This window comes from Leptosomus discolor, chromosome 1 (genome assembly GCF_034619465.1).
Source record: "Leptosomus discolor isolate bLepDis1 chromosome 1, bLepDis1.hap2, whole genome shotgun sequence".
In the NCBI taxonomy this organism is placed as follows: domain Eukaryota; kingdom Metazoa; phylum Chordata; class Aves; order Leptosomiformes; family Leptosomidae; genus Leptosomus; species Leptosomus discolor.
The window spans coordinates 170628328-170700416 of NC_141391.1; the positions used below are offsets into that span (position 1 = coordinate 170628328).

At 39.1% G+C, this 72089-nt stretch overlaps 2 protein-coding genes across 2 annotated transcripts; both read left to right on the plus strand.

The window, feature by feature from the left end:
• Positions 1-2062: 2062 nt before the first annotated feature.
• POC1B (POC1 centriolar protein B) lies at positions 2063-57665 on the plus strand. The gene is made up of 12 exons (XM_086471226.1): positions 2063-2077; positions 2334-2418; positions 10834-11005; positions 11791-11970; positions 13238-13345; positions 14206-14321; positions 14700-14833; positions 15571-15639; positions 20005-20157; positions 28762-28848; positions 56156-56338; positions 57567-57665. The coding sequence occupies exons 1-12, from the start codon at positions 2063-2065 to the stop codon at positions 57663-57665; spliced, it is 1401 nt and encodes a 466-aa protein (XP_086327352.1).
• On the plus strand, positions 2954-4705 carry GALNT4 (polypeptide N-acetylgalactosaminyltransferase 4). The gene has a single exon (XM_009949444.2). It carries the CDS (start codon positions 2954-2956, stop codon positions 4703-4705), a length of 1752 nt encoding a protein of 583 aa, XP_009947746.1.
• Positions 57666-72089: the final 14424 nt, after the last annotated feature.

Genomic DNA, 72089 nt, shown 5'->3' on the forward strand with positions numbered 1-72089 from the left:
ACAAATAATGACATAAAACTGCAGCTTTAGTTAAGTCCAAGTTAAAGTCAATGTCTCCTGTCCTACCACTTATTTTTTTAAAAAAACTTCTTTTCCATTCTGAAGCTGTGAAGGCAAATTCTCAACCTGCATAACATCAACGTAAGAAGTGGCCAGCAGATTTTCATGGAAACCTTCCTATACATTTGTGATAATCCTGCTTTTATCAGCACTTTTAAAATTATTATTTCAAATGTACATTTCATGGTTAAACACATTTGATTTGGAACTGTCCTATAACTGACAAATCTTACATGTTGGCCTAATTACTGACCTGATTCTGTAGATGTAAGAGTTTAATGTCAGATGAAACTGTAAAATGCAGATTGGATTTAAAAAAAAAGAAAGGTAATTGCAGTGTAAGTTACTTCTTCGTGAACACTTGCCTATTGAATGACAGTGTTGCTATCACAGCCCTCTCTTTTGCTAATTGATGTCAACCCTCTTTTTATCAGCACAGCTATTGCAGCAGCATTTTTTCAGTGAGATTGTTTCTGTTATCCAGCTTACCATGACGCTGCATACACTCTCAGCACTACAAACACCAACATTTCTGTGTTGTTGTTTGGGTTTTTTTTTTTTAGAAAAAGATGTAGTTGTAGTTTTTTAGACCATTAAAGGACTACTGAAAGACAACACTGTATGACACAAATATGAGCACTGACTTGGAAATCTAGAAAGTATTAGCAGGCTAAGACACAACTGGAAAAAAGACAAAGAGGCCAAACTACCTAAGTGGCTTAATACAAAATCAATCTGAAGTGTTAAACAGAGCTATCCTGCACCAACTTCTAAGTCACAAAATCATAGAATCATCACAGAATGGTTTGGCTTGGAAGAGACGTTAAAGACCATCTAGTCCAACCCCCCTGCCATGGGCAGGTACACCTTCCACTAGACCAGGTTGCTCAAAGCCCCATCCAGCCTGGCCTTGAACACTGCCAGGGAGGGGGCAGCCACAGCTTCTCTGGGCAACCTGTTCCAGTGTCTCACCACCCTCACAGTAAAGAACTTCTTCCCAATAGCTAATCTAAATCTCCCCTCTTTCAGTTTGAAACTGCTACCCCTCGTCCTATCACTACACTCCGTGATAACGAGTCCCTCCCCACCTTTCCTGTAGGCCCTCTTTAAGCACTGGAAGGCCATTAGAAGGCCTCCCTGGAGCCTTCTCCAGGTCGAACAACCCCAACTCTCTCAGCCTGTTCTTCTTACACTGGGGGCCCCAGAGCTGGAGGCAGTACTGCAGGTTGGGTCTCACCAGAGCAGAGGGGCAGAATCACCCTCCTCGACCTGCTGGTCACACTTCTCTTGATGCAGCCCAGGATTCGATTGGCTTTCTGGGCTGCGAACGCACATTGCTGGCTCGTGTCCAGCTTTTCATCCACCAGCAGCCCCAACTCCTTCCCCCCAGGGCTGGTCTCGATCCTCTCATCGCCCAGCCTGTACCTGTGCGGGGGATTTGTGTGAGGTAACACGGGCCAGCTCTTCCCCTGGATTTGAAGATTTTTGCTTCTTCACGTTTGCTTTCAGCCCACCCGAAACGAAAAGCCCTCAAGCACAGCTAAGTGACAGCCTGCTGAGCCTGCAGCCGGCCCGGGGGCAGCGCCTCAGGCCCGACCGGGGAGGCCCCGGCCCCGGCCCCGGCCCCGGCCCCGGCCCCGGCCCCGGCCCCGGCCCCGGCCCCGGCCCCGGCCCCGGCCCCGGCCCCGGCCCCGGCCCCGGCCCCGGCCCCGGCCCCGGCCCCGGCCCCGGCCCCGGCCCCCTCGCGCGGTCGCCAGGCAACGCGAGGGGCGCGCGGCTTGACGCCTTTAGTCGAGCACCTACCCGGGTGATAGGCGACTCTGCGGCCCCGCCCCCCCCCCCCCTCGCAGGGCGGCCGGCGAATGGGCGGATCGAAAGACGCGGTGTTGGCGCCGCGGATGAATTCGGCGCTCGGCCGGCTGCGCCTGAAGCGCGGGGGGTTCGACGGCCCACGCCGGGCCGGCAGCTGCCGTCGTCGCGGCACCCCCGCCCCGCTCCGCCCATGGCCTCCGCGCTGGTAAGGGCCTGGCCCCGGGCGGGGGCAGCCAGGGCAGCGCTCCGGCGGGCAGGCGAGCTGTGGCCGGCGGGTGTCGCCCGGCACCGAAGGCTGCGCGGCTACAGGCGGCGCGCCCGCCGCACTCGCCGATGGGAGCGCTCAGGGCGCAGGGACCACCCGCCGCGCGCGGGACGCTAACGGCTCCTTGAGAGCGGGGGCGGGCTAGTGGGGGGTCCGCCCCCACCCCGAGCCTGACGGAGCGCACCCTCTCCCCCAGGAGGACCCCGTCTTGATCCGGCCTTTCCGGGGCCATAGAGCGGCGGTGACGGGCGTCGCCTTCAACGCGGACGCCGCGGGGCTGGGTGAGTGCGAGGGGCCGGCGGCGGGGCCGGGCGCCGCTGGCTTTCTGGGCGGGGGAGGCTGGCTCCCCCCCCCCCCCCTTCTCTCCCCGGCAGCTGGCGGAGCCGCTGGGCCGTTCCGGGCGCAGGTCCGGGCGCGGAGGCGGGGCGGGCTCCCGCGCCGGCCGGGCGGGCCGAGGAGTCTCTGCCCCTTCTTTAAGCGACAACTTTTTGAGCAAACCACAAGGCGGGAGGAGGGGTTTGTCCCGCGGCGAGAGAGGAGGAGGAGGAGGAGGAGGAGGTGGAGAAGGAAGTAAGTGAGGGGAGCGCTGAGGCCGAGGGGCGGGGGGTTGTTCCGTGTCTCCCCTGCTGCCTCGCTCCCCCCGCTCCCCCCTGGAAACCCCTGGGCCCGTTGCGGAGAGGCTGCCTGCAAACTCGGCCGGCGGCCGGAGCCCGAAGGTGGGAGTGCTCGCAGCCCTCTCCGTCCTGGGGGCGCGGGGGGAGCCAGCAGTAGTTCCCGCAGCTCCCTTCTGCTGCGAGCTGCCTTTAATCGCCTGCGATGAGGATCCGTCTGGCGAGAAGATGGACGTGGGTCCGCAAAAGCTGCGTGTTTCTCGGCTTCTTGATGCTCGCTTACTTTGTGGTCGAGCTGTCGGTTTCTTCCTTCGGTGCCTCCCTCGCCGGGGAGAGCATCACCAAAGGGAAATGGGAGAGGCGCTTCTCTGACAGAGCAGAAGAGGCTGTGGATTTGGCTCGTCCAGTTTATGACAAATCCCCGCCTGATCCTTATGCCCCAGGAGAATGGGGTAAGTCCTCTCATCTGCAGCTGAGTCCGGAGGAAAAGAAACAGGAAGAAGAGCTGATTGAGAAGTATGCAATTAATATTTTTTTGAGTGATAAAATCTCTCTCCACCGGCACATTGAAGATAACCGACTGAGTGGCTGTAAAACTAAATCTTTCGACTACAGAAGACTGCCCACAACGTCTGTTATAATCGCTTTTTACAATGAAGCCTGGTCAACGTTGCTGCGGACGATACATAGTGTTCTTGAAACATCACCTTCAGTGCTTCTAAAAGAAATTATACTGGTAGATGACTTGAGTGATAAAGTGTATTTGAAGACTGAACTAGAAAAATACATAAGCAGCCTGAAAAGAGTTCGTCTGATAAGAACCAACAAACGGGAAGGACTGGTTCGTGCACGCTTAATTGGTGCTACCTTTGCTACTGGTGATGTCCTCACGTTTCTAGACTGCCACTGTGAATGTGTCTCTGGCTGGCTGGAACCACTGCTCGAGAGGATTGCCGAGAACGAGACTGTTATTGTTTGTCCTGTCATCGACACCATTGACTGGAAAACATTTGAATACTACATGCAAACGGCAGAGCCCATGATTGGGGGGTTTGACTGGCGGCTGACGTTCCAGTGGCACTTGGTGCCTAAACATGAACGTCTCAGACGCAAATCTGAAACTGACCCAATCAGGTCCCCAACTATGGCTGGTGGCTTGTTTGCTGTCAGCAAGAAGTATTTTGAGTATCTGGGCACCTACGATACCGGAATGGATGTTTGGGGAGGGGAGAACTTAGAATTATCGTTTAGGGTTTGGCAGTGTGGGGGCATGTTGGAAATTCATCCATGCTCCCACGTGGGCCATGTGTTTCCAAAGCGTGCACCCTATGCTAGACCGAATTTCCTTCAGAACACGGTGCGTGCTGCTGAGGTGTGGATGGACGAGTACAAAGAGCAGTTTTACAACAGAAATCCTTCAGCAAGAAAAGAAAACTATGGAGATATTTCTGAAAGAAAGATACTAAGAGAGCGTTTGAAATGCAAGAGTTTTAGCTGGTATTTAAAAAATGTATTTGCTGAGTTGCATATACCAGAAGATCGTCCTGGTTGGCACGGTGCTATCCGCAGCGCAGGAATAGCTTCAGAATGCCTTGACTACGTCTTACCAGAACATAATCCTACTGGGGCTCACCTTTCTCTCTTTGGATGTCATGGTCAGGGAGGCAATCAATTTTTTGAATACACATCAAATAAGGAGATTAGATTTAACTCTGTAACTGAGCTATGTGCTGAAGTCCCTGAGCATGAAGACTTCATAGGTATGAGGAGCTGCCCAAAAGATGGGTCTCCTGTCCCAGAGATTATTATATGGCATTTCAGAGAAGATGGGACTATTTATCATCCTCATTCGGGAAAGTGCCTTACTGCTTATCGTACAACTGGGGGGCGTGCTGATGTGCAAATGGCAACTTGTAATGCTGGAGATAAAAATCAAATTTGGAAATTTGAGAAATAACCACTGCTGGTAGTATGAATCGAATGGACTCTGATCTCCAAGGTTTTTACGTGTGTGAGCAGATAGCAGTGTTTGACTGTATGGAATGACACCAGATGTGTCTGTAGTGGTGTGGAAACTATATCTGCTGTGGTGAACTGTATGGAAAGCAAATGTAAATACTGGGGTTTAATTTCTAAAATGTTGAATATAGATCTAATGCCTTCTATTTTTGTAAAATTTTGATCCATTATTTTCTTACTTTGGTCTGTCTTGATTATGGTAAAACAAAGGCTTTGGAGTGAGTGGACTGAGGAAGGATTTTTTTTTCCTTAAAGAAAATAATTATACACATTAAACTTGCAAGATAGTGTTACATGAAGGTTGAGAATCTTTACTTGGAGAAGTAAAAGCTAAGGTTCTTGCAGCCCAATTAACTGCCCTATGTTGCAGATACATTATAATGTGTATCTAACACCCTAGGTAATGCTACAGTAGCATGTTACTGAATTGACATTGACGTGGACAGTTGAATTTTAAGCCTTGTAATATTCTGCAGTTTCCTGGTGTCATGGTATGTATTTTGGCAACAGCTGACATACATCAGCCCTAGGTAGAGTTTTGAAATAATGCAGCATATGCTACCTCTTTCTTATCGCAGTAGTGCCATGTGAGACCTTGGGTAAGGTTGGGAAGCTGGAATTCCTGAAGGGAGGTGAGTTGAAAAGGCAAAGGGCAGCTTGGAGGAAACCAAGATTTGTTGGTTAGCTGGTTCACAGAACAACTTATTTAGAATGTTTTCTGTATCCTATTATGCTGAATTTTGAAGAATATTGATTCTCGAATCACGTCACTAATCTGTTTTGAGTGTGATTACAGACAGTAGATGTGATAGGTATATTGTGTACTTGAAAAAAAGTCTTGTCTCGGTATCTGTGTTTTTTAGCTGTGTATGATTTAAGTTGAACACTTACCTTACTGTTTCGGGCATTCCAGCTTTTTTCATTATTTTCACTGAAGTGATAGATGCTCTTCAGTAACCACAGTGTAGTAATTCTTGACGTGGGGCTGGTAGGTAGGCATTTGAGCTAGTCAGCAATAAAAATCTGGATACTTGAGGAGTGTAGTAGGTGGGCATTTGCTGCAGGTGTTAGTAGGTAGAAGGGTTAAAAGGAAGCAAGTGAGACCTGAAATAAGTGAAGATTTGCCAAAAATCAAGCAAGAGTAGATTAAGATGTATCTTAATGTTCTTGAATCTTGGTGGTTTTAAAGGGTTGAGAGGTTTGTGTGGAAGCAGGCTAAGGAGAAGAGAATTTGGAGCTGTGGATGTAGTGTTGAATTATGCTAAAAATGCTTGCCACTGTGTGGCATGGGTGGTGTTAAGTCTTTAACTTATTTTTAGAAGGTTACTTGCAATTTGATTTTTTTTTTTCTTTTTTTCCGAAGTTTGTGGTTTGTTGTTTTTTTTTTTTTTTAAAAAAGGGAACTTCTTTACTATATAAGGGAGACATTCCTGAAAAATTCCTTTCCACTCTGCAGCAAGGAATTCTTTCGTGGACCTACAAGTTACGAACCATTTATCAAATTTTAAAAGGCAGCCAGTCATTATGTGTATGTACTGGGGCAATAAATTATATAAAGTATGTGCTTTTGTGAAAAGCTTGCTGTAGGCTGTTACATTCAATAGAAATGACAGGAAAAAGGCCTGGGTTCTCCTACATGGCAGAGCGTAAGTTGTATGTGCAATGCATGTTTTCTCAGATGAAAGTAATTAAATGGTGTGAATATAGACTATGCAACTTTTATACAATTAACTTTTTTAGGACTTGGCAAAAACTACATTTCATATCAAGAACTACCTTCATGTTAAAACTGACAAAGTGTTCCTTATCTATTTAAGCAATAAGTCGAAGTGAGTTTGCCTTTCAAAGTTCGAAAAGTTATTCTCTCTGTATGTATCTGAACCATTCCTCCCTCTCCCCACTACCTCCAATTCTATTTTTGTGGTTTTATTTAAAAACTAAAAGAAAAAAAAAAAGCAAAAGTAAATAATCTGGCCCTAAAAATAAATAAATAAAAATATTATATTTCTTCCCAATGGGAATAAAAAGGTGGTGGGAGGGAGAGGCTAGAGAAGGAGAGAGAAGGAGAGAAAAAGAAAGAAGGAAAAAAAACCCTTGCAACTTCAAGTTCCACTGGTTTTGAACTGAGTTGCAGCAATTCTACAGAAATACCCAAATCCAGTAGCTTTTCAAGGTGTACAGACTTCCAGAAAATCTGAAACTCCGAAAGATTTTCTGTTCTGTTAGACTGTGTAAATTTGGAGAACACTTGTATATATTTTAAACTACTGATTTTAAGTAACTTAAAAGAAACTGAGTATAAACTTAACACTGAATAAATATGGGAGGGCTTTGGGGTTTCTTTTGAAAAAATAAAATGCAGAATGATAATTAAATGTTGGCTAGCGTGCTGAGTCTTTTCAGTTCTCTTCAACTTGTGTGAGTGCATGCAGTATACCATAAAAGCTGGCACAATCTTGACCTTATGGGAGTTACTAAAAGTTCCTTATTATCTATCCACTTGCTTGGAATTCCGGAGTGGTTCCCTTAACAGAGGTTCAATTAATAATTGTTTTCCTCCAAGTAAGAACTCTTGCAAATCACTGTTAAATGTATTTGTATTGTGACACATTGCACCTTCACTGAGATTTGCGGGGTTCCTGTAAAGTGAGTGGGGTTTGTAGTGGTGGTGGTGGTGTTTGAATATTTACACACACCTCATGTGCACAGCCCTGTACTTCATCTGACCTGTAATTCTTGCACTGAGTTAATTGTATTGGAGATGCTTCAGTGTTTGGGGGTAAAAAAGGGTGACCAAGGGGTACATCTAGCTGTTAAAGCCTGGCTGAGTATGTCTTTTCTGATCTTTTGGACAATTTGTAGTCGCTTCTGTGATATTCTGGGAAAAGGGAGTGCAATGGTAATTCCACGTTGCGGCAACCTGTATAATGTCAATATTAACAACTTACAAATTGAACATGGTTTCATTGCAAATACTATAAAAAAAATTTTCTTGGCATATGTGAAGCCCAGATATCTGTTTAGAGAACTGCAGCAAAGCGATGTTTAAACTTGGCTTTTGCACAAGGCCAAGTCTTTATTCTTTGGTGTTCAGTTCTGTTGTGACTCATCACAAGAAAAACAAATTACCTAGAGATACGTCAGCGATACTTGGGTGTGTACAGAAAGGACTGACATTTAAAAAAAAATAAAATAAAAAAACCCCAAAAACCCCAAAAAAACGAAGCAAACCAAAAAAAAAAGCACCACCCCACTGATGTTATAAACTGGACTAAGTTGTATATTGGAGTCAGCTCAGTGTGAAATTTCAGCTTGCTTCTTTCTAGTCATATTTTGCGGTTGATCATATATTTTCATTACTACAGCAAGGACAAATTTTGTCTTTCACCTCTAAGCATGGTTCTGGTTATGTTGTGTTTTCTTGAAGCAGCATGTGCAACAGATGTCTTTGTGGTATGGCCTGTCCCAAAAAAGTCTTCTGGACCTTTTGTGCTGCTTTTGCTTCAGTTCCAATACTTTAAGTTAGCCTTGGAGATCTGTTGTGGACCACTTACCAATTGAAAGTCAGACTGCAGGGTGCTGACATACCTAGCAAGTGGTGACGGAATGCATCAAACTGGGTCTGGTCTGCATTGCTGTAGGACCCCGAGTGTAATCTGTCCTGGAAGGTTTTTGCTCCCCTCCTTTTGAACACTTAAGTGCATGGACATAATAAACTCCAGGGGATTAAAAATGCATAAAGGATTTAGAAGGAATCCTTAAGAGACTGTGCTTGAGTAAATCAGAGAAGCATTGTTATAAAGCAGGCAAAGTCCTTTAAAATGGAATAAAAAGAGAAATAGAGGATTTTATATGATAATTGTCATAGTTGATTTTTCATGTATAAAACTGTTTAAGATTAATATGGAAATTATTGCTGGCAACATTATTACCCTATAGACTCTTGTATTTAGTGCCTGTGGTTAGCTAAGACAAAATGTTTACTGTTACAGCGAAGTGCTTAGGCGTTGGCCATACCGACCAAAGTTGATTTCAGCATGCTTGAATAGGGAATAGCTTGGCTTGGCTGAGGCTTGTTAACGGTAGAGGGACCTGTTTTCCTTGGCAGGATAAGGGCCCTGGTTGAATGTATATTCAGAGTTTTGGCTTGGCTTAGAGTTCCTTTGTCTGGGTTTTTACCTTTGCCATGCTGTTCAGATACAGAGTCACATCAGCCTGTGTGCCTTAGGAAAACAATTCTGCAACAGTTACTCACCCTTTGCTGTGCAGGTCCTGAACTCCTTCCCTCTGTCACCCCTGGGGTGGTGTCAGCTTGGCTGGAACTGCAGCATCAGAAATAGTAATAGCCTTTGAGTGTCATGGTATTGAGCGGGTGGCTTCAAGAGAAAAACATACCTAAGGATGGGGAGAGGATGCTGTGTGAGCATAGGCAACAGGGAGTCCAGAGGGAGAACAAGGAAGATGCTTGTGGATGTCCCAGGGAAAGGAGAACTTCAAATCACTGCTGGTGTCTTACTAACCTTGGGATAATTGATCTGTGAGAGAGCAAGCTGCAAGAAAACAGGCTTTGAATTTATTGTACTGTCATAATTTAAAATATTTCCTTCAGTTTTTAAAACTGAAAGCAAAGAGAACTGGTATTACATGGCCTTCGCGCCGTTCGTGAGGTACCACAGGTACTTGGTAGTTTGTGCATTATTTGTTTTAGAAACCATTGACCTTGTCTGTTCCATGTTTCCAATGTGATGACTTCAAATTCTATTTTAGCTTACATTTAACTTTTTCCTTTCCGTTTTATGCCACTCTGGGTCACGTTTTTCTGAATCAAAGGGGGAAAAAGACATCATTCAAGTACAATTAGAAGGAGCCTGCTGTAAAATAGAGTTCAGAAAATATGTAGAGGGAAAAGTGTCATGTACCTCTGTGTCAAATTTAGGCCTTTTGATATGGGCATAGGGATAGTCTGGTCCCACATCTTTTACCAGGAGCTAATTTTTTGGGATTAAAATATCATCTCTGTGCCAAACTCCTAATGTTTAGTATCTAATATTTTGTTGGAGGCTTGCCTTGACACATGTGCTAGTAAATAGTCTACTCCTTTGTGCTATGTTGGTGCCTGAAAGAGGCTGGGAAGGGAGAAGACATCCTTTTCATGTCATCTTCAACTTCCAGGAGGTCCCTGTTCTTCCTCTCCCTCCCTTTCTGTACTAGGGGTAGGAATTTTATAGCTGAGGGATGGGAGTGTAAATCCCTTGTTTCTATTTGTTCTCCGTGCTAGCACTTAGCAGAGATGAAGATAATAAGGGTGTAGGAATATCACACTCTTCAGTTTAATTAAGCTGCTCGTTGCTTTTGGTGCTTATTTTCCAGAAAATGATCAAGCTCTGATAAAAGCTATGTCTGGCTTCCTAAATGTAGGTAGTATGGTTTACCTGTAAAGTGATGGCAAAGAAACCCCAAACCATTCATGCTCTTTCTATTATCAGACTGAAAACTTCATATTGTGTTTGGAACTAGACAAATGTTAGTATTAAAAAAATTGTTACTTAAATAGGATTACAGAATTACCATATTTGGATATTCACTTTAGTATAGATACCGGAAATGCTAGAAATTATATCTCTGGTTTGAGTTGGCCAGTGTCATCAGAGTTAAACACTTGATGCTTGAAACAAGTTCCATCTCGGAGATCAAAGTGAGATCACTGGAGAATTTGTCTCTTTGTATTTGGTAATACCAAAACTGGATTCATACTTAATGACATGTGAGTGATGTTCGGCTTTGGATTTTTTTATTCTTGTAAGACAGTTTGCTTAATATATGTGAGAGTGACCTGTTAAGAACTATCCTTTACTCCTCCCAGTCTTCTGATGTCCTTCCAAAAGTCCGGTGTTGGCATTGCTGGCTGCCAGGCTTATGCTCAGGCCAAGTATCCATGAAAACCCAATAACTACTCCATCCCCCTAGTACCCAGTAAGTTCACTGGTGAATCCAAATCCGTAGTCACTAGCTCTGATTTTTCTAATAACAGTGAGCGGACTCATAATATCTTTTATTTCCTGCCAGCTACCTCCTCTTTGGATAGGTTTCTTATGGTGTGGAAGCTGAAGACACAATGCAGAGCTTATAAATTTGTAGGCCATGTGGAAGCGGTGACCAGCGTACTGTTCTCACCAGATGGGCAGCTACTTGCTTCAGCTTCTCAAGATCGTACTGTCAGACTATGGATTCCTTGCATGTGAGTATAACTGGCTGATGCTGGCTATGTGTTTCGTTCATGTGCAGTGTGAATATTGGAGTCTTTACTCAAGAAAAGTTTCCCTTTCCTTCCTACATCCCTGGGCTTTGACAGAAAGAGCAATTGGGGATCACAGGCAACACGGTTCTTTACAGCGTTACTTTGTTCTTTACTGAATATTCTGTAGTTTCGGAAGAAAAATATAGCAATTCAGAAGTCATAATTTCATGTGTGTAGGACTAGCATAAGTCACTGGCTTAGAGGATGTATTCCTTTTAATAAGGATTGCATGGCTGCACTTCATTTTGGGGAGACAAGTGACAAAGGGAACAAAAATTAGCATTTTAGAGAATAAAAATATTTTTAATTGACTTGCCTTTTTACTCTTCTCAAGTACTACTGATTACAAGCTATTCAGAATGGTCTTAGAAAAACTGGTGTTACTTTAACTTTTAAGCATTTTGTAGGTTACTGCATCAAAATATATAATAAATTCTCTTTCAAATACTGTATGGAGGCTAATGCTGCTACTTAATTGCACTGTTCTCTAAAATTGGTCATATTAATTACAATTGTTGTAGAGTCTGTTATTCTAATAATTCATATTTAAATAAGGCAAAAAATATTTGCAACACTAAGATTTAGCCTTTATACGTTGCTTTTTCATTTGGATAAGATTCCAAATAATGTTAACTTTGAGTTTTATGGGGTTTTAAACTCTTTCAGTGTCATATAATTGTGTTTCGTGTCTTGTGGTATTTTTTTTCTTTTTTTTTTTTCCCTAGTCATGGAGAATCATCAGTACTGAAAGGTCATACAGCATCTGTTCGTAGCGTGAGCTTCTCACATGATGGTCATTTTCTAGTTTCAGCATCCAATGATAAATCAATAAAAATATGGAGTGTTCGTCATCAGCGCCTTTTGTTTTCCTTATTCCAACACACTCATTGGGTTTGCTGTGCCAAGTAAGCGTTGTTTTTATTCTCTTTGTAAAGAAGCAGAACTCCTAAGAAAGGGTGTTTATTTCCCAGGACAGAACTAAGAGAAGAAAAATCTGTGAATGATGAATGGTGATTGATCGCTAATAATGAAATTTTAATAAATCAATCTTACATGCACTGGTTTTATATGTACCTCCTAGTTGAAGTGTGAAAACTTGCCCTGTGTTAATATGTGTACATATTAAATTTGTTGCTGGGTGTTAATGCTTTTACTTTAAAGGACAAATAGGTTCTTCTGTATTTATTTCAGTCAGTATTTTGTCTTTCCCTAGTCTTCTATGTTTTAGTGCTGTATTAGCTTATTTCACAGCATTCACTTATTTCTAGATTTATTCTCAACTATTCTTGGAGCAGTAGTGGCATAAAAGAATGGTCATGAGTCAAATGAGTTAAGCTTACACAATTGGAAAAGGTAAAAGAAATGGCCTTTGTGCTGCAAGTTAAGATTTGCACTCTATTTATAGGCACAGCAGCTCTTCAAAGACAAAAAAAGATTGTTCTTTGATATTTTTTTTCTATATATATTAATGGAAATTCCACAGCTAAGAGAGGCCTGATTTAAATCTCTTGAGGGAGAAATTTAACACTGGTGAAGTACAGAGCCCTACAAAGTTCCAAAGTATCTGATCATTGAAAAGAAACATAAAAGCTCTAGGAAATTGTATGTGGAAGTTCTTGAACAGTGTTCTAATGTCCTTGTGCAGTTGCTCCATGTGAGAGATAATAATGATTGGTGAAATTATAGCCAAATCTATTTTCCCGTTTAAAAACCTAGTCTGCTAGTCTAGGAATAATCATGAATTTTCTGCTGACAGTTTGTAAGTCTAGCGAGAACTCATGGGAGAATATATATGTAGGTTAAAATTGAACACAAGGTTCTACTGTGTCCTCTTTGTCTTTTTGCTTATAGTTTTCTATAATAATCTCTTTGGCATCTGAAGTGACAACCTTGGGCTGCTGTTACCTTCCCCCTCAACCCCCCCCCCGCTCTTTCTCTTGCTTATGGCTCTGTTTTTAATTGTAGTTGACTGTGAAATGGAGAGGGGAGGGGTGGGGGGAGAAGCTTTTCTTTTCAGTTTTATTACTGCATGAGAAATTCAAATGTCCTTTGAATGTTACACATTTTAATTCCAAACAGGCTTTCTTGGTTCTGTTGTTTTGCTGCTTCTGTCTCTAATGCTAATCTAGGTAGCAGCAGTTGTTCAGTAATGCATATGTTCTCATGTTCCAGATTTTCACCTGATGGAAGATTAATAGCATCTTGCAGTGAGGATAAATCTGTGAAGATCTGGGATACGAGAAATAAAACTTGTATTGATAGCTTCTCAGATTATGAAGGGTAAGTGTTACTAGAAAAAAGGAGAAATGTGAAGGTGTAATTTTAATGAGATTAATTTAATGTTTTGTGCTATTAATGTCTATGTATGTTATATCTGAAAACAGATCAAACTTCTACCACCCATGTGAAGTAAAACAATTAGTTTCACGTTTTTCAAAAGATGTTAGCTGGCTGCGTTTTCCAACAGTCAAGAAATAAGCCAGAGAAAAATCAGATTGTTCTTGGATTTTTGAACATTTCATGTTTTTCTCCCTTTTTGATAAGTCTCCCTTCTGATATTGGGTGCTTCAACAAGAAGAGAAGTTTAAATGTTCTCCTCTTACTGATGAAAACAGTATTCTGTTAGCTTCAGTGACTTGCCTTGTTCAGATTTAGAAAATAGTTGCTTTTTCTTATCTGCCGTTTTCTTTAGCATCTTGGAACCAGAGTTTTAATTAACAATCAGAATATTAATCTTGTATATGTACTTAGCTAATTTCGTGGATGCCTTCTCTATCCTTTTTCCAAGCTACAAGTTTGTTATAGCTAGATATTCTGATATTTTACTTGCTGCTTACAAGCTCTTTGCAGCACTTTCTTCTAGGAGCTTTGTAATCCAACATGAACCGTGAAGGTTTGAGTCAGGACAATTATACTATCTTTTTAACAAAAGCCAGATTATACAGTCTAATTTGTCATGCACATCTTGTTTTCTTATGCTTATTTCAGTTGCTTGAAATACCTTATTTGGGATTCCATACATGTGGTTTCAACACAAGTTTGTAGCAACTCAGTGTTAATGTCATGTTTTATGTATATGCACACACAAAAATATTTCTGTGGAAATACATAATCAATCTATTTTCGTTAATTATACTTAGATCTGCAAATTTTGTGGATTTCAACCCAAGTGGTACATGTATAGCTTCTGCAGGTTCCAATCACACGGTGAAACTGTGGGATATTCGAATGAACAAGCTACTGCAGCATTACAAAGGTAAAAATAATGTAGTTTGTATTTTCTTTAGAACAGAGTTCTATGCAAGGAAATGTGATTTATTTAGAACATAAGATTTCATTCCTTACTGGGGAAAGTGGACAAACAGGTCATATTGGCATTTTGTAAGTAATCTTTTTGTAATCTAGTAACTCTAAAAATCCAATCTGAATCCCAATTATTCCTTTGCAATGCTTCTCTCAATTTTTTAGAACAGAACTAAAATAATACTTTGGAGAGTCTTCTTTGCCCCAGCACTTTGGTTGTGTTTCCCTTAAATGAAGGAGGTTGTTCTTTGGGAAGTAGAAAAGAGTGAAGAAATGAAGTGTGCATTTCCTGTTAGTCTACAGTCTTTGAATATTGTCTTCTGTAAATTAGTTCACAGAGCAGGGGTTAATTGTGTATCATTCCATCCTTCTGGTAACTATCTCATCACTGCTTCTACTGATGGTACCCTTAAGATTTTGGACCTCTTAGAAGGAAGACTTATTTACACTCTTCATGGACACAAGGTATACACAATAATTCTATTTAAATGGATATCTTAATAGAATATTCAGTATCTTTTCAAAGAGAAAGTAACATTTATGCTATTGTGTCTTATATCTTGCAGATAAACTTTAGTGGACAGCAAAGTGTTGTATTAATACACCTTGTCACAGATGCATAAGGAAATGCATCAGTTTTACCTACAACCATGCAGTTAATCTGTCAATGTTGTATACATGCTTAATGTTAAGTAATAGAGCGTGTTCTGAATTAATTAATGATTCACTGTCTTGATTGTCAGTATCAATTTGGCACGTGTAGTCTTTGTCTATTGAAAAACTGTGCTTTCTAAAGAGGGAGAGGCTTATGGAAGATAACTTTTGTGAAGAAAGGCAGCCATTTTCTCCCTTTCCTCTTAATGCAAAGCAAACTTACTTTTGACGATGAATCACTCAAGCACATTGTCTTGAGTAATATATATTTGATAATTTTTCATTGCGGAGTTAGAGCATGAAGTCTATGGAAAATGCCTCTATTTTCCTAGTATTGATTGTAGTAATCATAATGCAGCATTTTACAAAGATTACAAACTCTTCAATCAAGTTGTTTAGCAAAAATTTCACTACAGTCAAATTGTTACTTATTTTATTAAAATTGAAAAATCTATTTATATTAGATAACTGCATGATTTTTTTCTCTTTGCGTTAAAATACTGTGATTACAGTAATTGCATAATTTCACTGTATGTTAATTCTTTCAGGGACCTGTACTTTCTGTGGCTTTTTCAAAAGGTGGTGAAAAATTTGCCTCAGGTGGAGCAGCTGCTCAGGTTTGTGGTATTGCCTCTTTAAATTAAATGTCTTAATGTTTGTTACAGTGGATGGGAGTTAAATATAGTATGTCACAGTAACATTCTAATTTTACAGTATGCTGATATGCATTCTAGTAGTATGGTATATAGACTTTGTTTAGCCTAAAGTTAAATTTGAGGAGAAAAGTTATATCACTTGAACTTGATCTTAACTACTTTCAACTGGATGTTATGATGAGAAGACCACAATACTAGCCACTCCTGGTTTCCATATTAAAATAAAGGAATGATTTTTAAATAGAAATATTTTAAGTGTTGCAATTCAGTGTCAAAAAAGTACTTGTGTTGCAACTAGTATTAACGCCTACATGCTCTATTAGGTTTTCACTTGTTTTAAAGTCAGTACTCTGTAACAGTAAGAATTAAATTGTATTACTGGGGAAAAAAAAAATCTTGTGTTAGCTTTGCTAATTTACATTGATGAAACAACAAAGTACTGGATTTCGTACAGGGAAGAGTTGTTTGAGCATTTAAAACAAAAAAGTTGTTTTAGATTAAACAACAAATCATACAATTAATCTTCATCTGCTGTGACAACTCTCTCAGTTACAAAAATACTGTCAAGCTTGGAATCATCTCTATCAGGTTTTATGTTCTCCAAAAAGAAAGAACTTTTGTAGCCCAAGGCTCAGAGTTTCACAGTCTGAAAACTTCCTTAATATTAGTTGTCTTTTTCACTGTTCCCTGTTATAAAAAGCTGAAAGCTTAATGTAGGCACAGAAAGCCATGCTGTGGAAATAAAGGGGATTTTTTGGTGGTGTGGGTTTTTTTGGTTTGTCTTTTTTTTTTTTTTTTTTTTACACCATAAATCTTGTTTATATTCTGTTTTGTGGAGTTTGAAACATGTTTCAGCCAGTAACAGAGACAGTCTTGGGAAATAATAAATAAGTTTCAATGAAAAACTTCAGTATAATTGGAAAGAATACAGTTTGTTTCTGGTTTTTACTTGACGCTTCAGATAGCACACATTCTAGAATGACTTGAAAGCACTCAAAGAAAAAAATTAAAACTGCTTTCTATCACAAGGTGTTAGTAAGAAGCAGTGCCAAGACTTGAAGTTATTGGAAAAGTAGAAATGTTAGCAAACTTCCAATATTAATTTTATAAGCAGAAAAGAAAACCAAGAATGGGGAAAAGATATTTATTCCTTGAGCCACTAGTCTAATCTTTAATTTTTGATACTAAAGAGTTTTTTAATGAGAATTTGTCAGTTCCAAAATTCCTAGGTAATCCTGAATTATTGACATTATTTTTCATGAGTACTTTCTTCCGAGTTTTATGACAGTGGTATAGTTATACTTAACTTGAGAGGAAGTGAAGTGCATGTATGAAAGTAAGTCACACAACAGAAGATTCATCTGAGAAGCTATGATGATGGAAAGGATCTACAGTATTAAGCCTAACTCAACCTCCCAAATAAATGCCAGCATACTCTGGCAATGCTGTCTTGCTGCAAGGTTTCTTTGAATTTGGGGCCCCCTGAATGACGTGCATGTTCAGTGCAGTCATATCGTTGCCTTTGTCCTGCTCTGACTCCATGCTGTAGAGCTGGTGGCACTCATGGAGTGAGTACAAAAATCTGTAACATGACTCATCCAGTTTCATCAGGAAATGCTTTCCTAGGTAAATGTTGAATTAAAAAAATAGTCATAGTAGATCTAGTAACAAATTGTGGTTTTATTTACCTTACAGAAAGGCACACTTTTGTCTGTTTAAGTTTTTCCCTCTTTCTTGTGAACATTCTGGTGGGAGAGGGCTACTTATTTCTCTGTAACTTTCACTTTTGTATTGTAAGTTTCAAAATGTGCAATGCTAGCCGTTGTGTGGTGATTGCCTATACATGTATCTGTATCTATAGTAACTTTGTTCTTCAGTGTCCATTTTCTGTTGGTGTATACACACATGTACCACAAACATCCTTTTTGCTGACCTGTCCACAGCCCTCTTCCAGGTCTGCCCAGGAGAATAGTTGTGGGACCACTTCTCAGCTTACTGTGATAGAATTAAGTTGATTTACGGTGAATGTAGGGTGTATTAATTTGGAAAGTTCTGCGGGCAGATTGGCAATGTCAAGCTGATGAGCAGAGGCTGGCCATAATAGTATCATCTTCTATCCCTTGTGCGGTATCTAAAAGATACTGTCTGTCCACAGCATTAGTTGGAAGCAGCTAATTCAATGTAAGTCTACCACAGATTAGTTGCTCTATACACGTACTATTTCAAGACTATTACATTTTCACGCAACAGATAAAATCTGTTTTTCATCCGTCAAAGAAGGAAAACCAGTATCTCTGCTTCTTGTTTCAAGTTTCTTTCTGGTTGGTGTGGAGCCAGCTGAAAGCTGCTAAAACCTTCAGAAGCACATTAAGTGTTTTAAACAAGCACTGGATACTACTTTTGTTTCTTCCTGTTTGCTTCTTTCCTCAGTCAAAAAAAAACAGAACATGTAGAGTTCTGAAGTTCATGTTCTTCATGTTTCTTGACTATATGTGCAAATGACAAATTATTTCATTTACCTGCTTCCATGGAAGACATAAGACCTTTTACTTTTAAGTGAAAGAGTAAAGTTATACCTATTCCTTTAGAAGGTAGTAGCCTGTGCTGTTAATTTGGTTCTTACCATACAGAAGAGACAACTCATTGTGTCTGACTGCCTTGATGTAAAGGGAAACACTTCCTTACAGAATAACTATTTTTTTTTTTTAGGGTTGTGCATAGTTACTTTTGCACTGTTTGCATTGCAGTTGAGTTACTCAAGGCATATATGGATGTTTCCATGCTCGTTTTACTCTTAATAATTTTGTTATCTGTAACAACAAAACTGTAGTGGCATGGCCTTCCACTTTAGAGCAAAATGAAACATGTAGACCTCAAGCAGCTCAAATGCTTACCACTGATGAAGGTCCTACTTCTGCTGCTTTCTCCCTATACCCTTGTTTACACTCAGTGCTGAGCCAGTTTGAATTGCTAAAGCAGCAGAAAATTAGCCTGAAAAAGTGAGGAAAAGCCACGTAAAAATGTGAATAACTATGGATATTGTTGGATTGGGTGATGGAGGCAGTGGAACTCCACAGCTGAGAAGAGGAAGGAGAGAAAGCAGGACCTTCCTCTTACAGTAGAGTGAGCTGCTGTGAATCAGCTAATTTGACAGCTAACTGTCCTGCAAGTGCCAGGTTCTGAGGCAGGTTTATATAGTTTGTACTAAGATCCATGCGTCCCACTTTCACTGTTACTAATGTCTGGGTTAGTTTGGGTCCACATTTATGGGTACACTGTGGCTCCTACGTACTTGGGGTTTTCTACTCAACAGAGTAATGACAGAGTTTGAACCTGAAATGAACTTGTAACAATGCAGCTACTTAGGAATATATTAAAAATATTATTTAGTTTGCTTGGAATTTCTGTGAGCAAATCTGTGATTTGTGCTGCTTATGTAGGGTTTATTAATACTTTTAATGGTTGCCAAAAATATTTTTGGCTGGACAGACAAGTAATTTTAAACCAGATCATAGTCCCGTATCTGTTTCCTCTAATTCAGAGAGCAGCTGTAAAAATCAACATTGGACTTCTGGAAACTGCCATCTTCTAAGTGTAATGAACTTCCTTTTTTATTTTCTTTTTTCCATTAGCACCTAAAGTAACAAAGATCACATAAATCATGCAAGCTTGTGGTAAACTTAATTAAATTACTTACATACACAGTTGTTTTGTGACATGAGAGCAGTATTGTGTGTTATGATTTGGTTTCCTGGTTTATCCATCAGGCTGGATAGACTACCTTCTGCTATCTTACCTCTGCATTCTGCTGTCGTACTTCTGCGTTTGGACATGGTGTGACTGTATATTGTTTCTACCTTTAATGTAATCAGAAAAGGTTCAGAAAACAAGATTCTTATTGCTAAAACACTGGAACCAGGTCCTTTACAGTTCTGTGGAACTCTGTCATTTCTCTTATCCCCTCAAACTTTCTCATTTGACCCGCAAGCCTTCATAAGGGACAGAAGTTTGATAATATATGATCCCTTGATTTGGCAGAAAAATAACATAGCACAGTCAAGTCAAGTCCAGAAGTTTACTTTGATTTATGATTATTGAGACATCTTTTAGAGGCTCTTGTTTTAAACAGTTTGAACCACGTTTATTAGACTTGAAGTACAAGATACTCTGGAGAAGTGCCTGTGTTGCAGTAGAGATCACACTAAGTGGTGACAGCAGGCTCATTCCGATGCTGTGATCTATTAGTCATAACAGACTTCACTCAATAGTTATGTTTTGGTCACTGAGTAGGCTTCAAGTAGTTACTGATATGATGGCTTCTTACAGGTATTACTGTGGAAAACCAACTTTGATTCATTTGATTATAAAGAAGTTCTTAAAAACCATATTAGAAGAACACATATTGATGATCCTCCTCATCTTCTTGATATTTACCCAAAGTCACCTCATCTCCATGATGAAAAACTTCAGTCAGTTGAGGTAAGTGCAATAAGTACTCTGATATAGGAAACCAGAAGCTTTTGTGAACACTATCTGTCTAGCATTTATAGTTTAATGTGTCCTATGTATACCAGATAACTTTTTATTGTTAAATATAATACTTTGGAAGCAACCATAACTTATGAATCCAGATTAAGGTTACTATCGCCATCTGATGCTGTCAGATGGTGAATTCCTTTCATGCTTCTTTTGTAAATCTGTACCTGATTTAAACAAAACATAGGTGATAGTCTGTTTTCTAAAGTAACATGGCAACCGTTGCAAAAGATATCTGAATCTTCAGTGAGCTTTAGGATACTGCACAAAATACATCCTTATAAGCAGGACAAGCTGGTGTTCTTACTGAAAGTGATACTTGATCGTCACAAGTTGTCCCTCTTTCCAAGCCCTTTAGGTATTGTGAGAAGATCTTGATATCTATCTGAAAGTTTAGAAAGCCTTTCTAGGCTCGTAGTGTGTTTTATGTCACTATGCAGTCTGATTTCCTGATAATTTCATTCTTCAGTTACTTTACTGTCAAACCTTCTACCAGAAACCCTTGGAAGGATTGGGAATTAGGGAATCACAGTGAAATGTCAAGTGTTTTGTTTCAATACTTGGAAAATCCTTTGTTCGTCAGGTTGTCCGAAACCTGTGCTAAATAGATAAACAGTAGTATGTCTTAGACAAGACCATTGTTTGTGTCAAAACCCCAGGCATATATTTGTGATGGTCTTTGGTAGATCTGGCTAGCTTCTGCATGGTGATTACCTATACTTTTATCTCTTCTTTGATATTCTCCAAGTGCCTCTAGTGTCCAAGAGCTGTATCTGACATAAATCTAGGAACTTGTTGGCTGCTGTCGTATACTAATAGAGTACTATGGAAACTCACCATTACCCGTTTTTTGTTCATATGAAATGCAGATACTGCTGCCATGGCATTTGTTTCCTACTCAGACTTTTAAAGCATTGAGATTTGAGGATACTGAGCTTTTTTTCGTGTGTGTGTTTGCAATATGTAATCATGCAATATGAGTAGTACAAAGATTGAAAATATTTTGATGAAGGAGGGGAAGCCTGATAGAATCTGTCAGTAAGTATTCACATGTGTCTGGTTCTGTTGTCAAGTTGGATGTGAAGCTTTCTGATGCTTAGCATTTTGGTCAGAACAAGAGCAGGACAACTGCATGTATGATAAGCTTCATAAAGAAACTTCTGTGCCAGACTGTCATATTAATTGTAAGGTCAGTGAATGAAGTTAAGTTTACTGGTAGCAGCCTTCTATATAGGTGGTCAGTACTGGAACAAACTCAATCACAACATTTACCAGCAGATTTAAACCACTCTTCAAGATCCATTGAGTTGCACCCAGTTATAACACTTGCTAAACAAACACAGTAGCTTGAGCTGCAAGGTTTGGTTACTTTCTTTTCAGGTCAACTTTTCCAGACCTCTGCTGTTCAGATACCTGGCAAAGATATGAATATTCTCTAAAGCAATTTTCCAGTTTGGGTTTTGTTTGGTTGGGGTTTTTTGTTTGTTTTGTTTTTTCTGTCCGAGGTAATTGAGAAGCTCTGGAAAAGCATTAATGAGTTCAGCCTAAAGTGAAACTAAGTCTAGGAAGCACCTCATTACCAATACTGAAGGCACAAAAAGGAAATTTGATAGTTGAATGTCAAGAAATTATTTATCAGTTTGCTTTGACAGATTTCACTCAACCTGATGTCTGCATTTCTTCATGGCTGTAACATTTGTAGCAGTTTATAGGCTTCTGGGTTAGCTGTTCCGTAGTAGTCAAAGGGCTCTACAGCTTTGTCATTTGCCGTAGCAAAGTTTTTGACTCTTGTGGTGTGTTTTCTGGCCTGATTTCAGGATTTTAAATATAATGTGATGTTAACAGAAAACTAAACACAGCAACCTTATCTGTAGAATATCTTGCTCTCAAATAAATATGAAGTATATTATATTCTTTGAGGCAGAACAGTGTCTAATACTTTCAACAAAACTGCTATTACTGTAATGTACTACATTTTTATATGTGTAAATTTAAATAATATAATAATAATGATTAGGATCTCTTTTGCACCTTATTTTCAGAATTAATGTAATAATATAATAATTTAGACTGTGTTAAAGTGAAGTTATCAAGTTTTGTTACTCCATATGTCTCTTCCTTTTTTTACTGCCTCTCCTGCCTGTCTCAACAACAGTTATGGTTTTTTGGGTTTTTTTTGTGGTGAGGAAGAATGGACCTCACCATCTGGACAGAGCCGTAGTTTATCCAGAGGAAACTAGTATCAGGTTACTACCAGCAGTAACATGCTTTAGTGGCACTAACTATGCTTGAAACTTTTCAGTGTTCCATCTTAAATATTTCCTCCTGTAACTGAGGAAAAGCAGCCTTTGTAGCCCCACTGTGCTATGCTGCACTCGGGAGAATAAAACAAACTTTTTTTTTTTTTTTAAGCATCACAACCTCTTTCCAAGCCACAAGTGACAGAGAGAATTTTAGCACAAGGCAGTTCCACTGTTAACACCACCCTCATCTGTCTATGGCTTATCATGCTTCTAACATATCAGGGAAAGGAGGAATTGAATCACAAACATGTCAGAAGGAGCTTTTGGAGGTCATCTGCTCTTGTTGCCGGTGGTACATCAAGTCAGCCATAGCTGTGTCTAGTTAGGGGGCCGTAAAGAGGGATGGAGATTCCCCAGTCTCTCTGGGTGATCTATTCCACTACAGCACAGCAATTGCAATGACACGGTTTTTCCTAGTATCTCATCTGCACCTCAGATAAAATGCAGAACTGCTTACTTTCTGTTTATTTTCTTTTTCACAGAGAACCAGGGGAAGATGATTGATCTTAACTAAACTGAAGTAACGGTATTTTAAGAGACCTGGTAACATATGCAAGAGTTATAGGCCAGCAGTTCAAATATGGGATATTTAAAAGTATAGATGACATTTTAAGGTTTTGCTACAAGCCACTACAATGTCATCTAGAGACTTTAGATATAACACATTACCCTGAGTTATGCTGAGCTGGTTAACTTTAGTCACCTCTATAGCAGGACAGAAGATGGATTGCCTTAGGATAAAATTCAAAGTGGCAGAACACAAAAAAGATAAACAGATGTACAGGTAGAACTCGAGGGAAGTAATTCTGTCCATGCTTTTTAAATTCCTGATGTTTCATGTCTCTCCAGGTTTCCTACTGCCTTTGGATAGTTGTTGCTTCTCTGTCCCTGCTTGCCTTAATGAGGCAAGGTCCCATGCTACTCCTGAACTTGATTCTGGGAAAATAGTACACACAAAATGGAGCTGGCTTTGCTCAGAATTTATTCAGCTGGGTTCATAGAGACAATTAGAGTGTTTTCTCACATTGTGAGCTGGAAATGCTGTTTTGAAAAAACCAACTTGCACAAGGGCTGTTAAGAAACATGGAGCTTGAGTGTGCTTTCACCTTTTATCAGAACTTTTCCTTATTCACTCTTCAAAGCTATACACAGAGCCAGTAATATTTAACATAACTTCTCAGTTTTTTCCTTCTCCGTACCTACTTTTTGAAGCATAATTAACTCTTACAGGATATTCCTTACTTGTATCTCCTCCTCTTCAGACCAGCAGTAGCCTGAATTTTAACACAGTGTTGAATTTCACATTCTTGACTTACAAATCTTTACAACTGTTCTCCAGCTGCACTGATCAATGTGTTTCTTGAATATTTGAGCAAGTAGATGTTTAAAACTTATAATCATTACAATTATTCAGACAATTTGGAAATGTAAACTGCTTGTTCACCAAAGGCGCCTACTTTTTCTCTGTTGCCCACAGAGGTAATCTTAGGTGACCAGCTCAAATACAGGTGTCTAGCAGCGTGTCTAAATTTAGCTGAGATAAATCCCAGTCATTGTCTCCCTCTTAAATAAGGAGTTTTTGGAGATATTTGAAAATAGTATGTTTAATCAGTAACACTGATTTAGTGCAATATACTCAAAGAAATGCATTCCACTTGGTGACAGTTGTATTTCTGAATTTCCTGTGTTTGTACATAATTACTCTTTCATATATTAGAGATTTCTTTAAAGTGGACTGAAGATAGAAATAACAGGTTCCTTTAAAAACATAGCTTTGAGGTTTGAACATATTAAGATGTGTGGAGTTTATATCTTGAGCATGAAAGCCACTGTTGATTTAGTTTCATATTAAAATTTTCAGTGTAATTTCAGTTGTAAATATTTTCTTAGATGAAGGAAATCCAAATATACACTAGGTGGCAGTAGAAATAAGAATATATGTCTTGCTTGGCTTGAGGGCTCCAGTCTAGCACAAAGAACAATGTTTAATCAAATTGAAAGCTAAATTACTCTTGGTATGTTTGGAGACACTGTGTCACAGTTAGCTCATCACTTTTCTAGGAAATACTTTGTGTGAGTAATATAAAACTTCCTCTTTTAATTTTATTAATTTTTACTTTTTTTGATACTAGACCAATGTCTTAGGAAATGCATTACAAAAATAAAGTGAATGGTGGAGCGTTTTTTTGAGATTAGATATGCTTTATTAAAATCAACAGAGGTATCTCTGTAGGGGTACAATCATTTATGTAAAGCATATGGCTGAGAATCACACACTCAGTTGGACCTGCTGCTCTGTTCCTCCCATGGTTCTCTGTCTTAAGTAGTGAACTTAATTCCCGCCTCTCACTTTCTTTAAATATTTTGGTTTCACTCCACTTTAGTCTTTAGAAATCTGTAATTCCTTACATGAAGGGTTCTGTAGAAACCTTCCTTCAAGTATATTTTCTTGTGCTATGGATCAAAATATGATAATTATATCGTCGTATTAGAAGAAGATAATGAAAATACTTATATATCAGTTTACTAGGTAATTAAAGGAAAGCTCTGGAAGAGTGATTTTTTGAAAACCTTTAATACATGACAGTTCTCGTTACCTTGCTTTTTAGTGTTCTGTTTTTTCTGTCTTATTTTTAAAGTTAAATTTTTTCCAAATATGTTTGGTGAGAGTATTTGACAGGTAACTACACCACCTTGACAGGAAATGTCAAGTCATTTGAAACTTTTACTTGGCTTCATTTCATTACCTCATTGATTTTTAGTGCAACATTAGATATGAATAATTGCAGGAAGGGTTTAGTTACAGCCTTCATGTTTTTGTGCTCTTTTCTTTAGACACTTTGCTATTTCTGACTTGTTGCTTAACAATTTTACGTATCTCTATATATAGGTATATCTTTTATGGCCTGTGGTCAGTGTTTGCAATGCCCCGCATCCTCCCATTATCTCTGACAAAGCAGTCAGCAGAACTAGATGCAGAGGAGACTTTCATTCTAGCTCCAGGGTGTGACACTTCCACATAAAGAGCACGTTTTCTTAACTTAATCATACCATGTAGTTATTTAGCAACCCCATATCCAGAAAAGCATTTAACTCATTCTACAATATGTATGTAACAACAAGATATTATCTCAAATAAGATGTTTCAAGAGCTATTAGTAATAATACTACAGAAGCTCCTCTACATTGGAGTATTGATAGATGATAGGCACCTACTGTCCCTCTTCTGTAGAGTCCTGCAGGTGTGTTGTCCCCTCCTCAGTGCCCAAATGATGCATGTCAGAAAAAGATTTTAGGCTTAGCTGCTTGTAGTGTGACTGACATTCAGATAACATGCTGATGATCTTTATTACAGGTTCTCAAGGTCAGAAGCAAATGACCCTGGTTATGCTGGGCACTAAACAAATGTGAGCTCTTTAGGAGAGTTGTCTGTTTAATCTAAATAAACAGGGTGTATATAGAGGGGAAAAAATAGAATTTGCAGCTCCCTTCTTCCTCACCTGAACCCTGATAAAGCAGTAAACAATACTATATGCAGAGGAGACTTTCATTAATCACATTTTTGTAGAGAAGAAACTAAAGGAGAAGTCCAGTTAAAATGGTGGAACTTTCAGATAAATGCAAAGTTATTACTTAGACCATGTTACCTGGCTTTGGTTCTCTTTCTTTCCTCCGAGTCCATTTGACAAAATTGGAAGAAATCAAGATTTGATTCTAATATCTACAAAGTGAGGGAGAATTTGAAGGTATCAGCTCTGATGGCCCTGTTTTCCTGATTGTCTCTGGGTAGGTCATTATTGACTGATGCAACTATAATCTGAATTAAGAGATAATACCTACAAAAAAGAGCTCATAGATGAAGAATGGCTTGTTGAAACAGAGTCCAAGAAAGAGCAAAGCAATGCTAGACAGAAAGGTGGACTAGCTTAAAAACAGAATTAATATCTCCCCTTAAGGAAGGCTTATAATCTCTGATTTGTAAGTGCTGCAAACTGTGAGGATCGCTTTCTGCTTTAATAATCAGGTAACATCTGTATTTAGATGTCTTTTTGCCTTCTAGCTTGCTAGCAAACTTTGTTCATCTTCCCCACCCCATGCCCCTCCTTCTTCCACCTGCATTTACCAAGGAAGATCTTGCTTCTATTAGTTTTAACCTAAATTTCTGCATGTAAGTTATGGAAGTCCAAATGAACTGAATGAAAAGGGTTCAGGCAGTGCAAGATGCTATTGTCTGCCTTCCCTGGCTACTAATTCCAGTTATGAGATCTCATTCTGGCTACCTAACAAATGGATCTCTGACCTAAAAGTCTCTGTGCCAACATGTGGACCCTAGCATCAGGGTTTTTTTGCTTGTGGAAATAGCACTGAAGCTGTTACTGAGTGAGCAGCTCTGGCTAAGCTAAGCCAGAATTTTGACAGTCTTCAGGTGAAATGGTAGGCTCTTTCTCCTCAAAAAAAGCAAAATAAAATGACCCTTGTATCTAATAAACTTTCAGCAACTAAAATATAACCCTGTCACTAGGCAAGTGTGAGTTTTGGAGTTTTTCTTTATTTTTTTTTCCACTAAGGTGGGTAATTAATGCTGTCTTTGATAAGCCCACTGTTGGATTACTGATAAAAAGTTCAAAAGAGGAGGGTTCCTTTCTCTTTACTACACCAGACTTCTTGGTGATTTCAAATTCATCTAGTCTTTCTGTGAATTTTGTCAGTTAATAAAATAATACTTCCATGCATTACGCTGAGAGGGCAAACATATTAGGCTCTGATACACCTAGGTAAAACAACGGCAGGGAAAACACACACACAGATTTTTGTAGGGAGGATATTATGATCCTTAGGTGAAACCGTAAGATAAATAAAAGCAGCAGCCTTCTCAAGCTTTATATTTTGTTAATACTTCACTTTCAAGAAAGAACATCAGAAAAATATTGCTAAAGTTATAGATTAACTCCTATAACCAACAATAAGTGAATAGTCCAACTGTGATATTAAGATGTCAAAGTTGCAGATGTTGTGATGACATACCTGATCAGTCAGACAATGATGACATCCTAGTTATAAAGCAGCTTTTCCTGTGGTTTTAGGAACAACATGGTTTGTGTTTGGCCAGTTAACTTATGACAGATGTCAGTGTTACCTCCTACCTGTTGACAGTCAGTCTGGTTGCGATAGATGGCTTGAGGAACTTGAGAGTGAGTTGGGAACTGATCGATCCGAGCTGCTAAGTGTGTGCTTACTTTCAGCTTTGCTGCTAATGATGTCACCACATCAGTGAGGCAGCTCGGGCTTAGGAGCTGGCTTGGTGCACACCTTCCTATGCGTTGCTGAGCCAGAGTGGCTGCAACCACATTGATCTTAGCTGAAACAGGAATGGCAGTGGGACTTACAAGCTGCAGTGTGAGACTGTGAGTAAGGATGTGCCCTAAGTAAAATACAACAGGCAGGGGACCGGTGTAACATTAAAAAAATGGAGAGCGGCATAGTTATACATGGAAACCTCCACAAGTGCAGGGCTGCTGCTGTCCTTGGACTGTAACGACTAATTAAGCATCATTGCTAGAAGGCAGCGCTCAAGTCCAGACTTATCCAGGGCAGTCCACCACTTCTGCCAGGGACGGTCCTCCTGGTGGAAGGAGGAATAGGAAATACGGCTTACAACTGCACCCCCAGGAGATTGATGCTGGAAAGTAAAACTCAAAGGTGACTTTCAGGAGCCCTTATAGTTGTGCAAAAACTTTCAAAATCACCTGCAAGTGGCAGTTAGAGTTGGGAAGTTGTTTGAATACTTCCTGCTGTTTAGTGTTTCAGCAACATCCTTGGCCACTCTGTTAATTGCATGACTTCAGCCTTGGGCACATTTTGAGTTAGCTGCCTTAGTAAATCTGTTTCAAACTAATATTTGTAACTTCATTTTTATTGATTTGTCAGACAACTGAACTTCTTAATACTTGCATCTCTTATGGTCAGAATCCCCTGAGTTAGTTTTGGGTGATGGATGTTTATAAAGTATAAATTATATTTCTATAATAAATGCAAATCTGGATTCTCTTACTGTATTATATTGATTGCATTTTACACAGTTGGAGGGTAACGTCCTACCTTTATTTTTACAAATTTTAAAGCCTGTTTCTAGTCCTTAGTGAATAGAGGTGCCTTAATGTAGCAAGTGGTCCTTTTTATTTCAGTCTTATTCCCTTTTCTTTACTGGTGCTGAAAAAATAATATTATAATTCATTTTCAACAGGTCAACCCTACCTTTGATGTGACTAATACACAAACACTTGACCCACCCGTCATAGAGATTAGTTCCTCTTCATCTTTCAGTGCTCCAGTAAGTTGCCTTCTGAGAGGTATCGTTTAAACTAACGTGTTACCAGAAACGTGTTCTTTCTGTCTGTAAGAATGTAATATTTTTTTAACAACTGTCAACTCCTCAGAGCTCAATAGCCTAGCTTCTCAATTTAAGCTTTCTTTTACAGTTCCAAGGCTAACCAGAAGATGGCGCAATAGCAAAGCTTTCACATTATACTAGTAATTTTACGCATATACTAAGCAGAAATTCTCATTATAAGCCCATGCTAATTATATCTAAATAGTACTGTTAAAATTCTTGGCTTATTCTCAAACACCTTTTGTAACTCTGTCTTTGTTTCCAAATAACGAGAAATCTCAAGAACAGTTGCCTCATTGATAATATTCTAAAAGTGATGTTTTAATTTTTTTTCCTTTTAAGGCATCTAGTAGTTCTCTAGGAAGAAAAAAAAAAAAGTAACACATCTGAAGACAGAATCATAGGATTAGATCCTTCTAGTGTTAGCTTGTCATATGACACTGGTATAGCATGTGGGAGGAAAGGAAGGCAATGTTTTAACGGTAGTTTCGTAGGAGGAGAAATATGCTCTCCTGGTATGAAATCTAAAAGACGTACTGTTCTAGAATTAGGTTAAAATGAGAATTTCTCTTTTAGCTCTGAATCTGTTCCTATAAAGGCATAAATTACATTTTCAGCAATTTTAGTTGCCATAACAAGAGTTTGTGTGGCTGAACAGTTAATACATACAAATAGGCAGGTGGTTTCTGTTGTTCTATTTTGTCATGGATGCTATATGAAAATGTATGTTGCGAAGGTACTTCATAAAATTCTTTAAGGTCATTTATTGAAGATCATGATATAGAGGTTCATGTCTAAGAGAAATCTCTTCTTCAAAACAAATAATCATATAACTTTCATTTGAGAGATTATAATTTCATATATTTTAAGGTTTAGCAGTTCTTGCATTGTGTTTTCACAATGGAAATATGGAGGATTTTAAGATAACTTCTGTCAAAAGTAATTTGCAGACTTACAGAAATCTCTTTAGTAGGCTTGACAGATAGTGGATTGTGGTGGATATAACTTATTGGCTACCTATCACTTTAAAATACTCTGTGTTTGTTACTTCCTCATCTTAATACTGATCACAGAATTCAAATGTATGCTTACACTGTCATTCTTTGTTACATACCTATAAATCTGCCAATCACTTAATCTTCATTTAATTCGTTTGATATGAGAGCAGTTTATAAAACTTTAGGCCGAGAACTCAGAGCAGGAATAAGTTGACCCACTAGAGACAGCATCCTTTTGATTGCTGGCTGGCTTTAGAGTTGTCTTCATTACAAAAATGTTACTTCACTATTCATGCCTTTTGACTGTGTCAGTAACCACTATGTTTTTTTGTTTTCCTTGTCTTGATCTCCTGTTCACTGTTGATGTTCACCTTTCTGCATCTCAGCATTCACCATCTGCATCTTTTTTCCATCTAGCAACATTTCTGTACCCTTATTACTAGACTACAGCCTGAAGGCCAGCTGCTCTGTCCAACACACTGCTATTGACAGAAATCCAGAAACCAATTGCATGTTTTCTCAGACACTAGCATCCTTCCTCCCCTGTAGTAAGGAACACTTTTCCCAGCTTTGCCAACCTATCTGGTCCTCCATGCTTTCTGATCTCAACTCATCTTTTAGTGTTGTCATCCTGTCCAGAGTCTGTCTGCTGCATTACCAGCTTCTGTTGTATGTGGAATTATCACCAGCCATCCAGTCTCTTTGTGTCTTTGTGTTTCCAGAGTGGTTTAATTCTTAGTGACATGGACCTTTTCAACTGAAGCTGGCTCAATTTCCTAATGTATAGAGGCTTCTCTATGTATTCTTCATAAAAATCAAAGGGGGAAGGGCAGATGCTGGACTTCTTCCCATCCTACCTTCAACTGCCAGATTTCCTCTTGATACACTCTTTGTCCTCATATGAATGATACTGTGTTCGTGCATTTTTTTTATGTGTGTATTTACTTTTTTAATCCTCCTCTAACTTGAGGTTACCAACCTCTAGTCTAATTTATCTTCTTCCCCCATCCCTCTCCTTGATTCCAGCCTTCCTGGGTTGCTCTTTTTCTACTGGTTATCAAAGACAGTTATCACTGTACACTTTTCTCTCTCTCTCTCTTTTTTTTTTTTTTTTTTTTTCTTCCCCCCACCCTGCAAACTTGTCAAGACCTTATGGCTTTTTGGTCCTACTTCTACTGGAATAAGGCTGTTCAAATGACTGAAAGTCTTTGATCAGGTTGCCAGGTTAATTTACAGACGTCCTATCTACATACCTACTTGTTCTTTTTAAAGTGTTTTGCTCTAGCTCAAGCAGTTCTTCTGCCCTTCTGGTATGTGTAGACAGAAAAATGCGTGCTGCACTGACGTATCTTTAAGAGTTCTTGTTCAATGTCTTTTTCACGCGTGTAACTCAGCAGGGCCCTAAGGGTTATTTACAGAACACTTTGGCAAGACTCTGGACCTCTGGAAGTAGCTAATCAACATACTTACTTTAATTTTTATACTGAAGAAGAGTGATACAGCCTTTCTTGGATCACTGTCTCAAGTATATCTTTCTGGGACAAGTAACAACACTGAAACTTTTGTGGGATCTGTGATGAGTCCCCTAAAGCTCCCTAAAATATCTTCAGGGAGATTGGAAGTCTATACAAAACCTCATAATGTTTTCTTGAATGGCTATCAAATTTCCTAATGATAAGCAGGGAAACTCCTATAGACCTCAAGCTATTCCAGGAAGTAGGAGAAAGTATTCTCCCTGTTGAGAGAATTGGGAGAAGGAGAGTTCCTCCTTCAGCTGTTGGAACTGTGTCCTGTCCTGCTGGTGATAGGAAATGTGCTGTTACTTCCTGTAAGATGACAGGTATTCCTTTTCTTCCCTTCTGTAAAGATTTGTTAATAAAAATGATAGAGCAGTATAGGTTTAGAGGGATATCTGGATTCATTTCATCTACCCTCCCCCTTAAAGCAAGGCCAACTTCAAGCAGATTGCTAAAGGCCTTGTCCAGTTCATTTGTTAATCTGTGTGAGGATGGAGATTTCACCACCTCTCTGGGCAGCTTGCTATAGTGTTTGGCTGGTGAAACTTTTTTTTTTAATAATACATAGCTAGAATTTCCTATGTTCCAACATGTCTGTTGCCTCTTAATTCTATCACAGTGGTCCTCTAATAAGTGTCTGTCTCTGTCTTCTTTCTGCCTACCCATTAGATATTTGAGGTGGTGGTAAGATCTCCTTGTATCTGTCCTTCTTAAGGCTGAACAAACCTGGTTTTATGCTTTTTCTTGTGTATCATGTGTTCCAGCCCCCTCACCATCTTGCTCACCCTCTGCTGGACTTGCTCCAGGATGTCAATGTCTTACATCGAGAAGCCCAAAACAGGACACACAAGTCCAGATAATTAAAGTGCACTAAGTTTCACTGTCATCTATTCTTGACAGCAGTCTGCCTGGAGAATATTTGAAAAACACATATTTAAAAATGTAACACTCTTGATTTTTTTACTGTGAATTTAAAATACATGTTTAGATATTTTCTTAGCAATTCATTTATATTTTGAGCTTTATCTGTATGAGGAAATACTGGTATTATCTCTTCCTCCCACTCCTCCTCTTCTTTTCAAGGAATTTTAATTTGTTGCTTCATCAAAGCCAACAATCCATAACAACTTCTACATTTAAAATGCCTACTTATGTGGGGTTTTAAAATTTACTTGTATTTTCTTGCTTCAAAGATTATGCCAAGATATGCAGGTATGAATGTTCTTGTAGGGATTTTGCTAGAGAACACTTAAATTATTATACTCTCTGAACTCTAAGCGCCTTATCTTTTCAGCTTGTGTTCTAACTTAAAGCTGTAAGGCCAGTTCTTTTTGAACATGGTGAAAATCCTGGTTTCGTCTAAGACTCACATGGATGCAACTTTCTTTGTAAATTTAGTGAAGGGAATGTGGTCATTGTGTCAGTGGAAAAACTTCAGTGTAATCTCCAGTATGGAGCTGCTTTCTTTTGCACTATAATTACAAAACATTAAGAATTCCTGCCTGTGTATTATTATTGTCAGAAAAATAGCTTTGAATTTGATGAATTTATTTAGTTCTTCTGTGTGTTACTGAAACCATTACAAAACAAGCTATATATGCTTTACTAATTGCATAATGCTCTGACTCTTCCAATGGTAAGAGCTTTCATATGTTGCAGTTATTAAAAATGAGGTACGTTCTAGCCTTTTGCACTCTGAAAATATTCACTGAGTTGGGGTCAAGACTTGAGGGCTGCGGGTGGTGTTTCTTTCTCCTTTCTATCTCATTGAAGACTCTGAAAGCATTACTGCCTTTCTCCCACCCCTTCTCCGTGTTTCAAGCAGCTTAATATTGCCTTTGTTTTCTGAGCTGTTGAAAAGGAAAAATTGGAAGTCTTGTTTCCCTTTGGGATTATTTCCTCCTGTTTCATCCTCTGATTTTACTTTTAGTTTTGAGGTAGTTTAGTGTTTTTTTTTTTTTTTTCCAGGTCTGTAAGGCAATACATCAGTAACCTCCAGACCCTGATAAGCTGTTGGGAACAAGGGAAAGCTGATGATGTCTCAGTAGTTTTTACTGACAGCAGCAGGAAATCACTGTAGAGGCTCTCTAATGTTCCATCCCCTGACCTTGCTCATGTAAACAGGATTTGAAGGAAGCAAAGCAATGTGCTGTAATCTGGAAGGCAGAATGTCTGCGCTGGCTGGGAGATATTTGCTGTTCTTTCTCTTCCAGCGCTGGCTAACACTGAAAACAAGACATGTTTATTGCTCATTTACAGTGTGATTTCTACAAAGTTAAGACTGGAGTAATTATTGGAAGGGGAAAGATAAGGATTGTTCTTGTTTGGAGCAAAAGGAACATACTATGTTTTAAAATAGAAAGTGACCATATAAATCCCCACCTCACCCCAACTTGTAAAATATGTGAAAGCAAATAAGAGCATGTGCAACTTTTATTCATCAAGGTAAAGCATTGTTAGTTTGTACTACGTTTGTAGTAGGTATCTTGATGCAAAAAGTAGAAGTATCTGTACTTTCAATTTATCCTATACACACTGCTTCCCCAATATGTATTTCAGGGTTTAGGTATTTTTGACATATTTTTTTCTGCCTGTATTTTGAATACAACCAAAAATAATAATTAAAAAACCCCCGACAACCCACCCCATATATTTTTCAAAACCAGCAATTATGAATGCAAAATTTGCATCTATTCCTCCATCTCTGTGTACATGAAGGCTTACACAACTATTCTTTGTCACGGGAACTAATTTTGAAAAGATCTTGGAGTAATGTGTCTTCCTTGCATGGCTTAACACAACTCCAGAACCTTGTAGAAAAGGATAACAAAAGAAATTTTGTCTTAAATGCTAAAAACACTCCATATTTTCCTTACCATGCAACTTCAAATTTATTCTGATTTACATCCTTTCCTGGCTCCAGCCTTACATGGAAATAAACACCAACTGTCTTCAGTGAGGTTAAGGGGAGGGGAAAAGGAAGAAAGGAAAGAATAGGAATTTTATACATAGATCAGCTCCTCTGGGGCCCAAGTCCAATTCAGAAGGGAACAGCCTGTAGAGCAAAACTCATATCACTTCACTGTGCACAGTGGTTCCCTTGCTGCTTGTTATAGTTAATTCAAAAGTGCGATAGCTTTCTGTTAGTTCATGGATATCAAGTTTACATTTAGCCTTTCACTTAAACTCTGATCATTGCATGATATTCATACTTTTTTTTATTTTCTACCAAAGGAAACTTCTGACACTATCCCTTTGAAAGGAAGACTGGAATCATTGTCCTCTAAGAAAAAGATAAACATGTCCGCTTGTGTTCCCTGTCCAAAACTCTATTGACAATTAGACTGAGCTCTGTATTGAGGAGTGATCCCACCAGTAGAAGGGCTTTGATAAAACTTGACAGTTCCCAGCCTCTCCCATCACCTTACCTTCCTTGCTCCCAGAAAGAGAAATAAGAAATGCCGCTCCCTGGGTAGCTGTGGATTTTTTTTCATATACTGCTGTTCTTCTGATTACCAGTAAATGCGTATTTGAACAAACTGCCAACTCCAGGATCTGAACTCCAAATCACAAATTGGAATGAAATTAGGGAATAATGTGAAGAGATCCTGTTTCTCCAAAGTTTTGAAGTAAAACTGTCCGCACCTTTTCCATAGATGGGCATACCAAAACCTCTCGAACAGGCTCTGAATCTTTGATGCTAGGTCTTACAAAAACATAAAATAAATGCTGTAAATAGAGGAACTCAAAAGTGTTGAGTGTGGCAGAATAAAAATAAATTTATAAACTCTGTTCTTGTGTCTTTGCAAATGAATCCTTCTCTCTGTCCAGTCTTGCTCTTAGACAAGCAATTTTTACTGTCGTCTTGGCTTACAGCACACTCCACACAGCCCTTTTTGCTCTTTTCATGCTATGCAGGTACAGTGTGTGGGGCTGGGGGAAGAGACTGGGCTGCCTTCTCCCCCCACCTCTGCAGCTAACCATGTTCAGCTGCTCTCAGGGAAGGAAAGTCTTCCATCTCTCCCAAAGGCCACACCTACTCCATCTGGAAGAACCATGAGGCACTAAAGACAGCCTTTTCTGTTGCCCAGTTAGGAGCCTTCCAGAGAAGGTACACCATGTACAAACAAAATGGCTTATCTTCTGTCACAAGGGCCAAAAGGATGAAGAGTTTGGTACATTGAACAGTAAATTTCTAAACTTGCGTTTTGAACCTCTGTAGGTTCAGGCACAGGCACGTTAAAAAGATTTGTGTACTTAATCTTAAAAGCGATATGCTTTGATACCACTAGCATCAAATAACTCTTAAAGATCAGATACATGAAGGAGAACTCAACATTTGTAATAAAAGAAGAATATGACCCAAATGGCCCTCGCGTTTTGCAGCGATGCTATTCTAACGCAGCGTGTGACTGCTGGTTTACAAGGAGAGAACAGGAAATGTGTTGTGCCGCTATGTAATTAGGTAATAATACATGTCTTGATGTTCCTTAATAGGCTTCATTATATTCTTTGAGTGAACTGGAGCTTGAGAGAAAGTCGTTTTCACTTGAGACAGAATTCTGAACTTGGGTGCTGGATAGTGCAAGAATATATTTTCTATACTATTTTTAGCCCTCTTTCCTGAGGAAATGTACTTTATGAGGCTTTACTGTTTATTTGTCTGTCTGTCCTGTCTCCCTAATAATTTTTGTATCAAATAGTGAGGTTTTTTTAACTGAGTTTGGAAATAAGCAGTTAGTAGAACAGGGAAACATATTAGTGCTGCCACTGCAGAAAAAGCCAGTAAGATACGACACTGAATTCACTGATACTGGACTAGGCGTGGACTAGCTGCTGGTGACCTGTCCTGTAAGAGTGTCACAGAACATAGGGAGAGAGCTTGAGTTACAGTAGGACAGGAAGCTCAGGAGAGGGATCTAACAGGAAAAAAAATCTACGCCCCCCCTCAAATGATCAAGCTTCAATATTTAGTTTCTTCACCTGGCATTTTGTTTAATTATGTTGCCTTTGCCCACAGTGACACTATTAACAGATGCTGTTGCTGGACTATAGGTACCGATTTGTAAGGTAAATGGCTTGCTGTAGATGACTTCTAGAACTGGCGGTGTTTTACTTTGTATAGGGTCTTACTCATGGCAACAGTGCAATGCTTCAGGAATGCTTTTCGAGTTGATCCATGTCTGTATATTGTTCCTTTAGCAAATCAGCACATTTCTGGGAACTAGAGGGATGGAAGTTCCAGGTATTATTTCTGTTTGAACTTCCTGAGGTACTGTACGTGTATGCTCTGACCTTGTCTGCCCAAGCAGTGTTTTCCCTGGCTTTGGCTGGGAATCGAAGCTGTATTCACAGTTCTCGCAGCTGATTCTGTGGCATGCAGAAAATGCCCGACAGCTATCAGCCCACACATCCAATAACAACTGGTTCCTTCCTCTTCCTGGGGAAGAGTAACATCCTCTGAGAAGAAGCGTCCCCTGAGGAATGCAGGAACAGCAGCAAGCCTTTCACACAGGAAATTACTACTATAGCACTTGTAGAAAAGTGTTTCTGTCACTTGGATTGTCAGTCTGTAATGAGCTTCCTGCTGACCTAGATGATGATTTACTACTGATCTAAATGCCATTTGTGAGTCATTTAGCTTAATGGAGTTAATGAAGTTAGCATTCAGTAGCTCTGTTACTCTGTAAACACCTGTTTTAATTTTTCCTCATGCAGTAGCACAAGTTAAGTTTTGAACAACTTAGTATTCACGGGACTTTAATAACTCTGAGATCACACATTTTGTGGGGCTGAGAAACAAGGGAATGTTTAGGTTAGTTCACAGTGTGTGACTCTTAGAGGTTGCAAGATTTTATTTTTGTTTATCTTAAGTTGGATAATAAAGCTGAGCTACAGATCAAGAAAACAAGATGCTAAAGCTAAAATACTGCCCTTGAATTACCCTTTGTTCTTAAATACTACTGGAGTCTAAGTATAGCACAGCATGCTTGCAACTGTGTGGTAGAACCTTGAATATGAAATTAAATATATATATATATATAACAAATATGTTATTTCAAATGGTTAATGCAAGTTTATTACAAAAGCAAACACTTTAATACTGTTTAAATCTTTTCTTATTTTTCCTAAATGATAGTGCTTGAACAAGTGCTAGCAAATTCTATTTATCACTTAGATTACAGTGTTATCTAAACCCAGAGGGTGCTTTGTGCCTGAAAGCTTGGCTGACTGTTTTCCATCTATATCTGTTGTTCTCATACAACACATCTCTCTTGCAAACCTTGCTGCATTACTATCGAGTATGCTGGAAGAGATGTAGTTACTGGCTTCGTGTGACATAATGCAAACACTGAGTCAGATCCAAAAATTACATAGGTTGCTTAAAACAAGACTGAGAGACTGAGACTTTTCAACTAAAATTCAGCACCAAGGGCAAAAATGTTCCTTGATCAGATAGGTGTTTGATATAGAAAAACGTTGAAAGCGTCTTGGTTTGTATCTTCCACCAAAGTAGTTTTGGGGTCAGAAATTAGGTAGGACAATGCTAAAGGATGATTTCACAGTCATTTTAACTTAGTGCCTGTTTTTGTCTGGTTAATTCCACCCAAGTCAATTCTCTGATCTGCTCAGCTATCCAAATGCTAATACCAGCACAAAGGAAATAATGAGAAAAAATTACGTGGAGATTAAGTAGGAGATTAGTGCTGGCTGCAACCTGAGGTTGACCAATGTCCATGGAGCCATGTATCCAGTGTGGTTGAGCTGTGACATATACAAGTGTGTTACACACATGACACATCGAAACATCATCTTTCTGAAGATGCAATGGAAAAATACAAGCAAAGGAGGTGGTAGTAATGGATTCCTTTTGTTCAGGCAGTAGGTGTGTTGGATTCAGCTATTTTTTCAGCCTGAAAGGGTTCAAGCTTGCTTTCTTCTGTCTGCATGGCTGGAACCCAAACAGCAGGTAACCGAAGCAGACGCTGAATGGAGGCATCTCCATACTTCTTGCTTGAATTTGAAGCACTGTAAAGTAAAAGCTGAAAGTATATGGTATCAGAGGAAAGCAAGTGAGAAGCAGTCCATGGTTAGTGATTAGGGTGTTCTGGAAGAAAAACACTGGATTCCATTGCTCTTACACATTTGGCATTGAATAGCATTGGGGAAAAAAAAAAAAAAAAGAAAACAATAGGAGCTGTGTGACTGACACCACAAGTGGAGATACATGGCATCACTGTTCTGAAAAGCTGTACCTTTTCTTTTTTCTTTTTGTATTGCCTCACTTTATGTTAGTTTGGTTGTACCAGCTTGAGTTGGTGTGAGGGAGAGAGGGATAGACAGATGCTGTCCTCTGACATGTTCTACGTGTGTGGAGATTGTACCTCCTGAATGCCAAGATGTCCGTTCCAGACAGCACATCTGATACCTGAAGCATAGGCATTGCAATGCAACTCCCAGTTGACTACTGCGGTATTTTTATTACAGAGGAAGACCCCTTTCTTGACATAGAGATTTAAGAGAATTAATTATTTTATCCTTAACCTGTTCTTAGATAAACCAGTATCAAATGTTCCTCACTGAAAAGATTACCCTTCTAACTCATGAATCATTCCTGTAGGTGTTTCCTCATTTCTGATGCATCTCTTAGGACAGGAATTCTGTGTCCACGCTTCCAATTTTTACCAGTGTATTATAACAGTACAATACTACCACTTGCTTAGTACTTTTGGCTGGTTATAACTACGTCTAAGAAGTTACTTTAATTCTTCACTTAATAACCTTATCACATCAAAGTTTTATCATTTCACTCCGTTACATATTATGTTATCGTAATTGTTTTCAACGCCTCTTTCTAGAGTGTATTACTCTAGAGTGTCTTCATCTGTGAGATTTTATGTCTGTACCTAAGGTTGCATTTGGACAGCTGAATGAAGTCAGACTGCCAGGTAACCCTGACTATTTTAGTAGGTTTCCAGTGGCCTTTTTGTGTTGTCTGTAAACGTGATCTTCCAGATCACTGGTAAGTTTTGCATGGGACTGAAACAAGAACAGATTTTCAGTGGAATCACTAAACTCAGCATAATTCTGTAGTAAACTTGTGATTTAACTGTTTTTGAAGAAATACTAGCTAGATAATTGACTTCATACTGCATTACAACCTAAAATGTGTTAATTAAAATTGTAGCATGCATAATATGGATTTTAAAAAAAAAAGTACTTTTATCAGGAATAGTTCGACTGAACATCTCACTAGAGAGGTCTTCATTTTGACAGATCATTTCTTTTCTTTCTTATACCATATTGATTTTCTTGACATTATGCCTTAAATCTTTGCTATATATGTCCTAAATCAACTTTTCAGTGTTTTTCACTGACACAATTCTCAAGCTGACTGTGACCTGTGACCACACAGTTATCCTGTTTATCCTTTCTAACTACTGATGGAATGTCAGCTTCCCCACTCCCCTGGTATTTCTCCATTATTCCAGGATATATTAAAAATCAGTATCGTTACCTTACTTGTAAAGCTATTTCAAAACCATTGAGTTCAAACTATGTAACCCAGGATTTAAAAATATTTACGTACAATATAAATCGTTTAACAGTCTTTTTTCTATGGTTGGAATAGAAAGTATTTTGCCAGAAATACAATTACAGTATTTATTACCTTCTGAAATGGAAGATAAAAATACTTCATTAACCACTTTAAAAAAATTTCTGCGTCACTCTCTAACACTTCTAGCTAATAAGTATGCCATTGCTAGGACTTCTTTTTTTCCTGATATTTGTAAAGTACAAACAATCCTTGAGTGACAGAAAGTATGTAGTCTAGCTTCCTACAAATCTGTGTGTCATAGCTGACTGTAAGGTTTTATTTGAAGCTTTTCCCTTGCTTTGAGGTAAATTATAAGTTCTGTTTCTCTCATATGCATTCTCTGGTCTTCAATAATGTGTAAACTTATGCCAAAGCCTTACTCACAGTGGGAGTACTTACTGATTTATCTTCTTTAGCTGGCAATCTATTCTCAGGAAACTTACATGAAATCAGCTCCCTCTAGGATATCTCTTTCTCCATCAGACCCTATTAAATCTCCCAAAATTTCAAAACTTAAGTGAAGTGTGGGGACAAGCGTACAGAAATGATAGTGTTAGCATTGTTTCCTTAGGGAAGTGGGCTAAAATGTGCCTTTTATAGGTCCTGATTCTAATGGCTGAGTTTTTGCTCAGGCCTTCAAGTGTCCTGATCAGCCGTGTTTCATCACTTCTAATTTGTGGTCATTTGTATTATTCTGCCTTTTACAGTTGTAAAACGCAACTTTATCTGGGAAGGCTCTAAATCCCCAACAGGAATTTGGCATTTAGGACCGGAATGCCAGCTGCTGATCTGGGATTATAGTGCCAACTGCTTTCCTTTTTATTGTCGTTTTGACATCAAGGATGAGTGCGGCACATGGTGGGGATATACCTTCTTCCATGTGCCGCAGAGTGTGGGATCTCCACGTCTTGACTAGACCACTCCCTGTTATAAGCGATGTTGTACAATTGACTGTACGTTGTTTAGCTCTTCTATGAAGTTGCAAGCACACAGTCAGCCTTAATCAAATGAAATTCATAAAGGGGACATAACACTATGATACTCTGTTTTACATGCCTTTTAGCATAGTTGTGTTTATGTTTCTTATCTATACCCCAGTGGATAGTATTTAATGCAGTTTTTCAATAATGCTAATTTAGGGAAGTATTTATATATTATTTACATCTTACATATATCTTCCTTTCAATTCAGCTATATCCCTAATCCAACTCTAACCCGTACAAACAAACTATTTAGAAAAACGTGCTTTACTTTGAAAGAAAGTGCCACGTGGCCATGAGCACAAGGGCGCACAAGCACATTTCAGAATCTGAGCTGCTGTTCTTAGCAGGAGTATCTTGTATTTAAGTGTTACATGCTTAACTTGATTGGTCTCTACAAAAGTTTTGTGTTAATGTTGACCATTATTATAAGTTATTTTCCGTAAGACACAGGGACATAGATGACACAGCGTGCCAGTGATGCTGTGCTTTCATTAGGGAATGGCAAACGATACATCCTCTTGCACCTTGTATGGACACAGTTCCATAAATTCTTGGTATTATCAGGCTACTGATGGTGATACTAAGTAACCAAAGCAATCTTCCTTTCAGAAGTTTTAACAAACCAGAATGTTAGTACAAATAAGGCAGGTTTTTTTCTAAATACAGAAGAGTTTTAGAGAGACTGCAACTTAGTCATCATCACAAAGCAAGAGGGCTTTAATTTGAATCCATGGTGATTCTTTAGAAAATTTCTGTCCTGTTGCTTGGTAAAGCATCAGACCTCAATGCCAAAGAAATGGCAAGCAGGAATAGAATAAAAGTTTCTGGTTTCTCTTTGTTCTGCTCTAACCAGAGGACCAGATTTTCAGAACAGGCTCCTTGTAGTTTATTGAGATATAGTGGTTGAGCAAGTTCTGCCCTTCTGCTTCAGCTCCAAGTTCTACACATACTGTGGCTTTCAGTCCTGCTTGTGGAACATACTGATACTTCTATTTTGGCTGCAAGTGTGATTAGTCATGTTAAAAGGATGTTCCTTTGCACCAAAAGAAACAGTTGATGGTGTAGATTCATTCATTTTTTTGTCACGACTTTGATACAGCATTCGTAGAAGAATATACTGAATTGTGTAGACCTATATGAATACTGTTTTAGACTGTGATGGTTCTGATCTGGATGTCACTAGTACAAATATAATTCCAAGACACTTTTTGTACACTAGAGCAATAGGAAGGTGAGCAAGTTAATGCTTTAGTATATATACTTGTGTTGTCATATTTTTTCCCATTTTGAATGCATGGAGAATACTAATGTTAATTGATGTTTTAAGTTTGGCTGTTCAAAACAAACAAAAAACCCCAAACACACCACAAGTACTAGTAATGTAGCAGCAAACAATTAAATATGGAATGTGTGCAAAAGAATTGCATGGGTGTTTAACAAATGAATTTAAATCTGGAGGATCTATGAATAAACTAATACACTGTCACCAGTGGAATTTAATATTTATATTCTTTGTTTAGCGTTTTCCATTTGTTTTGCTAATATATAGATTTACACACAGTTATATTTGCACGTTACAGGGGACAGAGCTGTAGTTTATTTCTATTCTAAGGTAATAAGAGTTTGTAAGGGGTTTTATATAAAAGTGTGTGTGTATGCATATATAGGGAATAGATCCATGTATATATATATACACATAGAAATATGTTACATATATACTTTTATATATGCATTTTTATATATATATCCTTATATTGTAAGGAAATATTTCTTTGTATGTATTTTTTTAGTGCCCTATGTGATGCTATGCTATTTTGGGGGGAAAAAATTAATAAATTATGTATTATTTTCTACTTATATACATTCAATGAAGAGATGTGCCAATCCACAGTGAGCCTGTTCTTCAGAACCTCTTCTGGAACACGAAGCTGTGAATTGTCGTGGACACTAGACCACGTTTCTTCTGTTCTGCTGTGTTCACCAACTGCCCCTCTGCAGTTTGGTGGCAAAAGAATCCTGTTAAGAATCATGAGGCAGAGCTTCCTGAAGTTGTTGTCCTCGTAGCATTTTGCTGCTGAGAGAGGCAGGAGTTTGTACTAGGTTCTGGAGCACCTCTCCTATAAGGACAGGCTGAGAAAGTTGGGGTTGTTCATCCTGGAGAAGAGAAGGCTCCGGGGAGACCTTCTAGCAGCCTTCCAGTACTTAAAGGGGGCCTACAGGAAAGGTGGGGACAGACTTTTTGGCACGGCCTGTTGCGATAGGACGAGGAATGACGATTTTAAACTAAAAGGGGTTAGATTTAGCCTAGATGTAAGGAAGAAATTTTTTATAATGAGGGTAGTGAAACACTGATTCAGGCTGCCCAGAGAGGTGGTAGAAGCCCTGTCTCTGGAAACATTCAAGGTGAGGTTGGATGGGGCTCTGAGCAACCTGATCTAGTTGAAGATGTCCCTGCTCACTGCAGGGGGGTTGGACTAGATGACCTTTAAAGGTCTCTTCCAGCCCAAACTGTTCTATGATTCTATTATTCTTTTCTCCCTGCCCCAGCTTCACCCTTTTCTTTTGGGTTGGCAGGGAGGAAAAGCTGACTGCAAAGTAGCCAGCTGTGTCATATCACTAATAGTATGAATCAGGATCTTAATTGATAAAACATTCTCACACAAAGAACTAAGGAAAAAGGGGGCTTTCTTCCAGCATCATTTGCAGAAAAGGAGAACAAACCCCTAAATTTTAGCTGACTACTTCTGTTATTTATTTATCCATATTTATTTTAACAAAAGTCAACAGGATTGTGGATGTGACCATTGTGATATTAAGAGCATCTTTTGAGGCAGAAGTGGGAAGTTTTATGCTTTTACTTGGCTAGAACATAATCTGTGTGAGATAAGTTTTGTCTGTATTTATGCTTTTTAAAATTAAAATAGTCATAAAATAATTTCAACATGGGAGATGTTGTCAGTTCCAAAATAAGAGATTGCTCAATGAGAATGGTATAGATGAAAACTCCCTTCTCATACCTGAGGACCAGATTCAGTCATCAAGACATCTTCTATGTCTTCATATTTCCTGTGAAATTCAAGAATAACAAATGTTCTTGGAATTGTAACACAGTCAGCCACCATCCCAACCCTTCCCCCTGCCCTGACCACCCAAAGTCAGTCAGAGTGGTGTTGCCATTTAACCCATGCTGACAGTTAGTCACCTCCAATGATTTGTTAATTTTTTGTCACTTTAGGTAGGAAGAAATTGGCTAAAGCACAAATACCAAGTGTCGAATAGGGAGAAGATAAATCTTTAGAGGCTGATAACTAATGAATTGCTTGAGCAATGAAACCCACTCTTTTGGCTTATCGCAGCTATATTTTTTTTCTTTTTAAATTGAATTCTGATTTTAATGAACTGGCAGAACTGCAGAACATATTCTTAAATCAGTAAGGTGTTTATTTTGGTTTCCTCAAAGTTCCAACTGTCACAGCCCAACAGTGTGAGAAAATTATGAAGCATTTCAAAATAAAGCTATTATTGGCAACCTTAATGCTTTAACTAATTTTTATCGCTGAATTCTTTTTTTAATACAGCCGAGCAGAACCTATCTACCTACCAATCTTATGTGCCAACACATTTAGCATTTTAATTGGTGCTGAACATTGTGTGTATTTTGACAGAAGTTTGTAATAGAACACTAATTAAAATAAATGATTTTTCAAGAGGCATGTCAGACCACTCCAAAGTTAACATTTCTTGAATATTTGTATGCAATTCTCAAATTTCTCAGTTTCTGCGGTTCCCTAATTTGATTCCTTTCCCAGTAAATTGTAAAACTCAATTGAGTTAAGTACAAAGTTATGCTACTGCTGCTAAAGCAATTTTTGAAAATCCCACCTCTGAACTAAGCTCAGCAACACTGAGTATTGTTTTCACCTGGACAAATTGGACAGCTTGTCCAAACCTTCAGCGTATTACTGATGCTAAGCACTGAAATAGCTCAGTGTAGACTTCTGCTTCTTTCTCCAGGTATTAAATGAAACCTATCAAAAGCACATAAATTTGACTTTTCAAGGAAAATTTTGAAGCTTTCTTTTATCCTTATGGGAGTTTTCTGTGACACTGTTTCTAAAGTATTTGATGTCCTCGTCAAACCTTTCTTCATCGTCCATTATAAGTGTGACGTTCTATTAACAAAAGCCTCGATCAAATGCTGAGGAACAGTGTTCCTCTATTATATAATAAAATATTTTTTTCTGGCTGTAGTCAGGAGATTTCAGTTCCAAGCTGTGAAATGTTGGACATCTTCCCCACCCCCCTCCCCAAATAGTAGCATCTGGCTCTTCAGCAAAGTCTTCAAGCAATTGTGCTGGCTCTGCTGGATTTAACTTCAGACTCTACTATGCTGGATTGCTAACTTAGTTTCTAATGCTTTATACTCCTTGATATTTTCTTGTAAGTGATTGGAATTGGAGGAGATTGTTTGCTCCGTGGAAGAGCAAAAAACCAATGGTATTGTTGATATCCACCTGGTCAAGTGCTATACCCTCCTGCTGTTACCACTGCTCTGAAGGGAAGTCAACATTGCCAGATCTCAGCTAACAAGAGAAGATTTCTCTGTGAAATCTGTGTGTGCACACCTTGCAACTCCTAGCGTCCCCTAACAGGAGGCAAGCTAGGTTTGTCTATGCAACAAGGTTTTGTTGACACAAGGTCAAGATTAGGCAATAAACAAATTTAAACACAATAAACCAAGAAAAAAAAACAGTAAAAATACTTCCTTCCTCTCTTATTTGGTACTTTGGTGACTGCATCTGGACCCCTCTGTCCCCTGGTCTCCCCAGTCCAGGAAGGACACTGATGTGTGGGGTGGGGGCCCAGGGCCTTTGAGAGGGACCAGGGCACATGGCACACAAGGGCAGGGTGAAGGAGCCGATGCTGGTCATGAGGGTGGTGAGGCACTGGAACTGGTTGCCCAGAGAAGTTGTGGATGCCCCATTGCTGGAGGTGTTCAAGGCTGGATTGGATGGGGCTTTGAGCAATCTTGTCTAGCTAAAGATGTCCCTGCCTATGGCAGGTCAGCTGGACTAGGTGATCTTCAAACGTCCCTTCCAGCCCAAACCATTCTGTGAATCATGTTGGTATGAAGTACCAAAAAATAAAAGAAATTCATACCGTAGCGCTGACACTGTTACCCTGACAAAAACCATTGGTACAGGTGCAGCTCTGCCAACAGAAAGGAGTTTCTGTTGTCTTTGCCTATAACTTTGAAAGAAGGTTGGGTGTAGATATGTATGAGTATATGAGCATGTACTTCTGTGTGGGCTGTCAAGAAGATCTTATGTGCTCCTATAGCAGGAGTCTCTGCTAATGTAATATGTGTCTGTGCACGAAGGGAGGCTCTGCAGCAGACAGCTTCTACAGTGGTTCTCCGGTGCGGCAGCCTCCCACCCTTGTGAAGCAGCAGATCCCTGGTCTGTGGAGATGGGAGCACAGGGACTGCAGCTCTTCTCAGCTTTCTGCAGGATTTAGGAGGAGGCTGCTCACTGGAAAGTCCTTCAGTCTTTCTCCTTGTCCTGGCAGAGTCTGTCTTTTCATGATTTTGTCTTCAGTATTTTTTTTTCCATTCTTATTGAGAGGTGGGGTTTAAAACAGAAGTGTGTTCCTTTAGCTCTTCTCATTTGCATACAGTCTAACTTGATCAAAATTAGTTTTGTCCCAAAAGGTTGAGCATAAGAGATGCTTATCTAAGAGAAATTGTAAAGAATATGATTTAGTTTGAAAAATTAAACTTAAGAAAAATGGCTTTGGTTTGATTTTCCTAGGAGTAAACATGCCTTCAAGAAGGAGGAATTCCTTTAGGTTTGCTGAACGATCTCTCTTCACTGTAAATTCGTTTTGAACGATACCAATGAATATACTAGGTGGCTTTGCCAGCCATTTGAATGAGACAGATGAAGTGCTAGCTGTTATATATATTTTAAGACTGCACAATAAATCATACTGTTACCAGCTGTTGTTTCTTTGTAAGGTTCAGTTAGACTTATTTAGCTAGCTATGGGTCTAAAGCAGAGACTTTCAGTCAGTTTCTTAAGTAGGGGGAAGAGGACAGAAAGAAGTCACGAGCAGGCAATCCAGAAGAACGGCTGTCATTTCTCAGAGTAGATGTGTTCTTGGTGAGGATGTTGTGCTCTCACTCATACTCTGAGGTAACCCTGCCTCCATCCCTCCATGTTTTTGATGCCCTCTGTGAACTTCCACAGTCTGCAACTTGGGGTATAGGCAGTTTGCCCACATGCTAGGGAAGTCCTAGGGGTTTTAGTTCTGTTTTTATTTATTAACATTTGTTGTATCAAATATAGTGGAATATTCCATTTATAGTATTAGAAAGGAGGCTTTGTCCATATAGGGTTATTCATTTGCTGTCATTATTTCATTTCTAGTATCTATTTCATTATGTTTCCAGTTTCTGTTACAAGTATTCCTCCTGCCCTAGTATGGATAAGAAGTTCAAGCAGAGTATGTGATATAATTTTTATTAGGACTCTATATGGGTAAAAAGAAGTCATCGCTTGAAGCTTTAACATTGATTTTAGCTATAAGATGTTCCCTTGGATGTGCACAGATGCAGTCCAAAGTAATTTGCTTAAATTATAATTGGCTATTTCATAACTGTCAATAGTGAGAACATTTCTATGGTTTCATGTTATCTGCCCTCAGCTTTACAAATCTTCTTGTTGAAGCTGAAGGTATACAGAAGGTCATTTGTTACCTTCCTTTACCTTTATTCCATAGGGTACATATTGTTATTTTTAGTGCCCGTGGTGCAAGTGTTTTTATAATTTATGAAAGTGTTTGAAAATGGTCTTCCTGAACTGTTATATTTAGAATTGACTTCCTGGCAGGGAAATTCTCACCTTTGGAAAATGAACCTCTAATGATTTCTGTATAGTTTGTGTGGGATGTTCATGACTTTTTTTATTTATTAACTTTTCAGCAGTATTGCTTATTTGGCGGGGGGAAATCCTCAGTTTTCTCTAAATACTTAAAATGTAGTGGCTGATTAGAACATGTTTGAGAGGGCTGTGGGTTTTCTTCTTCCTTTGCAAGGTGTATAGTTACTGTGTTTAGGTACTGCATTTCATGTTAAGAGTTAGGTTTATCTAAATCCAGTGGAAACAAAGCACAGCTATTTGTTTTTTGTGGATCCATTTACTGAATCAGACTCCAGCTTCAGAGAGAACTATTGATGGTAGAAATTAACATCAATGAGCAAACTCAAAAAACTTTTTTCAGAAATATTGTTTGCTCCTAACTGGATGCACTCATTTGCAGGCTTCTGTGAGGTTTTTTATTGGGGAAATATAATTAATTTTTATATTTCTTGGAGAAAACAAAGCTTATTTTTGATTCTTTTTCTGTGTTCTCTTGACATGAATAGAATATGGAGAAAACTTTTTGTTCTGTGCTAGATTTTGTACATGTGGAAATGCAAAATACTCAGTGCATTGAATGTGTACTCATTTACAGTGTTTTCTCAGACCATCAGGAGCAATCTGAGAAAAAGCTGACGTAACAAAACCACATAGCCAGTTTTTCATTGTATGTGTGAAAGAACACTTGTAAAGTATGATAGAATTTCTTTACATAAACTTATCTGTTCAGGATATCTTGAGACGTGCCTGTGAACAGAAGAGTTTATTATTTCATGCCGTCACAGCAATGCTAAATTTAACATAGCTGTAATCCTGAGAGAAATAAATAAATCTGATTAATCAGACCGTAGCTGTAAGTGCATCAGGATTTCAGTTAATTTTGTACTGGTATATAAAAAAAAAAAAAAACAAACCAAAACAAGAACACAACCAAAATGTGAACAAATTAGCAACTAGATTTCATTGTACTGTACGGGCCTCATGAACTCTATAAACTCAGTTAGCTTCAGGCTGAATTTGTTGTTTTCAAGACTTCAGAAAGTGCTATTCCATTTTAGGTGAAAATGCCTGTTTTGCTAAGGAATACAGTCTGATTGTCTTGGTTTGTCAGCTGTGAGTTTGTATTCTGATACCACTACTTGTGGTCAGGTTCTAAATTGAAGGATGTGATACCTTCAGTAATGATACCTGTGCCAGAGAGGAGGAGACCGAATATTTCCTTGTCAGACTGGATGACGTGCACTTACATTAAATGCCTTCCATTTTTAAGAGCTAGAGAAGACTGTGTAAGAAGCCATGAAAGACTTTGAATTGAGTTTGAAATTCTGTGTTACAAGTTGTTCTGAAAGATGTCTGCTCAAGCTAGAAATGCTTGGTAGAACTTTGTTTTGGATACCCTGCATAGTTTATCTGTATTTTGCTGCTCAAATGCAAAACTTCGGTTAAAGTTTGCAAATAAATTATACCAGAACTACCTCATCAGATAGCAAGGGGCAGAAAGCTGCAGTGTGGCACATGGCAGGTTTTTGCTGTGCTGATTCATGTGCGTGCGAGGAGAGGAAATGAAGAGTGCTGTCGTCAGCTGAAACTACAGGGAAGTTTTCTGCAGTAGAAACTGATAAAACAGATTGTGATTTAACATACTCAGTGTTAGTCTGATAGATCAGAGAGCTCTGTTTTCTGTGGATCACTTATTGACTGAAAAAAATTATTTCAAAGCAATAGACGCAATCTGTGAATAATTATGGCCTAAGAAAAAAACAGAGGAAAAAACCCATCTCCCAAACGGTTCAATTTAGCATCTCCACAGTGAACCATTTTTGTTTGAGGGTAGGTTCACAAGATGGAGGAAAAAGCAGTGATAATGATAGTACTGTTACTTCTCCTGAGAAACTTGCCGTGATTTCAAGTAACCAAAAAACACAGAAAATCAAGGTCTGATAAGGTGGGAGACTACTCTGTTATGCCTTTGCTCTTTGGTCTGTTTGAGCTTAATGCGCTACTTATGACTAAGTGTTTGTAGTTGTTTTAATCACAGTATCAGAAATGTTTTAGTATTAGTAGGCAAATGTACCATGTGTTCAAAATTTAAAGGATTATTTTTAAGAAGCAGACCATGCCAATTTTTGTGATTCATTAGGAAGCTTACCAATGTCACTTTTTCATATAAGCCCATCTTAATTATAATTGCATTAAGACATTCATTTGGAAGCTGTTGTCTGTATTTTTTGAATTCGAAGGTCTTAGAAGATTGAAGACCAATGATTTTCAGTTGAGTGACAGAGACTTGTATTTTTTCATATTTTGTTCCTTGAGGGATTTTTTTTTTCTCTATAAATAAAACTGCTCAGGCATCTTTATATATGGATGCATTTTACTCAGATTCTATTCTTATACATCAGGAAGTGAAAGGAGACTGGGACGCAGTGTTTGTTTCTATCTGATCTGTGAACGTTTCATGGGAAAACATTTGGGAATAGGTAGGGGTGATAAGGTTATGTGTAACCGATTTTTCACAAACTGGTTAAGTAACACCCACAGAGTTTTGGCTATTTTGCTTGACAGAAAACAAAGATAAGCAATTATGGTTTGCTGTTTGTGACATCATTTATAAGCTAAATTTAATTTTCTGCCGAACATCCGCTTGGCAATGTCATGGTAATAACTTCCTATTGATTAATTACCTCTGTTCCTTCTCCTCCTTATTTGTAACTTGCATGAAGTTGCCCAAATGTGAGTCCATTTTATTACTAACAGGCTGTGAATGGAAACACTGTACACATTTTAATTTTCTTTCTAGCTTTGCTCAGAAGTAACAATTTAAAATTGATTGCCTTATTCAAATTTATTTCTCAAAATAAGCTATAGCTCTGAAGTCTTTCAGAATAGTTTGGTTTATTGAATTATGAGGCATTTCTACTACATTGCTGGCAACATATAGAATCGTTGTTTATGAATTGATAGTATTTAAAGTACTTTAGAAAGGGGCTAATTTGAAGGAAACAGAACATCTAGTTCTTGAAACACTTTCTGTAAAATAGGCTGTTGGGTAGAAAATGTTTCTTTAAAAAGATTTTTTTTTATAAAAGATTATGCTAAATGAAAGTGGTGGACGTGAACTGTTCGGTATCCAAAAGTAAAGGAAATGTACTGAGACTACTGTCACTCTTTTATAACAAGGTTTTGATGTTTGAGTGATGCATTAGTTTTCAGCAGTTTTGGACCTTTTGCTGGAGGAGATTGTAAACCTAGATACTAAAAATGTTTAAAATATAAAGCAGGCACCTCGAAGGATATAGCAGCATACTTGACGTCTGACAATGTTCAAAAATCTCTACAAATTTCCTGAATATGATAACAATAACAACCATTTTGGCACAACTTATCTAAGTTGAGAATTTGAAACTGTCTCATTTCGTTTCTCTCTTACTAATTTTGAAAGTTCAATTATTCACTTATCTGTATTTGAGCCTTTCAGATTTAACAAACATTGAGACCTTTGCCTTATTGATATAAGCACTTCCATGTCGCATTGTCCCTATACATCTTTGAGTATATAACAGAAGAATCTCAATTTCCTGCTTAACCCACTAAAATACAAGAAGACTTTTCCAGTACTCTGACTTGGCAATGGTGGTGGCAATTTACTGATCTACAAAGCATTTTTCACAGCCTATTTGTCTGATACATTGATTTTTGGATCAATTTTACTGTAAAAAAAAGTTTAGTGAGATTTTTTAGTAGCTTAGCATTTGCTCTGTTTACCTGAATTGACAGCTTTCCTCCTTGGGTTGGAAGAATCTATTTAAGTTGGCTGTAATAGCAAAATTTGTAATCACTTTGTGGGAGCTTAAATGGAAATCTCTATTTTCAGTCTGAAGTACAGCAGTCTTATTTGAAAAGACACTGAGAAACACCAACCTCAGAGTAGAACTGTTTTTAGGAGAACTTGTCAGTGTTTAATAACCTCAGATTGTTTTCCTCTCCTGCTCCTTTAATTTAAAGTAATTTTAAATCCTAATACTTCAAATCACAGACAGCAAATTTTTAATTTGAATGCCATTGAATGTTAAATCTATTTTTTATTATTTTTAAGTACTTGAGAATTAATAGGTTATCCTTAGGACACTGAACTTGCAAAGCAGCATGCCTTTAAGCAAAGTCAGACAGTGTCAGTGGAAGTTTGCAGGTACATCTGTTTTGGCTGTGTTATTTAATTACTTGTAACAAAGGGCAAGAAGATGAATGTACTTCTCAAGACATTAATACAAATAGCTTTGTTAACATCAGACAAACTAGGCCAGGTTTCTTTCCAATGAGCTTTTTGATATTGGTGTCTGGGAAGATGTGGGTTCCATCCTGGGTCTTTCTCGCGCTTCTGGAACTCACATCCTTACTCCCCTTCAGAGCTAAGGAGTGTGAACTTGTAGAGCTGAGTTAACCTCAGGTAGGAAACTCTGGCAAATGATTTCCTGAAGTTTCCAGGAACTTAATTAAGTCTGAGACCCCTACCTCTTCATTAGGTTTGATTAAAATCAGCAAAAGGTGCCAAAATTTTCAGAGGACACATAGAGGTGTCTACAAAGAATAATTGCATAAGCTTCACAAATTGTTGCTGCACCAACTGGCTGTTTTTCACTGACACTTTTAACTTCCCTTATCAACTGCCTGTGTTTCATAAGGCATGTGATAACCAGGTGGGTTTACTGCTGCCATGCAGAATATATAATGCTTGAGTTCTACCTATCTTTCCTGCAACGTGTCCCATCTACCCTGCCTCCAATTTTCCTGAAATTTGTTGCAACTTAATAAGTGAGCCTTCTACCTGTCTGTCAAATTTAGCTAATCCTGGTTGAGGTTTGGAAGCTTCTGGGCAAGCAGTCAAGATTTACAGACAGAAGGAAGGTTTCTGTAGTCTCACTATCTTTCTAAAGAAATCTCACTAAGAAGTCTATTCTAACAGACTCTCCTGTTGAGTTAAATACAAGGATGTTCTTCATAGTATGATTAATTGTAAGGCAGGAATTCTTTAATGTATGGCAATATCTTTTCTTTAACATTCAAATGCCAAACTGGGCTTAATCTTTTCCATGTTGATCAGCATTTGAGACCATGTCCATCTTGTGATTTAGTAAGCATGCCAAAAACCTTCCATTAATCCTGTTTCCCAAGGACCTCAGATATAACTTGGTAAGTCAGAAATAACAAAGTGAACCTGAGCTCTTCTAGGATTGAATTAATAGTATCTCATATAATGAAATCTGCAAAGGGAAGATATGGACAGTCTTAAGATGCAATAATCCTACATACTTCGTGCTCATCTAAAAGTACATGGGACTCATTGTGAGCCAGAATATTCTGAGATATTCAGAACACTCTCTTTTGAGGACTTCTAACACTTTAAAGCAAGGAGCTAAAGCAAAGCAAAATTAAATGGGAAATTCATTTTCTGCCTACCTTGTCCAAAAATCAAACCATTTATATTCTATTTCATTTTGTGCTAACAAGTGACTGCTTCACAATGTACAATTCTTTGGAATAATTTGAAGTTGACATCACAAGATTTTTTCCTATTGAGAAGAAATTGAAATTCATGGTACTGGAAAGAAAGATGTAATTAAACCACCTAGTTAGGAGTAGGGAAGTTCTGGGTTCAAATCCTTTCTCCTGTGGAGTTTTTATTAATTTTGTCCCCTTACATATATAATATAAAGACTCTCATGGGAACAGGACTTACTGCTCCTGACTGGACATCCTAAGCACTGACTTAAAGCTGCTTTCTGTTGACCAGTGGCAAAACTCAAACAGCAGGGCTGGAGAGAGTACTCTCTTCCACAGTTTCATGCTTTTAAAAGGCAGCAGCCTGGCTGACAAAGCATTGTGTCGTAACCCATGATATTAAACAGCCTTAGACTGAGAAGGCCAGTTCTCTGTAGTCCAATGCAAATGTTGTAACCATTAGGACATTCTGTAGAACAGCCTAATGTCTAATGTTTCAAATCTGTAGTTTGATGTCTAGCACGCTTTCATTTTTTGACACAACCCAGTATCAATACAAATCACTGATGGATTTCAGTATTAGTTGCATCAGACATTTATTACTTTACATACTTGGTTCATTTGCATAAATCAGTCACCAAGCGCAGAAAAGAGGGCTGAAAGGGAACTGGAGGTACCTTCTAGTTCATTTATCTGTTTCTTTCATCATAATGAAATCAATGAAAGTGACATATCGCCAAATACCATGGTATTATCAAACCTTGAGAATGGTTCCGTGTGGTTTTGTAGCATTGCAAGTTGAGGTCTGAAGTATATGCATGCATATCTCCCCCTATCCCCGTCACCCCCATGCTCTGCTCATCATGGGTTCTTGCTCAGGGGCTGAGACCTGTCCTTGCAGAACTTCACTGCACAATGGAGCTTTTAACCCCGAGAGGGTGGTGAGACTTTCTTCTTTGCCCTCATCTTCCTAAGATATGAAACCCTTTTACCCCACCACAGTCTCTTCCTTCAGCCATTCCCCTCCCTAGACCCACAGTCTTCTACTGTCTCTGTGTGTGTGCGGCTTTTCGGTTTGCTCTTCTGCTTTCCTAGTCAAAGGAAAAGCCCTTTCAGGTAGATGGTGGACACAACTTGTCTCTTGCTTAGTTGTCTCTCATTGATGTAGACAGCACAACCCCAGCACTTAGGGAAGAAAAGATTTTGGAGAATCAGCAACAGTGAGTCCGGAGAACAGAGCACGTTAGTTGGGCAGGACTGTGCAGGATGCCACTGAAGACACAGGAACAGTGTTGTGGATAAGGCAGCAGTTCCTGATAATATGGATATGATTTAGTGTTAGTTATATTTAAAACCATAACATTATTGTAGTAGTAGCATTTCATCTTCCGCTCTCTGATCCTACCTGATTCAAAGGCAGGGTCAGCTGCACATAAATCATTCTTGACAGAAACTCATCAACATGCCTAGGTAATCTTGTAAAGGTTTGCCACTAATTCTGCCTAGCGATTTACATTCTACAAGATTATTTTATAGACTTAGGAGATTTTTTTTTTAATGGCTAACAATGATTTTAAGGCTCTTTCTTTTGACAATCTCTTCAGCTTTACAACAGAAATATATTCTGAGTACATTCTAAATATTGTGTATTTTAAATACATCAGGTAAGACTAAAATTTCCCCTTTCAGTAGCTAATGGATATTTTCAATAGCTAGTGGATATTTTCATCAGCTTTTGATAAATTCCAGAGAAACAGTTAAATTGTAACCATTTAGAAGTTTTCTTTTGTAAATGTTGTGGATATTGGAAATATAATTAGAGATACTAAAAATTCTACATCAAGTTTGTTTTAGTGTAAAAATAAACTAAAATTATCTGAAGGCATAAGAAGTTTTCAAAGAAATCTCAAAAAGTAATTAATAAAGCAGCTGTTGTTATGAAGGACCTTCTAATGAATTAGTGATGATTTAACCTTTCCTGACTCAAAAGTGCCATTAAGAACTTCAAGACACGAACAAAACCAGAAGTGATGGGGAATGTCATGCTCTCTCACTTACCCTGGAGCAGCATTTATACATTGAAGTTATTTCCCTCTTAACTTTGCATTGTGTGCGTCTTTTCTGTTGTTTTCTCCTCCCATTTTCCAAAGGACTCAATTTCTCAAAAAGTAATGCCACTGAAAAAACAAGTAAAAACTACTTAATTTTCTTTTATTCTGAAAGAAGAGGTTAATTTATAATAAACAAAGGTTTCATACCATGAAGTTGGAAGGAGGCCTTGTGATGATCTCGTCACATATGGATTTTTCATCCATGTGACTGCTGTGAATGAATTCCTTTGTGAAGTAGAGCCATCTTTTTGAAGAAAACTCCAGTCAGCAATAGTATTTATTTGAGCTTTAATTCATGCTCTGGTAGTACAGCATGTAGTTCCTCAATCGTACGTACCTGAAACATGTACATAATGTACATAAAGACTTCTGAGATTTCTCTTACTGCCTCATCCATCACTGCTGAAATTCTCTCTTAGATCAGAATGAATTGAAGTGTTACAAATTGGACTTGGTACAAGAAGCAGAGCTGAAGGCCCTTGCATATGTGCACGTATATGTAAATAGTTTTTTTTTTTAAAAAAATTAAAAGCCAGACTCTTCTGCCTGTCTTCTTGTAAGGTTCCAATTACATGAAGACAAAGGCAACTGAATCTTCAAATGGTGTTTCTGTATTCAAGGATGATGTCAGCAGTGAAGATCTGCAGTATCCCCCTGCTTCAGCCTTGGCAACAAGTTCAAAAAGGAAGTCAGAGAATGAGAGCGAATCAGCTGTGCTTAATGTGGACAAGGAAACAGGCATCTCCCCCTCCCTGGGTAATGCTTTGGAGCACATTGTGGAGCAGCTGGATGTTTTAACTCTAGTAAGTGTGCAATAACAGATAACACTTGCACTGAAAAATAATGCTGTCAATGGGAAAAAAAAAAAAAACAGGAACCATGTTTTCGTAAATCAGAATATTAAAGTCTATGGGCTTATTTTGAATGGTTGTACAGTCAAGTGACCATTTTGGTTTTTTCCTTTCAGCAAATATTGATCGCATGTATTGTGTTTGCTAAAGTGAAAGCTTCCGGCTACATAATCATAAAGGTTATTGTTGTCTTTTTAACTCTGAAGGAAAAGAGTCACTGTTTTTCAGTAGTAAGATCTAGCGTAGATTTGCCAGAAGCCAGTTGTTTAGCAGACATTGTCAGATTCCAGCTTGAACACTCATGCATTTGCAGGGGATGAACAAAATAAATTGGCAATGTACTATTAAATCCCTTTTCAAACTTAGTGTTCAAGGTGTTGGCTTAGGTAGGAATCTAAGCACTGGAATAATTCCTAGTGTCAGTGAAACTACACAAATACTGGTCTCACTCAGTGGCTCCAAGTCCCTTGTTTGCAAGTGCTCAATACTTCGGTTTAGTAATCTAGATTTAGCCAAACTATGCTTTAAGATACTACTCTGCAGTCTGTAATATATTAACATTAAACCAAATCAAAAGGGAGTGGCTAAGGGTTTTTTCCTGCATTCTTTTGCAATATGTATGTTAACTCAAGAAATAAGTTTTGGGAAGTATGGAGTCAAATCATCAGTTGAAAATTACTTGCATAGTAAATTTGATTTAAAAGAAAACTGCCAGCCTGTGTCCAGAAACCTACCTTTTCCGATGAAGGTAATCTCTTGGAGAACGCCTTTTGGTAGTACACAATTATCTCACTTCCTTTTTGGGGGATGCCTTAGAAGTTTCTTTTAGGTTTTTGGAAGACATCATTTGGGATCACCAGTGATGGCTGTTTCTCTATTAAAATATGGATGCAACTTTCTCATAGTATTTCAGAGTAATTTATATATGCACGTATATATTTCTCTCTCAGAGAAAATACATTATGAAAACTATTTTAAACTTTCCAGACAATCTCCACAGATACAAAGCCATTCTTTTTAAAAACAGTTCTAAACAGTGGAATAGCAAAGGAAAAGCCATTTTAGGACATCCTTTCCTGTTCACTTAAAATTATTTTTCTTATGTTACTATGTTGCACGCTTTTATAGTACTGTGTGAGTAATATAAAAACAATTTGAAATCACTGTCCTCTTCATGCAGACTATTTCAATCCTGGAACAACGTCTGACTTTGACTGAAGATAAATTGAAAGAATGCTTAGAAAATCAGCAAAAACTTCAGGGAAGACAGGAAGAATAAAAGATGAAAACGAACTGCATTGATGAATATGTTTCATGTATTCACAAGGAAATAATAAATGTTACTTCACTGGATTTTGCTATATGCAAAAAAAAATCCTCCTTTTCTAACAAGTCAATGTAATAAAAAGTGAAGAAAAAACCCATACAACACATTTTAAACATTGGTAGCAAGCAGATACTCCAGTTATATATTTAATAAAGTGTAGTCCAGCCAAAACTAATATTTTCTAAAATCATTCCTATTGAACGTTACAGGATTCTTATTTCAACCTAATAAGGTCTTTGAATGTGACTAAGCAACAAACTGTTTTTTTAGATGAACAGCAATTATTATGGAAGTGCACTGTTTTTAACTCATGTAAGGATTGTGAAAACAATGCTCTTTGTGCTAAGGCAGCATTACTCAAGCACCTAAATTAAGTAAGACCTAATTAGCCCTAAATCCAAAAATGCCAGAGGTTTTCTTTGTCTCTTACATACTTTCAAATATTTTACCAAAAAATTACTCTCTATCTTCTAAAAATTTTAGTGATAATTGCAAGAAGATATAGTGCAAAAACTTTTAGTTACAAATATGAAAATGAAGTCACTTGAACTTTGAAGCTCTAATTGCACCTGTGTGAATCCAGCTGCAAGACTGATGCAGTCAAGCACTTCTGCTTATCTCACCCCATCAAAATTCATTTTTCATATTTAGAAAAATAAAAACCGTCTTCATGCTTCTGAAGAATATATTTGAACCAAACACAAAATGATGCAAAATGTGTATCATAAATACAAAAGATTCTTTTCCTCCAAGGACTTCCACAGGTGCTGAAGCTTTGCATGCTATGAATGTCCCCCATCAGTTAAGGTATTATGAATGAAGCCATAAATCAGGAAAGACTTTGCAATGTATGATGATTGGGGTTTTATTTTTAATAAAAATGCAATTTTTAGAAAGTCAATTGTAGGTCTTGGTTTTTAATAGAAAACATCTATGCTTCTTTATGTCTACCTATTATTTTTTAAATGGCAGTTGCAGAACACCTGTTGTAAACCCACAGTAGTGGATAGGTAGTCATCTGCAACTTCACATTTTGTATGTTGAAAAATAGGACACTTGAAATGGGGGGAGCATTTTAATCCAATTCTGCCACTGACTGTATATAGATAAAGCCCATTTCCCAGGCTGAACCTCATTAACATCAACAGAGTTCAGCTTAAGTGCAGAAGCTCACTGTGCAAATACTATTGTGGTTTGGAGCCAAAGCAACGAGCGGTCAATTTTTCTTTTATAACCTTCCATTTTCTCTCATAGTAATCACCTTCAGATAGCCAGACATCACCTCACTTGCTTGGCAAACTGAATTTTGACAACAAGTACTACGTATTTTCAGCCCAGTCTTAAGTAGTACCGTTTATCATGAAGAAGCAGTCTCTTATAAGAATTTTAGATGCAACTATTTCTATGCAACATCCTAGGCACGGATTTTTACTGAAGGGATGGTCTTATGTATTCCAATGTAAACAGCCTGACCTTTGATTATGCAATTGTTTATAATGCTATATAACGCATAGTTATGTAAATACGGTCTTTTAGGTCAGATATACTTTGCTTTATGCATTTGCAAATACTCTTGTGGTCTTTGCCTTTTCTCAGCTTCATTAGAAGACACAGGACCATGTAGCTATTAAAAGCCTTTGCTTGTCTCTTGTTTTCTCTGAGCAGACTACATATATATATATATATATGTACATGTTTTATATCTGTAGATTTGTTATTGTTGTTAAGCTTTTCAGGATTATTTATCAACAAGATTTGGGCATTTCTTTTACTTCTGTATTTTTTAATGAAATCTCTGCTGAAATTCTCCTTTCTGCCTTATCACTAATCCTTCTTCCTTTTCAGTACCTATTATCTGGAGCATTTACTACTTAATGCAGTTTATTCCTGTGCTCCGAATCTGGTGAACTAACATAACATTTCCAAATTAAGCTATGTTCTTGTCATTCTGTCAGGTAGTCTGTTGATATTGAAAATCAACATGCAAGACACTTGAGATGTCTGTATAACTAGAGGGGGTTGTTTGAGAAACAGGATGGGGGTATTTTCCTCAAGCTGTGATGGCTCTCCTGAAACACAACCACAACCAGCAAACATGATGTTTCTTTTAAGGAACGTTGATGTGGGCTACTTATCTCGTTCTCTTGATTCATATAATTTCAAATAAATAGGAATAGGAAAACTTCTTTTAAAAGCACCTGAAGAGGCTGGTTAAACTCTCAGAAGCATTTACTCTAGGGTTTGTGCTTTGGCCAATAACTGGTGACTTGGCTAATTTGAATTATCTTATAGAGCTAGAGGACAATGACTGCTGTTTAGCCTTAGTTGTGCTTCTGCATCATGTGAAAAAATAATTGCACAGGTCTTTAAGTTATTCTGAAAAGTATATATCTATTGCAGACGGCAGTGCAGTACTGAAAATCTGTACTTGGTCTAAACAAGGTGAACCACGTACCTGATGCAGTCAAGCTTTCCTCAAGCTAAGTTATCCCTTTGATAGTAAATGTAAATAGGCCACCCTGTTGGAGAAAGCCTGTTTCCAGCCTCCAGGCCAGCTACTGCAAAAATGGCTCAATTACTTATTAAAAAAAATAACACCAACGTCTGAATGACATGCGGTAGATCCCCCAGGTTTGTGAGGGAGAGGGGGAAGGTGGCAGCAGGAATAACCTCGCCTGCCGGCGTCGCTGGGAGACTGTCTCTGGAGGAACCCAACTTCAAATTCTCGAAATGTCAAAGCATTGTGCAGTAGCTCAGCAACTCATCGTACGTGCTTCTGCAGACATTTTGAAAGAAAACTGCTCTTCCAAATTGAAAGAAATGCTGTCAGTTACTACTGTGTCTTAAATTTTATTTGTAATTCCCATCAAAGTTTAGTGGAATTTTAATGGAATTTTTTTCTTGGGCATTACATAAAGCACGATGTTAAGGCAATAAAGGTATTTTTCTCGGCTTTTCATTTTGGATGGCAATATGCATTTCCTTTGGGAGCCTGTTTAGAGGTTCCTAATTATCACTGTGGGGGCAGACACCAAATGGGTCAATGTTGCAGTGTCGGACCTTAAGGCACTTCACTTTTTCTTTTGGTCTGAACATACAGGTTTTCAAATACCAGGGCAAAATCAGACTGAGACATCAGTTTATGCCAGTGATCTATTGTGCTTTATGGACCAACCTGACAGCTCAAACTGTATTCTGGGTTTTCTCTTTTTTATTTTTTCGAGGTTGTTTCATTTTTGGTTTGTTTATTGTTTTTGGGGTTTTTTTAAACACACCACTACATTCTCCAACAATAAAAATCTTCGGTATTTACTTTTTACTACTGCTGACACATTTTTTATAAACTTTCGGTTTTGGAAAAGCAGTTCCTGGAAGTGAATATATCTGAACAACTCCCTCATCTTTGGCGGATTGTTGTTTCCTGCTTTTACATGTGACAATAAGACATAAGAGAATAATTCTTCGTTTTGTTATGATTCTCTTCATGGCAAGAAACTTAAACTGTAGCTTTAAATTTTGATTGAACTAATCTTCTGGCTGGAGAAATTGTGGTAGAATAGGTTCTCCTTGCCATTTTAGGATGGCCTGAACAGGTCCCTGTAGCGTGAGGGGTTCGAGAAATACAACTTCCTGCCTTTATTTATTCATATTTATTTAAATAAATACATCTTATTTATTTAAATAAATAAATACGCTGTACTATTTTTAGGGTAAACTGTTTTGGTTTTTTTTTCTTCCTAAATGACTTATTACTGCGTTGCTGAATTATTTTCATTGCCATATCACAGCACAAAACCACTCTTGAGTTTTCTGTTGAGCGACAGTAGCTGGGACGTGAATGTATTTCCAGGGCCATAGCTTTATGTAACCTGTTTACCTTGTAAGACTTGTAAAAATCAGAAATTCTGCACTCTTTGCCCCAAACAATTAATGAATATGTATGTTCACATTGGATCCAGGAACAGTATGTTTTTGTCAGAGTGCCCCCTCAGGGACTTTTGCACGCTTCGGATGCATAATACAATTGAAGCCGTTTCTTTGTAAGAAAATAGGTTAATGACTTGCCAAAAGGCAGATGTTAATTGGAAAAAGTGCATACAAGTCCTTTTCTTTACAATGTATATGGGTTGCATTTGTTATGACTTGCATCCAAGAACAGGTGCAATTTCAATTGACTCAGCTACCAGGATGTGCTGAGTACACTCCTCACCAATTTCACCAGAAATTTTAAATCCAGCAGAAAAAAATGAGTTTCTAAACGAGTCAGTGAGTGATAACCTGAATTTATCACCTGTTACAGAATATATTTATAACTTAGTATTGTACGTACACTTAAACGTCTTAATAATATAAAAATTAGGTCTTTGATTATTTATTGGTATTGAAGAATTTTACTGGTGAGCACCAAGGAACTTTATATGAGACAAAATATGTCATCCTTTCCAAAACATTTCTTTTGTAAGAGAGTCAGCAGTTCTAGACAAGGTACCACCAGTGTATTTGTAAATGCAACTTAAAGCAGAAAAATTGCTTCTTTTCACTAACACGTTTCCTGCCACAAAGCTACACAATCAGATTAATGTCTTCACCTTGCCTTGCTTCGTTTTCCCTGTCTTCAGAAGCAAAAATTAATAAAACAAGTGGAAAAAAAAAATAAAATCTGTGTGTGTCAGGGTCAGAAGAGCTGCTGTTCAATAGTTTAATAGTTTTATTCCAAGAGTCTCTGGGAATTTCTAGGCTACTCATGTGTGTCCGCTAGTCCTTCAAAAGTCTCTCTCCCCTGAGGAGGGCTGAATGTACAGTTCAGCTGTCTGGGAAGCAGCAAAAGTCAAGACCAGTGCAGGAACATCAAGTTCAGGAATCGCCCAGGAGCTTTGGCATTAACGGGGGTACTGAGTCTGCTGGTGACTGGGGTCACACGATTTTCCCACGCCTATGGCAGGGACTTGGGCATCAGGGGGCTCAGTGCACTTACAGAGGCAGGAGTGGGCTGAGAAGAAATGCTGAGAGTCTCAATGCTATCTAACTATAGGGTTCTGCAACTGAGAGTAGTAGTTAGATTTGTAAGTCCCTTTATGGCCTGTGCCCTTACAAACCTGGATAAAACAGAGGGACCCAACTTCTCTTCAAAGCCTCTAAAGAGGAAGCAATTGCCAGGAGAAGAAAAGACAACCATTAGCTATCTTATTCATCCTTTTGTGCTTTGTTTTGTAATGAAATAGTACCTCTGTCTCAAGTTTTTTCCTCCTCCTAATCCCCAGAGGAAATCCCTGCTCATTTTAGAGAGATAAAACCTTAGGACAAAGGGAAAGTAGCAGTCTCTGTGCTAGAGGGTTTCACTGAAGCCTTTTCTGGTCACAGTGGTGGAAGCCAAAGGCTTACAGCGTTTATTCCAACACCTGTATGGAATGTCAGTTCTCTCATAAGATTCAGAAGAAGATTTATAAGGTTTATAAGCAAAGCATGTTTGCAGCAATCTGCTGTTTATTGGGACCTTATGAACAAGTGTCATAGAGACAGAAGTCTGGGAAGGTCAAAGCAGTAAAATCCTTTCTCTGATTTCTTCTAAGAAAGATTCAGGTGAGCCATGTGCAAAGAGTCCTGCTGCTTCACGCCACCTTTGTCTTGCACATCTCAAAAAGAAACATTTAAGATGCAATGCTCTTGGGTGGTGCAAAGGACAGAACACTCCCAGCAGCAATTCTTTCTCATGAGAGCACTCATGGAGCATTTTTTAATCATTCTTTTTATTGATATTTTTCACCCTATGATACATGCTGGGAGCACAAGACCCAGGATGTTTGCTAAAGCCTCAAAAAAGCAACTTGAAAGAGAAAGATGAGATGGTTGATGATGACTTTTAACTAGGTCTGAGTTCTGCACAGATTCCTGGGGGTATTCTGTTAAAATTCAGTGATGCTACACCTAAAAATTGATGTTGTGAGCAAAAGCGGGGCTTAGTTCTTAATCTGTAAGACGTGAAAATTCTTGTACTTCACAAGACCAGCTTTCACTTCTAAGAAAAGTTTATAAATGTAATAAGATGCCATTAACTTTACAGTTAAGCAGTGAGTATAATCAGGCAAAGCATAGCAGATTATAATATTTGATTGTATGTAACCATACTGAGTGGTTTCAGTCTGCGCTGATGTCTCTCTACGGCTTCATTGCTGAAACACTGTGAGCTTTTGTGCCGCTTCTGCGATCTATTCAGTATAGACCTAGCCTATAAATAGCTACATTATTGAAAGACTGTAAGAGGTTCATTAGAGAAGTTGTGACAGCCTCGTTCGAGCCAGGGCTGATACAGTACCACTCCAAGTTACCAAAGAGTTTCAGCATGTGGGTAACACTAAGCACGAAGCTGGGCTTTTGGCCATGCAGCAGAGTGGGTGCCCCTCCAGTCATCCCATCAATCACCCCGGCTGCGGACTCTCACAAAGTGCACCGCACTACTTGCCGGCTCTGGGCGCAGGGACTTCTTTCCAAACGAAAGCACAGCCTGCAGGATCTTGTGGTCACGCCGATCTCGTCCCAGCCCAGAGCCAGGATGCAGCCAGGGCGTATGCTGGGGGCCGGGGCCGCAGGACATCCTGCCCAATGTACCTACCCGCCAGTGCAGACGCAGCCAGGGGGATTAGTCATCTTAAAATCACACGCAGGCATAAGTACTTTGCTGACTCAATAGGAAGTCGCTGGCTGAAATCAGTGGGACTTCTCACATGATTGAAGTTACATGCTGAAAATGTCTTAATCTTGTGCTCTGTGTTCACATAACTGGGGGGCAAAGAAAGAAAATCTGAATAGCAGCTCATGGCTGTTTTCTTTCAAAGATACACGGAAAGCAAATATAGCCATTATAACTTCAGCTTCTGGTTAGTTTAAATGGGTTTGCCATTTATTTCACAGCTATCTGAATTAGAGCCTTCCACCTCTGGCTCTGGCACTCAGGTAAATGAAGAGTATGCAGGACTAAGTCCCCAATTTTTATGCAGACCTTATCCTTGGGTACTTCTTTGGAAGACATGCTAGAAAGAGTTTTCCAGAATCATTCAAAACCATAAAAGAGGAAATATCCCTCATTTTGTCTTTTTTTTTCTTTTATAAAGAAAAGTGCTCTCAGCTATTCAGCTGTTCCAAGTTGTGTACGTGTTTTCCACATTTCTCTTTTCTCTAAATGCTCAAGTTAGTAATTTCAAAGTGAGAGAGGTATGCCTTTGTTACATAATCAGAGTTTAGGGAGGGAATTACCCACATTTTTCTGGAGGAATGCAAAACTCACTGTAATATCTGAAAACTGCTATTCAGAATGAAAAAATTGATACAATAAAATTGCTCTATCTTCACCCAAGTATCTCACCATTACTTTTATGTACATTGTAGGGTAACAAAGCTGAGCCTTCAGCACTCATTGTGAAAAACCAGACTGAAATGCCCGATTTGCCCTATATAAGGAGTCACTTACAAAGCTATACATAATGTAGCCCAATAATGTTAGCTATGACACACACAGTTTCTTTCTTATTTTTTTTATTATTATTTAAAGAATTATTATATCCTAAGAAACACTGGCTGGGATGTTTCCAACAACACAGCTTTTTGTCAGAGAATGCCGATTTGTCGTAAGCAAAATGTTTTGCAGAAGCATCTCTGTTTGGATGAACTTCCGATGAAACACAGGCAGGTTTCCATCACAAGCCTGCTGGTTTCCTGCCAGCCTGCCTGGCAGCTCTCCAGGCTCCACGGCTCCGGGACGGCTCTGGACTGAACCTGTGATTCTTCCTGACTTCTTTTTTTGATTTTTTTTTTTTTTTTTTTTTAAATTAGAGGGAAAAGGTCTTGGGAGAAATACACATTGGCTCTGCCTTGCTTTTTCTGGTTGTTCAGAATGAGGAATTTTGATAATAAGGACCTTGCACAGCCCAGTCCCTTGGTTTGTTACACAGGAGGCCCAGAGCAGCTTTCCTCCCTTCCCAATAAGCTGCACAGGTTAAACTGCCCTGGAAGTGAAATATCTTTCATACCACATTGAGCTTAATTTCTGAGCATTTTCAGGAGATCTCCCTATGCCAATATTGTCTCCTCTCTATTTTCTAAAATGCCTGGTAGCATTGCGGTTTCTCTGTACTAGCAGCGCCCCTCAGCATTGTCTCCTTCACTCAATTCTCCCAGGCCAGTTTCTAATACAGAGGCTCCATCAACCTCTCTAGTGTCTTCTGGGCACTCGTGGCTTCTGGAATTGTGGATGAGAGGTGGTTTCTTGGGACCTTAGGCACAGAGATGTACTCTAGAAAGCTGCCTCAGTGGCCAGCTGCTTGTGCTTTGGCTGCTGCTCCCTGGTTTATCTCCTCCATCTTCCCTTGGATCCAGAGATACTTCTCTGTACTTCAGTCTGAATCACCTGAGGGGGTGCCGGTTTTTTCATTTTTTCTCTTTAATGTGGGGTTATCTCAGGGCAGCACCTTGCACAGGCGTGTGCCCAGGATCCTGGGGGCTCAATAGGTGAAGCAAGCCAAGGAAGGCAGATAACTTCTCTTTCACCTCAGGGCTCACACTGTAGGCAGTCAACTTTATCTGCCTTTGTACTCCAGACTCTCAACCTCTAACAACCTCCTATACATTTTTTTCCTTCAGCCCATGAGTTTCATCAGTATGTTAATTGTGTCTGTGTACTTGGGTAAACTTGGCTTTGAAAAGCATCTGACTGAGAAGCATTAGGCCAACATCGAGATTTGGTAATTTGAACGCTGGAATCAATTTGGTCTTGGTGTTACCAGACAACAGAATCCAGCTATAAGCATCATTTTAGTATTCTGTTTAAGCATCAGAGTATCTCGTTTTTTTCCAGACCTCTCAGTTTTAATGATATTTTCTCCATCAGGAAACTCGTTACATCCGAAAGTGGATTGTCCAAGAGGCTAGCACAGCCAACAGGATCAGACTGTGTTGCTGTCACGGCATGGCCAGAAGCTATAGAAAAAAGGGGAAAGAAACAGATGTGCCCCAGTCTAATATTCTAGGCGATGCTGTAAGCCCTGCCAGACCCTGAAACCTCCAAGGAGAAGAGGCTTTAAATCTTTGGGGTGTGAGTGGAAGAGGCAATGCCAGCAGAAGCTGAAGGGAGGCAGAGAGATACAGGGAGAAGACAAACATGATCCACATTCTGCACAAGTACAGCCTCTGATAATTAGGTTGAATGGTCTTCCCAAATCTACCCACAATCGCTGTCTCCCTCTGCACTAATCCTTTGTCCTGCTTAATATTGTCCATCCTACTGTAGCCCATCAGTTCTTTGCTTATCTCTTCCTCTCTGTGTTTTCACCCTCTCTTCTCTCCCGTCCTTTTCCTCTGAAAAAATATTTTGCAGCCTACAATTAGTGCACTTGGCTGAAGTCTTGTTGGGCATATCAGGAAGTTTTCTGGATCACTCACGGGTGGAGTTTCCCAAAAGCATCAATTTGGTATTAATGTTGTATAAACAATGGGCCTGCCAAACCCTGAATAGTGTGAGGCAACCTCAACATGTTGTGCCTCCTCGCAGATTTCTCTCGTGGGTTACCTCACACAACAGAGGCACCATGGCCTGTATAGTCACGCAGCGAAAAATGACCATGGGCATAACCTCAGCATACGCTGGGAGGAACCTGCCTCATGTTCACCTGTTTCTTTTGATCAGCCTGAAGCATTGGTACCAACACTGTTCAGCAGATGCCTGTCCAAGTGGCCATTAAGAAGTTACGATGGGTAACACAGAAGTGCAGGAGCATTTTCAAAGTGCATGTGAATTACCAACTCATTTCTGCCAGCTGTCATGGGATAACCAGCTGTACAATAAAGACATTGTTTGCAGCAGCTATGGGATCAAGTTTGAAACAGTACATTGTCTGCAAGAGGATTTTAAGTAAATATTACAGTTCATACAGCACTGGTATGGCTTGACATACAGAATCACTTATCTCATTTGAGAGCCTGTACTCCTGGGTAGGAAAAAAAGTGGTCAAGAGCTCCTATAATTATTTCAACCACAGACTAGGAGTGCTACAAATAGCCCTCATTTCCTGCATTTCCTTTTGCAAGAGGCCATTCCCATGAATTTCCCAACATTTGAATGAAATTTTCCGTGCTAGGTATCCTTTTCAGGATGAAATTTTCAGCCTTTTTGAAGAATGAGATAGTATGTCACCACCCCACCCCCACCCCCTTTGGACCTTTCCTGGAGACCTTCTGGCATCAGAAAACATACGGAAAGCTGATGGGAGAGAACTGGTGTGGGAGACATTTCTTCCAAGGACACAGGCAGGCCGCTCACTGAAACCTATCACAGAGAATGACCCAGGCCAGACAAAATGCAGATGCAGTGGGACCGAGACTAGCTGAGAGATTGAGACTGGGGAAAGGAGATGGGAAAGAAGACCTGAAAACCACAGAGTGGATGGGGATGGTGTGAGACACCTTGAAGCAGGAGCAAGGAGATTTGTAGCGTTGAGAGAAGTCAAGCTTGGGGCAACAGGAAGAAATGACCCTGGTCCATCAGACCCTGTTTCCTAACAGTTTGCAAAGCAGCCTCTTGCTTGACTAAACATCTGTCAAGACACTCACTTGCATGGTATCTTCCCCAACTGTGCACTTTCCCTGTGGTGCGAGTGAGCACGGAGGATAACACCCTGCTACTGCCATCGGTTGCTCCACCTGCTCAAGGGGCAAAGGCCAATGTGGTAAACCTAAGAGCATAAAGAAAATGCATACGGAGAAAACTATCTAGAACTGTATGTTAAAATCATTTTACCAAGGCAGCTCTTGAGAACTGAATTTTATCTCTGCATCTGTATCATCAACCTGGCAGCTGTACTCTGTGTAGGAAGCAGTGGGATGCAGACGTGAAAAGGATGGCAAGGAGGGGGATGTAAAACCCAAAACCTGGAGACGGTGAAGTTAAAAGCAAGTGTTTTGAATTCTTGGTTGATATCTGAGAGATGCTGCAAGGGAGAAAGCAACAGTTTGAAGGAAGAGACGGTGAAAACCAATGCTGTGATTATAGGTCCAGTCAGTCAATAGCTTTTATGTCAATAGGAAGATGGAGAGAGGGAAGGGCCTTTAGTGGGAAGTAATTAGTTCTGCATTAGAACTGTGAAAAGTAGAAACGTGAAAAACTGCAGATGAGGTTGCCTGCTATCCTGCCTGAGAAAAGGGTTCTGCTCTCTATGTAACCATGGTTTTATGAACCATAGACCATGTTTATTTGTTGCTCTTCCTATTCGATTTTATAATGGTGAGTGCATCCTTTTGCATTTTTTAAAATCAATTTGGTGCTTGCAGATTGATTTGCCACACTAACATCCTCTCCCTCTCTCTACATCCGTTCAGCCTCTAATGAAAAGCCCATGCTGCCTTCCTCTCATGTGTTCACGACCCCACTGACTCTAAGGCATTTTCCAACCCCCTAAGTCCCCTGCAGCATTTTTCGCCTGCCCCCTTGCCGGTGGCACTGAGTAGGTATCACCTGGGCTGCCGTGCCTGCTGCCCTGTGCCTCTTGAAGGCAGGAGGTCCCGCTCACCTGCTAGATGCTTCCCCGTGTGTAGTCCTCAAGCATGGGAAGCTTCGTGCCTGGGAAAGGTAGCGAGATAAGCACAGCATCATCAGGGAGCCTAAAAGGTTTGATTTCCTACAAAGCCCAGCACTGCCACTGCGAACGCTTTACTTCAAGCCGTGTCTGCTGCTTCCCAGTTTGCTTTCTCACAGAGTCCCTGGCATGGTGCACAACGCCTGGCTGTATGGCAAAGGGAGACAGGGCTTGCTTTGGACTGTACGGTAAGGGCTTGCAGCAGCAGCCTCAGGTAGATGCAGGGGCAAAGAGAAAGGAAACCTGCTCAGTGAACTAGAAATTCCCACACTCTGTTGTCAAACATGCTTGTTCACTGGAGTGGAAAAGGGAAGCTGAGGAGAAGAGAAATGGATTTGAATGCATTTTAATTGGGATTACGGGCATATGGTGTGGTGCCATTTGTTTTCCTCTTCCTGCTCTGCAGTGGGGCTCTAATACCTTCACACATTTGGCTTTATTTGTCATGTCAAAAGGGGAGACAGCAAGCGGCTTTTTTCTCCCCCCTCTTTGGGGCTGTGCTAACAGCTCTCTCTTCGCCCTGAACTTTGCCAAAGGAACAATCAAGATTTTCAGAAAAAGTGCAGCCAGATTGCAAAAGCAGATTAAGCAGCTCCGACTTATTTTTATTAAACTTTTCAGCTGCTCCTTGGAGGACCTTTGCTATTTTCCAGCAGCAGGAAGGGATGTATTCAAGGGGAGAGAGGGGACGTGATGTCCACAGTACCACATGCACATAATTCACAAGCAGGTGGATAGTTAGGTTTTATTGTTATGATAGTATATTTAATGTTTTGTAAAAAGCTACTTAGGGAGCTGTTTCCCTCATTGTACAGCAGTTTGTTAGCTGTAAGATTCAGACATAAGCCTTTAATTATGCCTAGCATTGCCGCAAAAGCAATTTGAGTTCTTTCCCTTGCCTTATGGAGCATCTTGGGATGCTCTGCATTTGAATGTGAACAAGCTATTGTTTAACATGGCTTTATATCATTACAGAAACGTTCTGTAGCATCCACTGGGAAAGCTTGCTCCCATCTGCCCTGTTTATTTCGTACAGTCACTTTGGGAACCAGGGCCAGAAATCACAGAAATTTTGTTTAAAGGTTAAGCACAGAGCAACATTATCTTCATACGCTGTGCAAGCAAATAACAGGTGAAGGTATGGCTCAGAAACGTATGAAGAAGAATGTAAAGCTTAAGATTAAGCATCTTTCCCAGCCTTCACATAAGCATCTTTCCATTCATTTTCCAAAACTGTATACGACACAGTATAGGACTTGCAGGGGACTTAGGAGCCAATGCCCACTTAAAATAAAACGTCTCTAGCACAGTTGAAGCCAATCTGAATCTCGTGCTTTCCCTGACACAAACCCTCTGCGGTAGACTTCAGTTAGCTCAGTGCCATGGCATCCCAGCCTGACCCTAACTCTAAGCCTGTAGCTCCTGAATAAAAGTCGATACTTTTCCTTTTCTTCTGAGAAATATGTATTTTTTATTATGGTTCAGACTTGCAGAAAAAGTATAAAACATTGCCTAATGTTATTCAGTGTATCCTATATTTGATGCTCCTTTTGTCCCAGAGTTTCTGTTTCAAATAATGATGAAAAAAGTTGTATTAAATTTACATCAAAGGAAAGTTGGGGAAGCAGAAACATGAATAACAAACACATGCATAATGTGATTCTGAACAAAGAAACCTGTGCCGTCAGTGTGGGGACAGGCTGTGTGGGAACACATGTATGTCATTGCAGCATATTGCTAACACATGTGGGGGTCATCCAGATATGTTCAGGGGCAGCTGAGATCCCTGTTTGAAGGTAAATTTGATAAAATCTGTTTTGTAGGTACTGTGGATTTGATTGTACTTTACATCTTTATAGAGTGGTTACCACAATCACAGAATCATAGAATAGTTTCAGTTGGAAGAGACCTCCAAGATCATCGAGTCCAACCTTTGTCCTAGCTCTACCAACACCACTAAACCATGTCCCTCAGTACAACATCTACCCGTCTCTTAAACACCTCCAGGGATGGTGACTCCACCACCTCCCTGGGCAGGTTGTTCCAATGCCTGACAACCCTTACAGCAAAGAAATTCTTCCTATTTGTGTTATCCTGTACAGGCTTCCATATACAGGGTGTGCCAAAGGGAGAGCGTAAAGAATATGTAAATAGTCAGTGTAAAGATTCACTGGAAAAAAATTACAGATGATAATGACGTTCTGAAAGTAATTCACACACATCTTTAAAATGAATGAAAAAGAAGTTTTCATAAAATTGTAATGAATTTCACCCACTGAGACCTCAGAGCACCAAAGCAATTCAGCAGTTTTTCTTCTTCAGCAGCTTGCAATATTGCCAGCTTTTCCAGTGAAACACAGAGCATGGCCAAGGGGCTCTGCATGGAAGTGAGGATGCGCTTGCCCAGAGCAACTGGAAGGCTCTGGATTCAGGATCTTAGTTCAGAGCTCTTCTGCAGGAGCTGAGCACATGCTAGTCTTTTGCAAAGGTAATTCAAACCGTTTGTGCTGGAAGTGATTTAGCATTTTATGCTTGTTACGCAGAAATAGGTATGCTTGACATTTGTTAGAAATACTCCTGGTTTGGTTTTGCCAGGTATTTGGAGTCTTGAACAGACACTGTCTATTACTCTGAACGCATTTCTGCTTTGCTTTACTAGCAGCTCTGGCCCCTGTTCTGCTGTCCTTCACGTCACCCTCAAACCAAGGCACTGACTCCACTGACTGGCTGGTCTTTATCACCAGATTTTCCGAAC

Excerpts from the sequence above, each read along its gene's own strand:
- POC1B (XM_086471226.1), top strand. Across the intron at positions 14,834-15,570 it reads ACACTCTTCATGGACACAAG|GGACCTGTACTTTCTGTGGC; the intron begins GTATACACAATA and ends TAATTCTTTCAG. Across the intron at positions 56,339-57,566 it reads AGCTGGATGTTTTAACTCTA|ACTATTTCAATCCTGGAACA; the intron begins GTAAGTGTGCAA and ends CTCTTCATGCAG.
- GALNT4 (XM_009949444.2), top strand. The coding sequence starts at position 2,954 with ATGAGGATCCGTCTGGCGAGAAGATGGACGTGGGTCCGCAAAAGCTGC.